Source organism: Chenopodium quinoa, unplaced genomic scaffold (assembly GCF_001683475.1).
Source record: "Chenopodium quinoa cultivar QQ74 unplaced genomic scaffold, ASM168347v1, whole genome shotgun sequence".
Classification (NCBI taxonomy): domain Eukaryota; kingdom Viridiplantae; phylum Streptophyta; class Magnoliopsida; order Caryophyllales; family Amaranthaceae; genus Chenopodium; species Chenopodium quinoa.
The window spans coordinates 6,499,609-6,571,293 of record NW_018742484.1 but is presented as its reverse complement, the minus strand read 5'-3'; the positions used below and the strand labels follow the sequence as shown (position 1 = coordinate 6,571,293).

The 71,685-nt window shown below is 34.9% G+C and overlaps 6 protein-coding genes and 1 long non-coding RNA gene across 9 annotated transcripts in view; 4 read left to right on the top strand and 3 right to left on the bottom strand.

Moving 5' to 3' along the window:
• LOC110719225 (histidine kinase CKI1-like) overlaps positions 1-9,067 on the bottom strand; it is a 15,281-nt gene extending 6,214 nt beyond the window's left edge. The window contains exons 1-2 of the mRNA XM_021898126.1: positions 8,824-9,067; positions 3,789-4,076 (exon numbers count right to left, since the gene is read on the bottom strand). Of these exons, the coding sequence (XP_021753818.1) occupies positions 3,789-4,076; positions 8,824-9,067 (532 nt within the window). The remainder of the gene's footprint in view (positions 1-3,788; positions 4,077-8,823) is intronic.
• Positions 9,068-9,907: 840 nt separating this feature from the next.
• On the top strand, positions 9,908-11,756 carry LOC110719588 (GPI-anchored protein LLG1-like). 2 transcript variants are annotated; one of them, XM_021898552.1, is made up of 3 exons: positions 9,908-10,500; positions 10,694-10,720; positions 11,113-11,756. In XM_021898552.1, the coding sequence occupies exons 1-3, from the start codon at positions 10,356-10,358 to the stop codon at positions 11,454-11,456; spliced, it is 516 nt and encodes a 171-aa protein (XP_021754244.1). In that variant the 5' UTR covers positions 9,908-10,355; the 3' UTR covers positions 11,457-11,756. The 2 variants fall into 2 exon arrangements, with proteins under 2 accessions (XP_021754244.1, XP_021754243.1); XM_021898551.1 differs by having other exon boundaries at positions 9,912-10,500; positions 10,664-10,720.
• A 4,085-nt stretch (positions 11,757-15,841) lies between these two features.
• On the bottom strand, positions 15,842-20,603 carry LOC110719587. 2 transcript variants are annotated; one of them, XM_021898548.1, is made up of 9 exons: positions 20,355-20,603; positions 18,433-18,656; positions 18,183-18,312; positions 18,039-18,082; positions 17,801-17,917; positions 17,519-17,611; positions 17,290-17,393; positions 17,029-17,195; positions 15,842-16,086 (listed from the first exon to the last, which is right to left on the bottom strand). In XM_021898548.1, exons 2-8 carry the CDS (start codon positions 18,552-18,554, stop codon positions 17,053-17,055), a joined length of 753 nt encoding a protein of 250 aa, XP_021754240.1. In that variant the 5' UTR covers positions 18,555-18,656; positions 20,355-20,603; the 3' UTR covers positions 15,842-16,086; positions 17,029-17,052. The 2 variants fall into 2 exon arrangements, with proteins under 2 accessions (XP_021754240.1, XP_021754242.1); XM_021898550.1 differs by lacking the exon at positions 20,355-20,603 and having other exon boundaries at positions 18,433-19,621.
• Positions 20,604-39,527: 18,924 nt separating this feature from the next.
• Positions 39,528-46,574, top strand: LOC110719586 (2-C-methyl-D-erythritol 2,4-cyclodiphosphate synthase, chloroplastic-like). The gene is made up of 3 exons (XM_021898547.1): positions 39,528-40,053; positions 40,484-40,614; positions 46,066-46,574. The coding sequence occupies exons 1-3, from the start codon at positions 39,696-39,698 to the stop codon at positions 46,297-46,299; spliced, it is 723 nt and encodes a 240-aa protein (XP_021754239.1). The 5' UTR covers positions 39,528-39,695; the 3' UTR covers positions 46,300-46,574.
• Positions 46,575-52,085: 5,511 nt separating this feature from the next.
• LOC110719585 lies at positions 52,086-54,516 on the top strand. Its single transcript, XM_021898546.1, has 2 exons — positions 52,086-52,368; positions 53,365-54,516. Exon 2 carries the CDS (start codon positions 53,725-53,727, stop codon positions 54,379-54,381), a length of 657 nt encoding a protein of 218 aa, XP_021754238.1. The 5' UTR covers positions 52,086-52,368; positions 53,365-53,724; the 3' UTR covers positions 54,382-54,516.
• Positions 54,517-61,359: 6,843 nt separating this feature from the next.
• LOC110719584 lies at positions 61,360-65,387 on the bottom strand. The gene is made up of 3 exons (XR_002511140.1): positions 64,324-65,387; positions 63,771-63,915; positions 61,360-61,700 (listed from the first exon to the last, which is right to left on the bottom strand). It is a non-coding gene; the product is annotated as an uncharacterized LOC110719584 (long non-coding RNA).
• Positions 65,388-68,396: 3,009 nt separating this feature from the next.
• On the top strand, positions 68,397-71,111 carry LOC110719582 (1-aminocyclopropane-1-carboxylate synthase-like). The gene is made up of 4 exons (XM_021898545.1): positions 68,397-68,899; positions 69,041-69,172; positions 69,437-69,597; positions 69,846-71,111. The coding sequence occupies exons 1-4, from the start codon at positions 68,747-68,749 to the stop codon at positions 70,849-70,851; spliced, it is 1,452 nt and encodes a 483-aa protein (XP_021754237.1). The 5' UTR covers positions 68,397-68,746; the 3' UTR covers positions 70,852-71,111.
• The last annotated feature ends 574 nt before the right edge of the window (positions 71,112-71,685 follow it).

Sequence of the window (71,685 nt, the reverse complement as noted above, 5' to 3'; positions counted from 1 at the left end):
GAGGGAAATAAAAGTGGAAGGGAGGAGATGAATGACAAGAGAGATATGAGATGTAATAAATAATTAAAGAGGAAAATGTGACATGCTTTCATTAAAAAAAAAAAAAAACCATTTTGCATTCCTAGGAGAACTATTTACTACCTTTGGAAAAAAAAAAATCATCTTTACTAATCAAACAATGCAAAATGGAAAAATCCTTTTTTTCAGAACGTTTTCCGTCAACAAACAGAGCCTAAATGTAAGCTAAAATTATTATTAAGAGAAAATAAAAATAGTCTTAAATATAAGTAATATAAGTGGTAAAAATGTCACTTATTGCTAAGGAAAAATACGTAAATACTGAGTCAACCTTTTGACCGTCTCTTTTTTTATTATTTTGGCACGTCAACTTTGAAGTAGCATTAATTTTTATTATTTTTTTTATCGGTAATCGGTTAACTGGATAAACCCTTTATAATTTCTGAAATTTTGAGATGAAATATCAAGTTGGCATTTAACTCCATTTGCAAACTCACAATCTCCTTCTTGTCTCCATTCTTCTTTTCATCTTCATACTCTTAACTCCATTAAACATACCCCTTTATTCCTTCCTCTTACTCTAAAAGCCACAGCCCACCCTCACCGACCACTGCTCACTCGTTACCCACGCATGCTCACACCACCAACACACCACAACCAATCCACCTCTTTTCTCATCATCCTCTTCCTCTTCGAATCACACTTGAATATTCTAAATTGAATTATTAGGGGGGGGGGGTGGTTATTCAAAGGAGGGTACAATATTAAACAACAAATTGTTGCTTCATTTTAGCCTAATACTGAAATAAGAAAAATGAGGAAGAGGAAAAATGTAGAAGTAGAAGAAATAAGAATGAGGAAAAATGGGGTAGAAGAACAATGAGAAGGGTGTAATAGTTGAGGATTAAATATTGGGGAAAAAAAAATTAAGCCTTTTTACCATCTAATAGTCCACGTAAGCGGTTAAATTAATGATATTACAATGTTGACGTGAAATAATAAAAAAGTGGTTGACATAATAACAACGGAAGGTCAAAAGCTTGACTTAATATTTAATTACGAGTACAAATTTTCCTCTTGCTAATAATTTATAATTATTAATTCTCCTTAATCAGCACCAATGCATGCGGAGTATATAGGATTAATATAATTAAAGTATGACAAAAGATCCTATTATAAATTTAATTAAAATTTTTGTGACATTCAAATGAAATAAGAGAAGCAAAGAGTTAAAAGATTGGGTTGTTTTCTCCATTGTATTGAATTAGGTGATCATTTGAAATGTCCTAATCAAATTGAAAAATATCAATCAATTAATTAATTGTCATAACCATATCATACAACAATACAAATATATGATCTAAATCATCAAACAACATAACAAAACTCAAACGATTAAGAATTTACAACTCTAACAAAATAGGGTTTAGACTTTACAAGTTAAACAATTGAACTTAAAGATAATAACTTGAGGGAAAAAAAAATGATTATAATAAGATCTAAGACTTAGGGTAAGAACTTACGGAATCGGGGAATAGGGATTGCGAAACGGGACTAATCGGAAGCGAAAATCCATGGTGATCGACTGTTCGTTGATCGGCGGTTGCTGGTTGGACTCGTGACGAGGTCTCTCACTCTCAAAGCGAAGTCTGCTGACTGCTGTCTTTTGTCCTAGGTCAACTCACTTTCTTTGTTTTTTCTCATGGGTTTTATTTACTTATATATTAATGTGAAATTTTAGTTCATCACTCTTAGTTAAATTCATTGTGAACCCTTCTCTCAACTCTAACTTCAACCACTAAATTTTCATCAAGTTGGCCTCCTTGTGCCAAACCACCGCCTTTTTTTCAGTTTCTGAATTCTAATTTCTTACTACTTATTCATCTTGTTTTTGATTTTTTTTTTATGAATATAATTATTACTAATAATTCTACTTACATTACTCTCAAAGAAATAGTTTGCCTAATTTCGAACCCATTAAATTGGAGTCTTCTCCTCAACAATTGTGACATAATCTACGGCTCACAGATACCCATTAAAATTCCACATTGCCCAGATTACAACAATTATTACAGTGAAACTGAAAGATTTTCAATCAGGGTTTCGTAAGTGGAGCTTAATCAATTATCATTTTTCATTTTACAATGGTGGAAAATTTAGCCCAATAGACTATCTTCAGAACTAACAAGAACATAAAAGATTCTAAATTTGGCAAAAAATAATTTTAAAAAATGAAGAATAATTTCAGAAAAATACCAGAGAAATTGAAGAAGATGATGAAGTCGATTATCAATTCCATCTCGCCGTTGTTTACGATAATTTTTGGTAAAATTCGATCAAAACTTGGGTTTCATATATTGTTAATTTTTCTCTCTCGATAAAAATGATTATATAGTATACAAATTTTTTTTTTTTTATGGCCGGATTGTTAGTTAAGTTGGGCCCTGATTTTTATTTGGACTTAAAAGGTAAATTCAACCTCGATTGTTACTATTTTTTTATCTGTATTTATTTATGAAAAATGTTATACATGCCCCTTAAGATTACATATAACTATATAAGGAGTTAAAAAACAAATAACAACTCTCCTAAAAATGAATAAAAACAAATAAAAAATTAATATTAATTACACTAATTTGCACGTGATTTGTCATGCATTGTTAAATTAATACCAAATAAGGAAAGTTATTAAATGCTTATTTATAACCCTAAAGGCTGCATATAGCATTACCCTTTATTTATTATTGAAAACTCCGTATCTTTAGTAATTTATAAAATTGGAGAATGCATATTAATGTGAATCTAGCTATTGACATACGTAGTATTATTTACGGAGTAATAATTCTTTATCTTACTAATTTCAGATACACTTAAGGTCAAATTTGTATTTGAAATCAGATCATATCAAAAAAATCATCTAGTGAGTAAACGTAACCTTTATATAATGTATTTATTATTTTATTTCAGTTCAATCATTATTTGATTCTATTAATTTCAGTCATTTTTCTATCGGTAATTTCAAATCAATCGGTTCAACCTAGTCCTTATAAGTTTAGATACCTAATATTACATCATTACAATTCAAAATAATCTTCCTAAGACATATACTACCATATAAATTGTAAAGATATTATTGTATTTATTAAATCATATCAATACTATTTTAGCAAATTAAATCATATCCTAACATTAAAAAAGTGGAAGATTTGAGAAATTATGTGAGACAAGGAATGAATGTTAATCTTAGTGTCCCATAACATAATGTTTATTTTATTTGATGGGGCGTTCAATCAATACATGTCTTTAACCATCAGTATCAATGAACAAAAATTCTAAGAAGTTGATATTATAAAATTACACATTTAACATCTCACATGAATATGTTTTTTGTGAGATAGTGAGGGATAGCTCAAATGATTAAAGTTTCCCTCCCGATTCCAGGTGATCCTTAGATCTATTCTCATCAATTTGTGGTGCTCATCTATCTAGTGTTCAGTGTCTCAAGAAGCCACCGTGACTTGTTTCATCTGTTGCGGAGATGATGAGTTTAAGAGAGAAGACAAGCCAAAGGATAGTTACTGTTTTTTAGTTAGTTATACTTCGTATTTGATTAACAAGCAAGTAGCATGTTTAATAAATTAGAGTTATCGATATTAGTGGTTAAAGTTTCATATCAAGTTGCTACACTTAAAAAAAAAAAAAAAACCAAACAAAGTATAGGTTAGTTTTTCTTCTTCATTTGACGATTAAATGAACAATAATGGACCTACATTGAGCCCTCTCCCCATTCTCAACACTGCGAAAAGGATCATCATCATCCCAAGTAATCATCCCACGACTTAAATCAACCCAAAACAAACGTCCAGCAAACTCAAACACCCCATCATCCCTCCATCCGTCCATCCCAGGCATATGATAAGCACGTTTAATAACCCAGCAGCTCCTATCCGACGAAAAACACAACAAACAACCAGAATTAAACCCAATATAGCGATACTCCACAAATATAAACTTCTCCACAACCCCATTACAGGAATCATCAAGCCTAGAAATAAACCCTACAGAATTCCGCCTAGGAAACAGCGTAATCTACTGAAGTATTTATGGTTGCTAATCTAACCCCCAAAACGCTTTAATATACCAAAAAAAAACAAAATTATAGCGCTTAGTTGCTTACCAGTGGAGATAAAATGTTGAAGTTACTGATGTTTTATTTGAACTGACATTATTTTTATTACTCCCTCCGTCCCTTATTTACATGTCTGCTTTTTTTTGGGAATTTCAAAATTACAGGCCTATTTCTATTTAAATAATATATTTTTTAACAATATTCCCTCTATTTGATGAGTTGTCATCAATTTTCTTTTATTTTATTTTTTTGGAAAATTTGTCAAAAAAACCTTTTAAATGCACCATTTTGCGAAAAAAAAACCTTTTAAAAGCTTTTTCGTAAAAGAAAACCCAAAGTTAAATTTTTTGTTGAGACAACCTGTGCCTCTAATTCACTTAATTAAGCTCTAATTTTTTTTGTAATTATCCTATAACTCTCACTTAGCCATTTTATAATTAAATTAAATAAAAACCACCATATCATCCCTACCACCACTCCACCAGCCAGCCACCTCTCCGTCTCCTCCCCCTCCCCCCTCCCCTGGCAGCAGCCCCCTCCCCCCAACTGAGCCACCGCCCTGAATCGCTGGTCGGCCTATCTCCCTTTCCCCTTTACCCTCGCTGCAACCCTCCCCCTTCCCTAAACCCTAACCTCGACCATCCACCTTCCCCCCCTTAGACAGCGATGAGAGCATCAACATCGAGTGGCAGAGGATCCTCGAAGATTACGACGACGCGGCGGCGACTGCGAGAAAGAGGGAGAGAGAGTGAGTCAACGAGAGAAAAGGAAGAGGGAGAAGAAGTGTGCTACCTGACCGGAAACACCCATTATTTGCTCGATGTTAGGGTTTAGGGAGGGGAGAGGGTTGCAGCAGGGTAAGCGCGCAGGAAAGGTAGCAGGGTCGGCTGCGCTGGCCGTCGAGGTGGGTCCCCGGGAGTTGGGGGTTCAAGGCGGTGGCTCGGTTCGGGGGAGAGGGCTGCTGCCATGGGAGGGGGAAAAGGAGGGAGTGGCTGGTTGGTGGTGGGGGTGGTGGTTTTTGGGGTTTTTTTTTATTTATAAGTTAAATTAATTAATAAATGGTTAAGTGAGACTTAGAGGATAATTAGAAGAAATTAGAGCTTAATTAAGTGAATTAGAGGCATTAGGTTGTCTTCAACAAAAAAATTTCACAATTGAGTTTTCTTTTGCAAAAAAATTTAATTTCGGGTTTTCTTTTACGAAAAAGCTTTTAAAAGGTTTTTTTTCGCAAAATGGTGCATTTAAAAGGTTTTTTTTGACAAATTTTCCTGTTTTTTATGTACTTTTGATATCATTTTTAATACTTTCTCTCTCCATCTCTTCAATAATTACCAATTACCTTTTCTTTTCTCTATCTCTCTCTAACCCCACATGCATATTTGTACTTCACAATCATGACTTTTAAGAAATCTCTAAGTTCCTTAATTCCCGTGTAAAATGGAAAGTAGACATGTAGATAAAGGACGGAGAGAGTAAATAATTTTTACAAGTGAAGTGAAAATGGTCTGCCAATGATTTGATTAATTATCCTTTTTACATGACTCTTGGCATCACTATGTTGTGTTGCAAATTTTAGAACAAATAAGTTGTTTTATTTGTTGCAATTATATCAAACCAATAAAACCTCCTCTAGATATGACTATAATGAAATCAAGCATTGCCGCAATGTTGAGATGAACTTTTGTCCTAAATAAAAGACGATTAAGATTAGCACGGCTTCTTGAATTGTGAGCACTCACAATAGACAAATGGAAACATAATTATAGCCTAGATATTAATAACTTGTTGAGTAATGGTTTTGTTTTTTATAGGCTTAGCAAGGAGATGAAATCGTTTCAAAGATCAGTTCAAGGTAACAAATCAAGGGATCAAATTGATTTAAGAGATCTCGCTAATATAAGCAAGTCAAATTGTCTGTATTTAATGAGAGAACAAAAGGATAGATCCTAAAAAAGACCACAAACTCACAACCCGTGCCCACCACGGCCAACGTGCACTCGCCCATGTACTCCACCAAACTCATGTTCAAACCTATAAGCTTGGAAAGTAAGTATTGCTCATACCAAGAATCAAACACAAGGTATTAAGAACAAATTGTAGCCTTATATCCTGATTTTAATATATTCTAGTCAAAATGATACAATCACAATTATCTATAAGACTATAATTTTAAAAAAAATAAAAAATAAAAAAAGAACCTACATCTAAAATCTTGATACAATTATAATTTCTACTCTGATTCTACTAAGGGTTTCACTCCCATTTAGCTCCCCTATAAAGGCTATAATGACATAATATCATGATTTATCATGGATGTTGTTATAGATAGGCTTATAGCATCTTTGTCTACTACAACTCTACAATGCAAAATTTGATGTATAACCGAGGTAGTTAACACATTTTGTACAATAACATAAAATAATGGGACCATGTTATAGCATTTAAATTTTCAAAATTAGTGTACCACTGTATTCATTTTAGTACCATTACAAGTTTACAACCATTTGTAATACCGTAATATCAAAGGTTCAATTTTACTACCTAAGTACATGTATTATTTTTAAAAGTATACTATTTCAGTCATTTTTAGTGTCAAATAAGTTTATAACCATTTATATTACCATTTCACTGCTCAATGGTACAGTTCATAACTCAGCGATGCAATGTTAACTTTTAAAATATTTATGACAATGCCATGTTATGATTATGTTTATATATATACAAAACAATCGTGGATTTGCACTTTTTCACAACTCTACATTGCAATTGGTTAATATGGATTAGCCTGCTTTATGCCTCTAGCACTTGAATTCAATAAAGTGCACCGAACTAACCCATAATATACGAATATGACAACAGCAAATAGGGTGTCTTTATCGCAAGTCTGAAGCGGAATCTCAAGAAGAGTCTCATGTAAGACTTTGGCAATAATGTCATAAAAGACTCATGAGTCTTGTATGCGGTTTGGATGAAAACCCATCTTAAGACTATTCATGTGGGGGCAATAAGCTAACAAACTTTGCATGGCCAATAATATATTGCCAACTCAACACAAGTTGTTGAATAATTAATGTTAGTATTTAGGAGGGTAAGTGAGCCTGGAGTGAGTTTTGGGATAATGTGTGAAAATGGAAAGAGTCTTGTATAAGTCTGAATAATAAAAAAGTAATTAAAAGTTAGTGGAAAGCTGATGTGGCAAAGTCTGGAGCTTGAGTCTAGATCTGGGGATAAACTCACCCTAACAATACTAAACCCATTTGTTATTGTATAAAAGATACGAGTATACATCATAAATATGAAAATTAATTACCTATTTGTCAAAAAAAAAAAATTAATTAACTAATTTAATCCAACCTAAAGCTATAGAAAGAAGACAAAAACCTAACCGAACATAAATTCAAACAACCTAAAATCAACACAATTCTTTGCGTTAGTTACTCAGTTACATAAAAATTTAAAATAATTTCCTATTCATTTAAATAATTTAAAATGTTGTCATTAAAGTATACTGAACTTTGTAATATAATGGTCGATGAGGGTGTGCTGCCAAAAAAATGAAACATTTAAGCGTGTTTATCTCATGTACGTTTGAAATATTTATATGTGTAGAGGTGTCAATTCGGATAACCGGGTGAAGTTTAGGTCGGGTCTATTCGGGTCGGGTCTGTTCGGATCAGATATGTTCAGGTCAAATTTTTTTTTAACTCGAATCGGGTCGGGTCGGGTAAAGTTCAGGTCGGGTAAAATTCGGGTATGGTTTATCGAGTCCAGGTCGGATATGGGTCGGGTCAACTCCAGATCGGTTCATGTTCGGTTCGGATAAATTCGAATCGGGTGCAAAACGGGTTTGACCGGGTTAATTCAGGTCGAACGAATTTGGGTTGGATTGATTTCGGTTTGGATGATTTCGATTCGATCAAGTTCGGTTTGATTAAGATAAGGTTGATTCAATATTTGGTCAATTCCGATTCAAATCCTTTCCGTGTTTTTTTGTCTAAATTTTGGTTGAGTTGACCAACTCAATATCCAAATAAGGTCATTTAAAACTAGAGTAATTATTGAATTTTTACCTTATTGTTAGGTCGATATCAAGCCATTCATGTGTCATTTCTCATATTGTGTGGTTAATTATTACGAAATGCGAAGAATTAGTTTTCTCATTCAATCAATTCTTGTGTAATATTTATCTTGGAGCCAAATTCAAATTGAATATTATCGATGACTTATCATACCTACGTACATAAGTGAAACAAATAGTAATGAACTAGCTTAGTGATAGACTGATTGATTGTAGTCACATATGGTGATATACAAAAAAAATGTCCTCTTTTAAAGGTACTACATACTCTTCAATTGTTTAATCTCATGAGGCTATGAGTAGGGGTGAGCACGTATCAGATAACCGATCCGAAATAGGATTTCGGATCGGATATCCGTATCCGAAAATCCAAATATTTGATATTCGATATCCGATCCGAAAATTTCGAATATCTGAAATTTTCGGATCGGATAACTCGGATATCCAATATCCGACCCTTTTTATAATGTAGTTAAAATTCTAAACTTCAGTCTAAACAATCATACAAACAAAATATTCAATAAAAACCACAATTACAATCAAAATCTAAACTTCAGTCTAAACAATCATACAAACAAGAGATTCAAGCTTAGAAAACGTAGAACCAGCTTCGATCTATCAAATCTTCGCGAGCAATTCACCAACTTCCCATTAACAAGATTAGGTCTCGAATTCGAATTCGCCTCGGTTTCCGATACCTCTACTACCGGAATTGAATCTCCGCCACTACTAAAAATTCTCTGCCGTAATTCCCCCTGCGAAACCTGGCAAACCGTACTCAAACTCTCTTCTCTCATCTCATAAACCACAAAACTCGGCGCCGAATAACTGTGTGAAGTCATTGACGGCTCCTCCTCCAATACGGCAACACCACCATCACCACCATTTTCGCGAGCAACCTACAGAGCAGAAGACGAAGAGGGAGATCTGAGAGGAGGGAGGAGGGAGATCTGAGAATCTGAGATGAGAGAGGAGAGAGGAGGGAAGAGGGAGAAAATAGAGGAGAAAGAGAACGAAGCGGATTACTGATTAGGGACTTAGGTGAGTTAGGTCTTAGGGTTAATGGGTTATCCGGATTTTTTTAAAATGGTAAAAAAAAAAAAAGTTTTTTTTTCGAATTTCGGATTGGGTATCCAATCCAATATCTGATATCCGACTTTTTTCAGATATTTGGATATCCGAAATCGAAATTTTCGATACCCGATATCTGAAATTTTCGGAACGGATACCCGATCCGAAAATGTTTTCGGATCGGTTATCCTAAATTTTCGGATCGGATGCAGATTGGAATTTTGGATTTTCGGATAGTTTTGCTAAGCCCTAGCTATGAGTACTATTAGTTTGCTTTATTACTAATTCAATTTGTATAAGATATTTGTTAAAGTTTTAGACTTTCTAACTTATCAATAATTAGTAAATTTGTAAATATATAGTAGTATAAGAACATGAAGGAAAAAAAAAGGTCAATAATAGGTTAGGTTTAAAATTATAGCCGGATTAGAATCAGATCGGTTTAAAATCGGATCAATTTAAAATCGGGTCGAGTTAATATCAGTTCGGGTTAAAACAGATCGGATTAAATCGGTTATTTGTCGAGTCATTTTCGGATCGGGTTGAATTCAAGTCGGGTCAAATCGGTTCGGTTTGAGTTCAAGTCGGGTCATATCGGTTCGGGTTGAGTTCAAGTCGGGTTAAATCGGTACCAGGTTCAGTTTAGATCGGGTTAGATTCGGATTCGGATTAAGTTCTGGTCGGTTACAGATCAAATTTGGGTCCTGAATTTCCCGGGTCAAATCGGATCAGTTACAGTTTGAAACAGATAATTTTTTTCAGACCAGTTCGGTTTTAACACCTCTATATATGTACTTTGTATATATGTAGTTTACTAGTTTTCTAACTAGTGTTTCTAGTATCTGAAGTACGTTGTACCGAACACACAGTTCGGTGGATAAACTACATATGGCAGGCTGGCAATGATACTAATTCCACGAACAACACTTTCAAAGTCTCAATCAATTGACTTAGTCAATATTGCCTCACTTCATCCAATTATGTAAATAAACACTTCTCTCTTACTGAAAATCTGCGAACGACAAAGCTCACCTAAATATCTGTGAACTTTCAAAATTCATGTCGATGGCAACCGAGAAGAGTATAAGGAGCTCACGGGACATGATCAAGTTCTTTCATTCTTCTACTACTGGGATTGCTGTGGCATCAGTCACATTCATGATTCTTTTACTTTTACTTCCTATAGCTTCGGCAAATCCCTCAGGTTAGAATCATCACAATCTTCTTCTATTCTAACAATTTTGCACGGCGGGAACTCCTATAGGCCATGCTGGTTTATATCCCTATCTTAGAATGTCTTGCGTGCATCCTATGCTAACATACACTCCGTACTGAATACTACTAACGTGTCTATTACTTCTGAACAGATGATTTACAACACCCTCGATTTTCTGTAGGCCGACATCTTCTTCAAGCTACAAAAGGTAAACCTCATCAGCACACAAATGAACCCGTCTTTTTCGCTTGTTACAAGTACTGCATATTTGAAAGTAAAATACAGAGTAATCCAATCAAGACGAACAAAACAGAACGGATTGAGTACTGATTAGGACTGGCTTCCAAATTCAGCAAAACCATCTTACTAGAAAAAGTCATACACGTACTAGAAGCATTAAAAAATATTGACTTCATCTTTCCGGCTATTGCCAGCTCTTGTCCAGTATAGCACTTGACTAAGAATCCTTCACTCTTCATCATAAACAGCTGGTTGACTTTAATTCATTTGTAAAAACTGTTGATCATTAATAAAAAAATACGTACAAACAATGCCAAAACTCAAAATGACACTAAAATTTAACCTTGATATTTGTTGCAGATTGCCCACTAGATGTTCAGCACTGGAACTACACGATCATAACAAGCAGATGCAAAGGACCCAAATATCCAGCCAACATATGTTGTGGGGCTTTCAAGGAATTGGCATGCCCTTACACTCCAACCCTAAACGACGTTACCAACAATTGTGCAACCACCTTATTTAGTTACATCAATCTCTATGGAAAATACCCACCTGGCCTTTTTGCCAACGTTTGCCGTGACAGTAAGCGTGGCCTTGAGTGCACTGATGCCCAGATGTCCATGTCCATGTCCAAGTCCTCTTGCAGCACTGCCACAATAAGTATCTTCTTTCTTTCAATTTTCTACTGGATGCTCCTATGATTCTTGGTTCTTTTTTCTTTGACTTTGTAGTTAATTTTCTTCCAATCTATAACCTTGATATGTAATATTATGTATACTAATACAGTAACCAACTGGCAAAGACCAAAGTATCAATAGTACAACAATTTATACCATGTGCCTTGTATGGTACAACCAAGCCTATTCTTGCTTATTTACTCATTTGGAATTCTTGAAATTGAGCAAATGAGCCAGGAAATAGCAATTAATAATGTAGTACTCAACATTTATTGTACATGAACTGCATGCACGCTAATAAAGCTACAAAATTCAATGTCTTGATCCAGACTGTTGCTCAAGTTGCTTAAACTAAAATTCAGGCGATTTTTGGAGCTTGGGTGGATTGTTACGCAATACATGAGAGTATTAGCTACCACAAGCTCAACTCACAGAATTCGGTGCATACAATGTCTTGAATGAACGAAAATATAAGCCAGTCCAACATTTCAAGTTTTGAGCAAACACAAGTTCGCAGCAAATAAACTGATAGAACAATGTATACTACAAGAGGAGGGGTGAATTGTAGTGTATGTAGACTAAGGTAAATTTTGCGGAATTAAATCTACTACTAAGAGAAAAGACACTGATATAGGCAATGAATAAATTCACTCTGTAAAAATGATTTACAATCACTAATACGTTGCCTAGACTCAAGTTCCGTGAGGAACTCAAGTTACCCATCTGTGATCCCTCAATCACAGTTTCTCACACTTTGTGATTCTACTCCGAATTACTTGTACAGTGTAAACAACTCTCTCAAGTCTCACACTTTACAACTCTCACAACCCAAACCCAATTACACAATGATTACAAGTATTTCCTAAAGAACTTAAGAGACTAAGGATGGAAGGAACTTCTCTTTTAAACACTTTGAAACTCTATGCTCAGAATACTTAAGATTGTTTTTCCACGCTTTCAAAACTTAACGTTGATCTGTTTTTATAAGGAGTTAAACCAAGCTTCCATCAAGTTCCCACTTCCCCCTTAATCCCACGTTCTCTTTGACTGAGAAGTTGGGATGTAGGCAGAGGAAATTTAGGAACATGATTTCCCTAGCTTGACTCCTAAATTCAACGTGCTCCTTAATTTAAGCAGCCAATATTTACCAAGTTAAAAATCAGTTAAAGACTTATTCAAAAGATAATTATTATTTATTAAAAAAAGATAATTATTTATTTATTAATTAAAACATAAATAATTAATTAATTTAAAACTTATCTTTTTAAATTAATGAATTATTTATTTATTTATAAAATCTTTTTAAATCTTTTTTCAAAACTGATTTTTATCACTTCCTTAAATTAAGGGTTTTTGAAAACCGTTTTAAAACTTTCGTTTAAAACTTTCTGAGTCATTCGTCTTCGAGTTTCTTCTTAATTCCTTCCAACACTTTTGTTTCTTAAGTTCGTACACTGAGTAACTAAGAATATAGAGTTGTGAGGACATCTTGAAAGCTTTCAAGTAACTAAGAATATAGTCTCATAAGTTATTAAGAATATAGAGTTGTGAGGACATCTTTCAAGATGTCCTCACAACTCTATATTCTTAGTTACTCAGTGTACGAACTTAAGAAACAAAAGTGTTGGAAGGAATTAAGAAGAAACTCGAAGACGAATGACTCAGAAAGTTTTAAACGAAAGTTTTAAAACGGTTTTTAAAAACCCTTAATTTAAGGAAGTGATAAAAATCAGTTTTGAAAAAAAATTTAAAAAGATTTTATAAATAAATAAATAATTCATTAATTTAAAAAGATAAGTTTTAAATTAATTAATTATTTATGTTTTAATTAATAAATAAATAATTATCTTTTTTTAATAAATAATAATTATCTTTTGAATAAGTCTTTAACTGATTTTTAACTTGGTAAATATTGGCTGCTTAAATTAAGGAGCACGTTGAATTTAGGAGTCAAGCTAGGGAAATCATGTTCCTAAATTTCCTCTGCCTACATCCCAACTTCTCAGTCAAAGAGAACGTGGGATTAAGGGGGAAGTGGGAACTTGATGGAAGCTTGGTTTAACTCCTTATAAAAACAGATCAACGTTAAGTTTTGAAAGCGTGGAAAAACAATCTTAAGTATTCTGAGCATAGAGTTTCAAAGTGTTTAAAAGAGAAGTTCCTTCCATCCTTAGTCTCTTAAGTTCTTTAGGAAATACTTGTAATCATTGTGTAATAGGGTTTGGGTTGTGAGAGTTGTAAAGTGTGAGACTTGAGAGAGTTGTTTACACTGTACAAGTGATTCGGAGTAGAATCACAAAGTGTGAGAAACTGTGATTGAGGGATCACAGTTGGGTAACTTGAGTTCCTCACGGAACTTGAGTCTAGGCAACGTATTAGTGATCGTAAATCATTTTTACAGAGTGAATTTATTCATTGCCTATATCAGTGTCTTTTCTCTTAGTAGTAGATTTAATTCCGCAAAATTTACCATAGTCTACATACACTACAATTCACCCCCCTCTTGTAGTATACATTGTTCTATCATAAACTCATTATTAAAATCAACATAGCAAAAGCTTTAGAAACTTCACACCTAACAAGAGTCCAAATAAGCATAAATGCAACAAACAATGAAAGCCTAATGTTCTTTCAGTAGGGCTTTACATATAGTTTATGAAATCTGAAGTGAAAGAATGCGCCAGCTTAGAGAAGGTGATCAGAAATAGCTTTGGTGCAGCCTTGACTCCTCAAATGACTCCCATCAATATCTAACTTGACCTAGCTAATCCCAAGCTGCTTAAGGGGTTAAATAGAATTTGCTTGCTGGGAAACATAGATGCAAACAGCTGCTACTTTGACACACAAACTCTTGCCCAACTCACTTTAATTGCGCCAAGCAGCCACACAAATCCATAGTTCAAAGATCACACCACCAGGTCCACCACTACCTCATTCCATTAAACACCTCAACTGTACTACTACCTAATAAATTCCCTACTTTCGAAGCATGCCCTCAAAGGAAGATTACTGTCCAAATTTTTGCTCAAAAGTCAAAACTTTGCAAACCTAAACTGAATGTTCACTCTATATTGAAAAAACTATTAATCGCATATTCACAAATGTTTTTGGAGGATAATCTCCTAATGCGTGCCAGCAACAAAGTGTAGTAAGGTACCCCTCAAACCCAAAATTAGTACACATTAATATAAAAATAGAAATAGTAATGAGCAATCAACCTAGATCGACAGAGCAACAAACTAGTAGAATATCTAATGGGAGTTGGTAGTGTCATCTCCAACAATGAGATTGAAAGTTTAATTTCTACCAAAACTATAAGTTCAATGTGTTTAATTGTTTTGGGTTAGTGCTTCCTTGTAAGTCTATATCCACTTAAATTCCCTTTGACTCCTTACAAGCGTTACAAATCTTACAATCTCCATTCTAGACATGAGTATAGAATATTCTATGGAGTACTCACATTCTAGAAGGCATGAGTATAGCATATTATTCGACCACTTTACTAACTTTTTTCATCTCACATAATTTTTCTTGTTATATTATCGATCTATTATTATTTGTTCATTCAAAATATCAATGCACTATTACTAGTCAGTTTCGAATACCAATGCATTAACTAACTTTTTCCTAAAGTGCTTTCATAACGTTTAAAGACCTAAGTAATACTTTCACAACAATTAAATCATAAAAAATAATAAATAAATAATTCAAAAATAATCTTAAATTTCAAATTGAGAATAGAGTTTGATGTAATAGCTATTTTGAAAATTTACTAAAGTAGACTTTGAAACTTTTGTTGCTAAAGATAGGTGCAAAGGTGCAAGACAACAAAAGTAAGGTTAAAGACAAATTTTCAAAACATGTTATTCGATGTATAAGTAGTTAAAACTAACAAGTAATAATACATTGATATTTTAAACAAATAAATGATAATATATCCATATTTTGTATCAGAAATGATATGAAATGAGAAAAGTTAATTAAGTGGTCAAATAATATAAATAGAGTAAAGAGGCGTATTTTAAGTTTCAAATTCTATGCTAATAGGAAGTTTAGCGAGACATGTTTATTAGGTATTTGTTTGATTTGACTAAAATAAAAGATTAGAAAAAAAAAATCAATTAGTAGAATTTCATAGGAAGTGAGAGAATGCAAAGTTGTTTGGTTGGAGAAACATAGGAGGTTCTACTTTCCATAAAAAGAAAGTTGTTGCTTAACTAGGTCTCCCTAGGTAAGTAAAACTTTCCATAGAAAATCATTCTTCCAACTATCAAACAAACAAGAGTTCATGCTTCCTATAAATTAAAGTACATGGAGATACAGCTTCCAAGGCATCTTAGGAAATATATATTTTATAATTAACCAAAGAACTACTTAAACGCACCCTAGGAAGTGGGTACCACATCCAATGGATTCAACAAGTTCATCATGCTATGATAGTAGAATGAATAAAGAAATTGAATGGAGTATATGTTATAGAAAACAGGGTGCTAGAACAACAAACAAAAAAACTTAAATGAAAAAAAGTTTACCATTGCGATCAACGTCAGCTTGTTTTGAAAATCACAGGCTAAAGGTAACCACATGAACACGCACCCAAACCTTCATATCACATTATAATTGGTGGAGGAGTGATGGATTGATCCTCCAGAAGCTGACACAATAATCCAATGACTGTTCAGTTAAATTGCCCATCAAAAACAGAACTAAAAGCAAATCTTTCAAGTGCCAAAACAATCGAAAAGTTGTCATCGTCAATGTCACAATGCGTTAAAAACAGAAGTGTAGATGCAAAAAAGATAAATAGCAGCAATTGTAAAGGGAAATAGTGGAATAACCAAATCAGGTTTTAATTGAGTGAAAATATATAGGTTCGTCTCAAAATCAAGTTAGCTGTTCTAATTGGACAAATATTTTAATTATTGAAGTACTTGTCCTATATTAATTGCACAGATACAACAGAAATACTCAGATACTACACAATCATAACAAAACAAATGCAAACGACCCACATAACCTCTCAACCTATACAGTGAAGCTTTCGAGGATTTGGCGTGTCCTTACATCACTATACCAGAAATTGTGCAAACACCATGTTTAGCTACATCAACTTCTACAGTAGCTACTTGGTTGTCCTGTATGCCAACACTTGATGTGACATTTAGTGAATTCTCTACACTTGGCATGCCATTTGTAATCAAATTTTACTCTTGAATTTAAGTATTAAGACATGTAAAACCTAACATTGGGCATACTTCTTTTTTTTTTTTTTCTTTTTACAAAATCGACTCTGTTGATGTTGACATAAGGTTCAACTTACTTGGTGATAAGGACTGTAAACATTCTTTTATAAAGTAATGTTTCCACAAGTAACAGTTTGAAAGACCTGCTTTATAGTATACGAGCTGTAAAAAGATCAACCAGTTGATAACCCACATGAAACACAGACGTAGCTATCTCTAAGGGGGGAAAAAAAAAACAGTACATGCTAATCTCATATACTGGGGTAGAAATATTGCAAGTTCCCAACACCTAGAATTAGTTTGCATATACAAGTTTTCAGATTTGAGAAGCATTTAGAGTAGATAAAACTAACCAAGTGACATATTACATCACACATTCAAATCTGTGTGTCTTCCCTGACTCCCTCCAAAACCAGGTACTGAAGTGCTATAGAGTATCTAGCACTCCTTTTTCCTACGCTCTTTCCTTGCACATGCACACTATGTTTAAGAAGAAATGAGCCAGATCCATCACCTTCACCTTTGACCAAAAACAAGAATTATTACATCAAACTCATTCACTGCATTTCTCTCTCTCTCTATCTCCCGGCCTAAAATTCAATGAACCCACCTACCTTGGACTGTAAAAATAGACAAAATCCATCTTTTGTAGATAAATTGTCTAGGAAAGTCTCCATGATACGTATCAGAGAGCAAAAGCTGGCAAGCTGTTGTTTTACTGGTGACAGAATTCCAAAAACAGAGGGACTAATGTCATATAGGTGGTAAATCAGTACTTGCAAAGGCAAGCAAAGGAATTTGCAATTAAATTTATTTAGTTGTAAAAGGACTCTTAAAACTCACCTGGCATGGATGATTGCACTATGACAAAGGGCTAAAACTCGGACCACGGCTAAGTCCCTTCCACGAGGATTATTATACTTCATTTGACACTTGCTTTATCCAGTATAAAGGAAATTTTAGTATTATGCAAGTCATGATTAACATGTAATTTTCATCAGGCACCCAAAGTTAACGCGTCATAAGGCCATTCTTTCTAAACTGTGTAATCAAATGAAGGATGCAAGCTCTGACTTTCAACAAGAGTAAATTAAGTTAGAGAAAGAGAGAGGGAGAAAATTATACCTTTCAAGAAAGAAGTCACCAAAATCATCAATAATAACAGCAATGGGCAAAGGATGAAGAAGATGGAAGGCAGCAAAAAATTTCTTGATGCCTTCATCATCATAATCATCTATATACCTGGGAACAGGGAACCACAAAAGCCACAGACATTAAAAATTAAAAAAGAAAATTATGGAAAAAGAAATGCAAGTCAACCAATGCAAAACTATCATTAGTAATTGAAGCAGTAGTAACTAACTTGATATGAATTCGCTGAAAGATATGTGAAGAAGCATCAACTCCCTGGAATTGGATAGACACTTTTACTACTCCATAATCAATTATATAAATCAGCAAGTCAGCATGTGCAGGAGAACAGGGGTTTAAGGGGAAGAGAAGAGACCTGAGAGAGGAAAGGAGGTTTGGTTTCAAAACGGCGACGATTGCAGATAAAGACAATGTATCCCTGTGACGTGGACTGACAGTGAGCTGCCATGTTCAAAGCGAACTGAAATAGAAGTGATGTCTTCCCACTGAAAAAAAAAAAAAAAAAAAAAAAAAAAAAAAAAAAAAAAAACATTTTTCTTAAAATTTGTTGACTTCTAGATACATACTTAGGAACTTGCATTACTTAAGACTAAGAGAATGAGTACCAGGATGGAGGGCCAGTGAGCAGCGTAATTGGATCAGATGTAAAGCAACAGCCTTCTTGAGGTTGTACAGCAACAGTGGTAACAGAGTTGGTGCTACCGCCATCAAAGAATCGCTCTACCATATTTCTTTCACAAAACCAACTTGCAGTAACACACTCCACTTACTGGGGAATCTTCACTCTCTTTTTCTTCTCTATTGTCTTTAGTAAGACTAAGACAGCATTCTACATTCGACCAAAAACAAGATTAATAGTAAGTTCAAGTCAGCCTATGAGCCAAATTACGAGAAAACGCACTATAGACAAATTGATGCTAAACTTGATCATCCACCTATATGTCCCTAAACCTGAGATAATACATTACGACCCATATATATTGCTAATCTTGGTCATCAACCAATGAGCCAACCAATAGTAACCATGCAGCACTGTTTAATTCATGCCATACAATAAAAAAACAAAAGTAATCAGAAATTTCAACGTCTGCCAAGAAAAGAAAAAAGATCGTACGAGTAATCATTAATTTCTAAACATCTCTTTTATTACTAATCAACAACAAAATAAGTAAATCCTAAGCCAAAAGGCCTTGCTTCTAATTTAAAGATACTCTTAACAGATCACTTAAGATAACTCAATATCTTACCAACAAGTTCAACAAAAATCAATAATCTATTGCATCCTCACCCCAAACTGACTCATTCTTGTAATTTCCTTAGAATTGAAAACAATACACAAGTACATTTTCACATCTAAAATGAAATTAAACTTTCAGAATAATCTCAAGTCAAGGATTGTCAAAGATTTACTCCTAAAGTCCTAAATCCAATAGATAAAACTTGAGGGGTATCTAGAGTTCTAGACCATAAATCATATACAATCATATTAAATATTTTTATAACAACATATGCATTCTTTTTAGAAAAAGAACCAACTTTAGCGATCACACTATACAATTGAAAAAGAAGAAAAAACAAAACTCAAAACATATACAGCACTTCACTAAAATATATAAAAAGGGGATATCAACAAGGGACTGGTAATAATGGATTTGCAAAGTGATTAATTAGACTCGTGGACAGCTACATTGATGATCTTATTATTAGACTAACCCACAGAACATTTAAAAATAGGTCACCAAACTGAACCAAATAAGTAAACATATCATCAAGGATAAACTTTATACACTGTCCAATAGGTTCAATGACTTCAATCTATAACTACCCACCTCAATGCTGTAGTAGCTTAATTAGTTCGAAAAGCAGCAGCTTCCCCTTTTTTCATTATACAAAATGCATACAAATTTAATCCCAATTCTTTGCTTAACAAAAAGTCCATAACTTTTAATGACTTTGGACGAAAACAGAACAGAACAGAACATATATTCTCAGTAAAGCACAGGCAATTACTTGTCCATACATTAATTCTATAGGAGCGAATTATACAATTCCTGCTACATCCACTAAGATCTTCATCTTCAAGGTTTCACCATTAAGCCATTAATATCGATTATCGAAACCTTGCTCTTCTTTCTCTTCATTCTTTACTCACTATACTAGCACTTGGAATAGTCTATATTTGCTAGAATGTTAAAAATTGATAAGTAATTCAAAAATCTCTTCATCTCAAATTCTCAATCTCCAAAACTCCTATTATCCTATAACCCTCCCTTGCTCAAAGCATTCAAATTAGGCTCAATCATCAAAATTAGGCTCCAAAAATAACATAAAATTCTTCTCGCTTAAGAATATCAACAAAATTGCTCGTTATAATCTTTCATAACTTCAGTAATTATAACCAATAGTTCAATAATCCACATTAGATGAACCCTAAATTGACTATACTGGCAATTAAACTAACGATAAACCCTAGAGTATGAAATAATTGATATTCGACGAAATAAAATAAAAAATAAAAACGTCGTACCTCAGAAGCTGCTTCAGTGGAGGAGAGAGAAAGCTCAGAAGCCGCTTCAATGGAGCTTCAGAGTAAGCTTCAATGGAGGTGAGAGAGGGGAAGAGTGTACAGTGCCGTGCATTGCAAAGTGAAAAGGTTCCAAAAAGAGAAAAGGGAAAACTAAGGAGGAAAATAAATGACACGTGTATGTACAGGTGTAAACATTGAATTGAGTTGGAACTGAATTGGTTTGACCCGTAAACCGTAGATCCAAACCCTTCATTTAACCAACCAACCATTTTAGAGTAATCGAAACTATAAACCGTAGATCCAAACCCTTCATTTAACCCCTTTGCTCTAGGAAAAATGACCAAAGGAAGCTTTTATTGAGAAACAATACTCCATAGTAGATGCGTGGCAAAACTATTTACCAAACTAAGCTTTAAGGGTAAAACGCCATCTAGGGTGGCGTTTTTACCCTGGACAATTTTTTTTTTTAAATTTCAGCCAAGCCATCCAGGGTGGCATTTTTACCCTAACTGAAATTTTAAAAATTTGGCCAAGGTAAAAACGCCAGCCTGGTTGGCATTTTACCCTAGAACTAAAACACAGCAACAACACCACACCAACCACAAACACAGCAACAGCAGCAACAACATCAACATCAACAACAAAAGCAACAACCGCAACAGCAACAACCACAACAATAACAACAACAACAATCACAACAACAACATCATCAACAACAGCAACAACAACAACAAAAACAAAAACAACCAGTTCAATGAAAGGAATGAATGCGTATGGTGAAATTGATAATGGACAGAAAATCAATTAAAAAAGTCAGTAATATTGATAATATTTGTTTGGATACAACGTACTAGAGAATCCGATTATAACAAACTAACAAAAGAAATTCTAAGATCCTGATTCATCTATTCGACGTAATTGTTGTCTATCAACTCGCGATCTCCGACGACGATAGTAATGAGATACCGTTGTGAAAGGATCTGGGACAGAAGTCTGGGGAGGAGTCTGTTGGCTGGATGATTGTACCACCTATGATGAGTATGGCGCAGATAAGGGTACAGCGAAATCCTCCTGACTGTCAAAAAACTGCGAGGACGCTGTAGGAGACGTGTGAGTCTATCCCCTACTACTCTCGCCTACCTGACGGTGTGAACGCTGCTGTAATTGGTCCTGGCCTTGGATAAGATGACCATGACCATGTCTTTGTAAGCTACTCACAGTCATTGCCTGAATTTCATCTATCTGCGGTATGGTGGGATATGATATGCTCAAGACTCCCAGTGCATCATGTATAGCCAGCATATCAAACGCCTGCATAAGTCAACAATCAGTTAATTTAATAATATCATAAATTATAAATTGATAAAAAAAAAAAAAAAAAAAAATCCATGTAAAACTCACATATCCACTGATGTCTCCAAAAGCTGGCTGATAATGAGTTGAGGGTGGGGTGTAGTTAGGGTTGATGAAGCGTCGGGTAATGCTCCTGTACCATACCATGTATAGATCGTGAAACTCCATTCGGCCATGGAAAGGCACACCATCCACGACGTGCTACAACCGCTGATCCCACATGTCAATGAAAGGGGCATGCTGAACTGCCCAGCTCACGTCCCCCTTTCCTTGTTGGTGTGTCCTGTGCAAGTGCACACTCATGTCACACGTGGCGAGGACGGCCTGGCGAAGGCCGAATTGTCGCATGACTCTATCGGGGAGGTGAGCCTCCACTACCTCAAAACAGATGAGGACTATCATGGCACGTCACTCCATCTGATGATCACGTAGATATGGGGGCATGACATCGACTAAGTCAGTGACGTACGTATCCCACGTCATCTGCATTAACACGCCATCAGTAACATCATAATTAACTTATTGAAACAATGAGCGGGGTGTTAAATTAGTTTTTATAGTGTAATTGATCACCTGAGACTCGTTTAGTCTGTCGAATGCGTCTCTGTAATACGGTAGACCCCTCGCTGCATGCACACGAGTAAGTCTCCGCACCAGCCACCTAATTATATATAATAACTGCGTTCATGAGAAATTATTAGCAAAATAAAGCGGTATGTGGAAAACTTAACAATAAGTCATACATACCTGCAACCGTATGCCACGTCTGGTGGAGGGAGTGGCAGAGCCTCATATGCATGTTCCTGATCGTCTTCCTCCTCCTGGCCATCCTGTCGTCGACGGCTAGTAGCCATAGCTGGCCTACCAATGTGGATGTGCTCCCAAGCTCATAACTGTAATAAAAAACACAAGTTAAGTTTAGTCACTGTAAAATACGTTATAGTTAAAAAATGGTATAAAATTAAATGTTTACCTAAAGCACAATCAAGGGACCGCCGATCTCCCATCTATCTCGCTGGGATGCTTTGCAAAGATGGCGATACAAGGTCGCCAGACACGCACTACCCCAGCTGTAGTCAGGTATCCGCTCCCAGCTGTTCTCTAACAGCTGTAGGTAGATCAACAATATGTGACTACCACTCTTATTACTAAATAAAGATCCTATCAACATGAACAGGTACGCTCAAGCGTATCTCTGAACGACTCCATCATCAGCATCAGGAGGCAACACCCCAAATGTCTCTCGTAACCACATGTGTCTCAGCCCTGTGCCTCTAATATCGGCGTCCTCAGGCCTCAACCCTAACACCCTCTCAACAAGGCCACGAAGGTCCAGTATAATGGGCCCTATCACTGCCCTACCACGTATTGGGAGTCATGTCAGTATTGCCACATCTCGGAGCGTGACGTTGGCCTCCCTAACTGGTAGATGGAAGGAGTGAGTCTCCTGTCTCCATCTCTCAACGAGCGCAGTAATTAGCACTCGATCTATAGGTGTGAAGGCCATCCTATAAAATCCGCAAAAACCCACAAAATCGATGTAATGTAGTACACGCGGGTCGACGACCCAATCTTCCCGCCCTGCCAACGTGGTGCATGCAAAGCAAGCACCATGCTGGATCAACCTGTACAACCCACAAAATTACATTATTAGATCAATTAACATAAAAATTGCAAAAAAAAAATAAAGATTTGGTAGATGAAAACTTATTGACTGCTCCCATATGTCACGGCTCCGATGGGTGTCCTGAAGTTTCAGGACAGAAGGGTCAGCTGGTCCTGGGTCAGCTTGTGGCGGTCCCTGATCGTGTCCCTCCATGATATTTGTTCATTGCACAATGCAAAACAAGAAATCAGCTACATCCTAAGTGAAAACATGGTTCACACAACATGGTATTAAAATAAGACATAAACTAAGACCAATACCAGTCACCGCCCGTTCGAAACGGAAAAGTTCTCTTATTGTGTCCTTCCTGATGACAATGACCACATTTGCTTGGTGGACGGTTAGTCTTATCCATATCATTTCGTATACGCTTCAACTTTGTCCGATTATGTCCTCGAACCATGCTCTCATCAGGAATGATTTTAGGTCCTCTGTATGTATTCCACGTCGTCTCACAAGGAATAGGCCAGAACTGTGGGGCATACATATTCGCATACGCCTCTGATCGTAGAAAACTGTCCACCCATGGTTCCTCAGAAACTGAATACTTAAGACACACGGCTAGAACATGAGAACACGGTAGGTGAAATATCATAGGCTTGTTGCATGTACATGTTCTCAAATTGAAGTTAATGGTATGCTTATGACCTCCTTTTCTGCCTACCCTCTCTCCCCGATGTGTTTTTACTTGGTATATACCAAGCTGACGGCTATAAACATCCACTGTATGGTATTTTGCTTTTCCGTTATTCTTCTCCAAAATGGAAGTGACCTTAGGTGAGTATGCATATCCCTCGGCACGCCTAGCAAGTGAATTATCCCTTCTTATATTAAAATACTTGTTAACTCTGTGGAAAGTTAACTCGAATAGGGACATGATCGGCAGAAAACGAGCTCCCTTCAACACATTGTTAAATTTCTTTGAGATATTTGTAGTACATATTCCATACCTACGACCAGCGTCATGAAACAAGGACCACCTGCGAAACGGCACATCCATAATGTACTCTTGGGACTTGACACAAGATTCAACAATGGAACGTATATCTTCATCAAATTTTTTTTCTTTATGTTGGTAAGTAGCAGCCTAGCTTGAACCTATCTCTCATGTTGTTGTTCTTCACATAAGTCCTCAAGTTAGAGGCCATGTGTCGAACGCAAAACCTGTGAGAGGCCCGTGGCTCATGAAATCCAACATTCGTGTCAGTCATTGCAGCAATAATCCCACCATGTCGGTCAGATATAACACATAGGCCATCTCGATCAGTAACATGAACCCGAATGCAGCTTAGCCATCTCGATCAGTAACATGAACCCGAATGCAGCTTAGAAACCAAGACCAACTGGAGGAGTTTTCCCCTTCAACTATTGCAAATGCTAGAGGAAATACCTGAAAATTAGCATCAACACTTGTAGCAACCAAAAGTGTGCCTTTATATTTCCCATACAAGTGTGTCCCGTCGATAGAGAGAACAGGCGTGCAATGTTTAAACCCATCGATGCAAGGCTTAAAGGCCCAAAACACTCGTTCAAACACCTCCATGTTGCTGTAGTAAACGCCTTCAGCAATAACTTTGTATTTCCATAAAACTACGGTGCCCGGGTTTGACTCTTGGAGGGCTTGCTTGAAAAAAGGAAGTCTGTTGTACGAACTCTCCCAATCCCCAAAAATTTCCGTAATATCTTTCTGTTTGGCATACCACGCTCTTCTATAGGGAACATCGAATTGAAATTTGTTGGAAATGAGATGTTGTATGAATTCAACTCTCAAACATGGATCTTTCTGCACAAACGCCTTCACATAGTCACAGATTATGGAGGAGTCCAAGTGTCGGTGATCGCTGGGCGGAACTTCATTCACGCAGTTCTCACGATGGGCCCTTGTAAGATACGATCTTAAAGGCATGTGTGTTCAGATTTGTTTTTGTACCACGTAGCGACCAACCACACTCCCTCTTGCATTTAAGATGAAGGACATTCTCATTCGATGTCACCGTGGTGTAGAACTGATTTCGTTCTATGGAATACAATTTCACCATTTCCCGGAGCACTTTCTTACTGTCGAAAATCATGCCCTTCTCAAATTCTCCCCCGACAACAAACGAAGTCTGGCTCCCCGAATCAGCCCAATACATGTCCACCTCATAGTTCTCGTTTATTTGAGTGAACCAAGGCAATGGAGTTCTAGCCACAACATCATTAAAAGACAATTCGTTGTTTATAACATCTTCCTCATCTCCGCCCTCACCCTCGTCGTTTGAATCCTCATACATATCAAGAACAGACAATTTGTTGTTTACAACAGGTTCAACAGTCACCAAAGTTTGAGACGGTGTTGCTTGAACATGTTCTTGCGTAGGAGAGTAACTATGCAACTGCATAGGTGATGAAATGTCATTGTTTGAGGTAGATGGACCAGGTTGCTGCAACATTGACATCAGTGATGAAAATTGATTGTCGTGTAACATTCTACTGAAAGATCTCATTCCATATTCAAATGACGGAATGTTGTATGAGGGCATTTGTAACGAGCTTGTATTGTATGAGGGAAGATATGTAGGTTGTTGCTCTGTCAATCGAATAGTCTGTTGAGTACATATAGGCACCATTTCCACATACAAATCAGTGGGAAGAGACCTCATTGCAAGAACACCCCTCAAAACCTCCAAATGGTCATCATTCAATACAGGTAAGATTTGAATCCCACTGACACTCTCAATTAAACCTCATTTTAATGTTCAGTTCAACATTCGTTGGGTTTGAACCAGTTACAGTATAAACCTTCTTCAACAAATCATTTTAAGTCATACAAGGTTTCAATGCCAACGGTTCCATTTTTCCTCCTCTATACTCGACGTTCGATCTGACACACAAAATTTCACCCTCCAACGGCATAACAAAATAATCAACTGTGAAGCCATGCTCTACATAACAATCGGAACACATATTAGATGACACAAATACACAACACAACTAAAACCACAATAATTCCATTAAATCCTCAAGCTAAGCGTATATACAACGTAGTGTTCAACAATGTACTTATTTACCTAGTTAATCAACAATGTAGTATATATTTAAATGTACCTAATTCAACAATGTAGTTCGTAAACATACTTAAAATTTACACACTAAGTATGAAGAATAATGTATGCTTCATATACATGATTTGAAATTAAACAACATACATATATATATATATACTTAATTTCAATAATTAAACAACAATGTATTATGTAGTTATACTTATTTCGCATACTTGAACAACAATATAGTATACCATTGTAAGTTACAAACATAAATTACCAAAAAACATCATAAACAAGTAAAGTAGTTAAGTTCAATATATACCTCAAATACGATCAATTTACTGTGTAAAAGTGTTAAACAAAGAAGGAGGAATAATTTTTAGTGAGTATGATGAAGTTCTAAGCAATGGGATGTGATGAATTTGCTGCAAATATGGAGGATTGGGCGAGCAATGTGGCGCGGGTTAGGGTTTGGAAATTGGGGCTTTTCGTTTTCTTGAAGAACAATGAAAAAAAATAACATTACACTGCCTGAAATACCCGATACAAAAACTCCAACCAGGCTGGCGTTTTTAGTACAACGGTAAAACGCCAACCAGGCTGGCGTTTTTACCTTGACCAATTTTTTAAAAATTTCAGTCAGGGTAAAAACACCACCCTGGATGGCGCTTTTGCCTTGACTAATTTTTTTTTTAAAAAAAAAATTGGCCAGGTTAAAAACGCCAGTCTGGTTGGCGTTTTACCCTAAAAGCTTAGTTTGGTAGTTTTGCCACACATCTACTTTGGAAAATTGTTTCTATTAAAAGCTCACTTTGACAATTTTTCCTTCGCTCTAACTCTTGAATTGTTAAAGGGAGAGAAGTAATACGAATTACGGAGTACAAAAAGTAGTAAACTCTTACGAAATTAAAAGGCGTTCAAATTTGCAATATGTAGTCCTAAGGGCTACATATAAGCATTAAATGCACTCTTGAAAATTGTATAAAATTAGGAATTCATGACAAAAACACTCGCAAATCAGTGTAATTAATGTTTATATTATTATGATTTCCTAAATTTATACTATTTTCTAGTGTAAATTTAATGCTTATATGTAGCCCTAAGGGCTATGTATAGCATTTTCCTTAATTAGAAATACATGGAAAAAAAAATGTATTCCACACAAAACAAAGCCTTGTCACATTATCACCTAAATTTGATTTTATAACTGTACAATTTCTTTTGTAAACTAAGTTGATTGTTGATTTAAGAACATTTTTTTAAAAATTATTAATTCCTATGTAAACTTATCTTAATAATTAAATCTTTACATAGTTTATCATACAGTATTAGTTTAATTTATATTTCCTTCGTTCTCTTTTAAATACAACACTTTGACTTTTACACTATTTATAATTTCATATACTCTACTTTGACTGGCTTTGTTGATTTATGGTTAAGAAAAAAATATAATCATGTGGAATCTTGTTAAATCCGTCTTGCTTTATAGTTTATTAATAATATCAAATTTTTAAATTTTTTCCATATTAGTAATAAAAGATATTTATTATTGAAATAACACATTAGTAAGCGTGAAATGAGAAGTCATATTGCATTTAAAAGAAATCAAAGGAAGTACCATAAAATTACGCTTTTGAATATTGCTTTGTTTAAACTTGTTTTAACCGATGACAAATTGATAAGAATGACCATTCTTAGCTTGTTTACTAGCTATGAAAATTTGTACATAACTATTTATCTTTTTTTTCTTTTTTTTTTTTAATTAAAACTTAGGATAATTTCAATTGAATGACTCATACATATTATAATTAGCCTATGAGGATCAATTCATCAAATTGCCAATAATAATGGAAAATACAATACAAAAAATTAACACCAAATTACCTTGAGTAGTGTTCACTGCCACTAATTTGCTCAACACTTTTCTAGAGAGCAGCTAACAACATTAGTATGCTTAAATATATTTTACAACAATGAGCTCCAACAACTTTTGGTAGCAAAGCCATATCAGATAAGTCCGGCAAGTGTGTAGGACTTACCTTATTTTTTGGAGTTATGACCACGAGGTCTCCAGTGAGCTTCTTATTTCCCGTGATAATTTGTTTGTTAGCTTTGTCTAGCTAATTTACTTGGAAAAAACTTACCAAAGTTAAAAAAAAAATAATAATAAAAAAAAAAGAATAAATAAAATGAAATATAAAAAGTTAATTAAGGAAGTGGGATTCTTTTAAATTGTAAGCTAATAGCTAGCCATTGGAGCTCAAATAGCTAAAATGACAATTAACTGAAAAGCTTATGTGGCATGCCAAGCTAATTGTCAAATTATTAGCTTGCCATTGGAGTTGCTCTAATTTACTTGACCAAACTAATTGCATTTTCTAGCTCCAATGGTCAAGCTAGTAGCTAGAGATAATTTAATATTGCAAGCAAGTCCCTAGCTGCAACCATTGGAGTTGCTTTAAGCTTCTTGTTCTCCAATTGCGTCAATCTCAACAAGCTATAAGTCTAGTGTTGTTTCAATGAATACTACAAGAAGGGGGGGGTTGAATTGTAGTATGACAGATTTGTCAAACTTTTTGCGGAAATAAAAACAATTAAGCTTAAGGAACTTAAAGTGCAAGAGAGATTTTACGTGGAAAACTCCTTGGCCCCTAAACAAGGAGAAAAACCACGACCACAATGAATTTTAGGAAAAGATTCTTCACTAGAATAGGGCAATGACCTATCACAAGCTAAAGACTCTAACTTCAAGTTCCTCAACGAACTCAAAGCTCCAAGCAACAAGTCACCCAACTTGTTACTCTTCTCTTTCTCCTAGCTTCACTCAAAGCTAAAATAGAAGTTCACTCAAATTTCCCAATTCCCCAAAATACAACTCGAAAGAATTAACTCTAGTAAAAGAAAATAAGAACACTCTATTTCACTAATGTGGAATTGGACTCTTGACTCGATTAAAGAAAGCAAAAGATGAAATCTATTTGAGCAAGGGTGAGTTTTTCCAACTAAAATAATTGGTTGTTTATAGACTGGTTTAGCTTAGGAAAAATGCCTTGTGCTGCTCAGCCTTACTGCCACTACTCTCAACCCACTAAGTAGATCATGTCCTAGAATTAAGGACATGAACTCCTTAATGCGCAAGACCATGACATGGGCTAAGTCATGGAGAGTAGTCCGCAAGTCTAGGAAAACTGTAACATATTTTATTTTCAACAGAATTTTCGAATAAAATGAAATAAAATCTATTTCATATTTTTAAAAGGATAAGAATTGAAACAACTGTTTTCCTAAAATTAAGCAACGTATAAAAGTATCTTTTGGACCAATTCCACACAGCTAACTTAGAGTATAAACTTAATTCTCATACTTACATAAATCCTAAAACATAAAAATATTTTAGTCTTCATGTTTCTCTGAAGAAGCTTTTACTCCAAGGCTCTTGTTCCTTAATAGGAACTTCTCTTCTCTGGTGAAGCTTCTACTTCGAAGCTTTTGTTCCTTAATAGGAACTTCTCTTCTCAAGGCTCCAACTCTGAAGTGCCAGTTCCTGTGAGGGAACTCTTCTCTTTTGGATTACTTTGTCCTTTGCCATCTTGTTGCTCATGGAATCTTTGCAAGACAACTCAATTCTCCTAGTCAATGCATCTGATCACACACTTAAACAATCAAGTACTTATTAGTCAGTAAATAAGTTAGGCTGTGTCATCATCAAAATCACAAGGTCAACAATATTCCCCCTTCTTGATGGTGACAAACAAACCAAACTTATTTATAAGGAAACAAAGATAATCCGAAACTAAACTAAAAAGAAAAAATAAAGTCAAAATTAATAAAAGCTAAAACTAATACTATCAAGTAAAAACAAACTCTGTCAACTCTATTTACATATACATGTAGAGAAATAGGCAGGCTGTGAAGACTTCGAACATAGACCATAGAATGATTAAGTTTCCATTGAGTTTGCACCTTTTCCTCCTTTTGGCATTATCAAAAACCAACACACATTACAAAGTATACCATAACACAACATCAATCTAAGTGGTTTTGTGTTGAGACAGGAAGCATACATAGAGAACAAATATTCACAGAGCATATAGGCATATTAACAATAGTCATTAATCATCTAAAACCAATTTAAAACATCGGCCAAATGTACCAAATTCACAAGTTTAGCAAAAGATAAAAGTACCTAATAATTACAGACCAAAATAAATTGTTTCCAAAAGCAAATATGTTAAAGCATCATAAAAACAAGGGCAGCAGGATAAGATGGGTTTCAAGATGCGGTGCTCTAGTCATCATCAACAGCAAGATCTTCCAGCTTGTTGCAGACTTGAGACACAACTTCACTAACAATAGCAAGCTTCGCCTTCTCAGTGCTTGTGACTAGCTTCTTCATGCCACCATCCAAAGTGAGCACACTCTTCTTCAATTCCTCCATTTTCTCTTATGTCTTCTCCTATCCCTTGAGCACCTTTTAGAGGAGGTCCTTCATCTCCTTCATACTCTCCTCACTTGGAACCTTTGGTGGAGAACTGAAAGCTGCGAACCCTGTACCTGCAAATGTATGCTTGACAAAGGTAAGAGTACTAGGAATTTTTCGCAGTTCCTCCTGGGCACCAGAAAAATCAATGCAGATCTTAGCTGGTACTTCTTTCTTCCTCCTGTTTCAGTCACTTCCTTTACACTCCTTTTATCCTCTTCACCCTGATCTCCCTCAACATCATTTTTTATCTCCTCTAACACACTGTCAATCAACCCTACTACCTTTTCTTCCTTCGCTTCCCCCTCAGCTGAAGCTACCACTTCCTTTGAACTATTTTCTTCCGTCACAACTTCAAAACTTCCATTCACAACCACAAGATGATGATTATCAAGAAATACGGGTTGGATATATTTGGTGTTTTTGCGAGGTAAAGGCTCAAAATTGGCAAAAGAGATACCAAATCTTTCAAAGACAGTGGTGAGAAGGTTGGCATATCCAACTTTCCATCCTTTTGGAACACAGTGGGTAAGATGTTGATCATGATGGAAGGAAATTGATAGATATTTTGCGGGCCGACTAGGTAGTAATAAATGAGGGTTGCATCTAGCTTGTTTACTACATCTCTCTTTTGAAAGCGAGGGATTATGTCATTGTACACAAATTTTAACAAAATTTTATCAAGAGGGGTAAGCAGGTTATGGTTAATATAGGTTTCCTCAGGGTCACCACCAAGAAACTCCACAATTTCATCAATATTAGCATCAGGAATGGGATTTTGTATGGTATTTTTGAAATATAAATCATAACCAGCATTAGGCACTTCAAACAACTCAGCCAAATACAAAGCATTAAATTCAATCTCTGCACCATGCACTTCACTATGGATTTTTCCCTTAGAATACTTAAAATTCTTACAGAATTCCTTCATAGCATCCACCACATACATGCTCTGATTAAAACATTCACTTAACAAATTGACCCAATTTTGAAACTCAAACAAATCAAGCAATTCATACAATTTAATAGCTTTACACCAATGTAGATTAAGTACCAAACCTGTCACATAGTGTTCGGCACTTTTCTCTAGCCTTTTCATAGTTGTAGGCTTGTCTCGATAGTTGACAGCCAACTCCGGTATGCTCTGCTCCTCTTCTTGAGAATCTTCCTTTTTTCTTTTGCGTGAGGAGCGAGATTCAAATGGAGCATTGACCTTTTGTGACTTATGGATTACTTCGGTTTGAATTTCCGGAGGGATTTCCATGGTGGTGTCTTGAATTTTCACTAGTAGAAAAAAAGAAATAAGCACCGCACAATGCGCACCGGTTTTTAAAAACCGGTGCTAAAAAAAATAGGCGGGATTGAGGGAAAGAGTTTTCGCACCGGTTCCAACCAAAACCGGTGCGAAATTATCTTATTAGCACCGGTTCCGGTTCAAATCGGTGCGAATTAAAAAAAAAAGGACGGGAAGAGTAATCGCACTGGTTCAAACTAAACCGGTGTGAAATAATATTTTAGCATCGGTTCAAACCGGTGCGAAATAAAAAAAAAATCTGGCTCCCTTCTTCTTTTTTCTTTCCCCCTACTTTTCATTATTTTATTTTCCCTCCCAAATTTTCGCCCTTCTCTTCCACCACCTCCGAAGTTTCTTAATTCTCCATTGAAGCGGTTTTTGAGCTTTACTCACGCTGCACCTCCTTCTCTCTCCATATCTCCTCTATTGAAGCTCGTGTTCTTTATTCTCCATTGAAGCGGATTCTGAGCTTTCTCACCTCCATTGAAGCAGGTTCGAGGTAAGATTTTTTTGTGGTCCTTTTTAAATTATCGAATTCCTTCGCAATCTAGGGTTTGTCGTTGATTTGCTTTTCAGTTTAGTAATTTTAGGGTTCTTGTAATCTAGGGTTTGTCATTGAAGCGCGCACGACTCCCCCTCAACCACAACGACCTTCTTGTCACGGCGGCATGGCCTCGAGCAGTGGACCTGGTGTCTGGTGAGCTTGCCTTTTCGGTTTCCTTTAATGCCTATTTCTGGGTTGCTGTGAATTGAGTTATTGCCTTGTTGTAAGCTTGCAAATTTTTTATGGGTATTTTAAGCATTTTTTTTTGTTAGAAGCCATTAAAGTGTGTTTTATGAATCAATGTCTTTGTTACAGGAAAAGTGTTAAAGCACGTATGTATATTCATGATCAGTTCTTGTTATATTTATTGAAATCACAGTGAAGACCTTTTATTAGATAAGTATATCGTTGTCTTGTTGAATAATTGATTATTTAATTGAATTAGAGTACTAGAGCAATTAGTTATTTAGTTTTATAGTTGGATTTGAATACTTGTGGAGTTGTTGATTATTAATTAATTGATAGACATGATAGATTGATACTTTGATAGTTCATAGTTTCCAATTGACAAATGATAGTTCATACTTACTAACTTTTGTTTTTTGTTTTTGTTTTTTTATAGATTCATATGTGAATTGAAGCACAAGTTTAGCTTGAAGACTACATATTTAGCTCAAGTGGAAAGTTAGAAAGAATACATCCACTGTACTTGCTATATTGGTATGAATTATAAACTTTACTAAGCTATATTTCTTTCTCTTTATTCATTTAATAAAAGTTTGTTCATGCTATTACAACTTGTTTATTGTTTAATGACAAATAAATACAACAATATATAAAATTCTTGCATCATCATATGCCTAGATACCCGTTCAAGGATTTCTCTTTAGGAGAAAGTCTTGAATAGTCCCCGGTTGGGACTATTCTTGAACGTTTACTCTCACTTAGGTGGTGAATGTATGTCTTTTTTTTATTTATTTTAAGGAACATCTTGGCTTACCATTTCCTCACCCTGTTCTCTGGGTACATATGTGGGTAAGTAATTATCTACATCGTGTACTTACAGAACTGGGGGGAAATGCTGCCGAATTTTCCTTAAAATTGGAAAGTCGACATACATTCACTAGTGTAATTAGACGTTCAAGGATGGGTTAGGTTGGAGTGATAAGGACCCTTTGGAAGCATATATGCATTTTTTTACTATATGAATGTTATATGCATGGTGTGTGTTTGAATTTGATTTACATATATAATATATGTAGCAATTATACATTATTCGTAATATGTTGCTGTATTTGGAGACAATTTACTTAATGGAGAAGGATCGTGGTTGGATGTATGGTAGACGTGATACATTGGAATTCTTTCATGGGGTTCAAGAGTTTTGCGAGAGGGCTTCATCTTATCAGCGCAGAATGGGTGTCGATTGCCTCTATTGTCCTTGTGTTGATTGTAATAATGTGAAGGTGGTCAATAGTGTTGAAATCATTAGAGATCATGTAATTTGTCGTGGGTTTAGACTTAAATACCATGTGTGGATTTGGCACGGTGAAGAAGGAGAGTACAGTGGGAATGTTGATGGGAATGATGTGCATGATAGAAGCAATGAGATTCGTGTGGACGAGGAATACAGGAATGATGAATATATTATTGATAATGGTGATGAGGATGGATTTGAGGATGATCAGGTGGATGAGGTCGAGGATAAAGGGGTGGATGAGATGATGCGTGGTGTTGAAAGTGACGTGTTTGAGTCATTATCGGAGGCTTCTAAAAAGCCTTTGTATCCTGGGTGCAAAAAAATACTCCAAACTATCAACCGTGCTAACACTTATTAACATTAAGTCGAAGCATGGGTGGACGGACAATAATTTTACTTCTTTGTTGACCGCGTTAAGTGAGATGTTGCCTGACGGGAATGAAATTCATAAGTCTTACTATTATGAAAAGAAGCTCATGTGTCCATTTGGTTTGGAGTATAAGAAGATTCATGCATGTCCTAATGAAATTCCTAAGTCTTACTATTATGCAAAGAAGACTCATGCTCGTCCAGCTTGTTCCTGTACACCCATTTGAGCCCAATGACTTTCTTGTTCTTTGGTTTGGGCTCTAGATGCCATACTTTGTTTCTTACGAACTCATTCAGCTCTTCTTGCATGGCCACAATCCAATCAGCATCTCCCAAGGCTTCTTGATGATTTCGAGGTTCTAGAATGGATAGAAATGCATGGAAGGCACATAAGTTCCTCATCTGCGATCTTGTTTGAGTTCCTTTACCAATGTCACTAATGATGAGATCAGTAGGATGGGAACCTTGATATTTGAACGGCTTAGGTTGAAATTCCCTTGCTAGAACTCCAATTTAAGGAGCTTCTTGCTCTGTTCCTTCTGCTTCTTCTTCGTCAGCTGGTTCCTCATTGACCTGTACTTTTGGTTGAAGAAATTCTTCATTCTCCTGTTGATTCTGCTCTGGAACAGTCAACTCTTCTCTGGTTTGCTTTTAAACTTCTTCTTCATCCCTATCTCTTATCAATCCAATTTCAAAATCATTATTTTCTTCTGGTACCTGCACAATCACAAATTGGTTAACTTCATCAAAGATTATGTGAATGCTTTCCTCAACACACATTGAACTTTAATTTTAAACACTGTAGGCTTTACTGTTAGAGGCATATCCAAGGAATATAGCCTCCTCACTTCTCTCATCAAATTTACCTAGATTTTTCTTACCATTGTTATGTACAAAACACTTACAACCAAAGGCTCTGAGATGAGATATGTTTGGTTTTCTTCCCTTGAACAGTTCATAGGGAGTCTTATTGATGATGCTTCTAATTGTTACTCTGTTAAGAATGTAACATGTTGTGTTCACGGCTTCAGCCTAGAAGTTCCTTGGCAATCCACTTGCAATCAGCATCGTCCTTGCCATTTTCGCTAGAGTTCGATTCTTTCTTTCCACAACTCCGTTTTGTTGGGGAGTTCTTGGAGCAGAGAAGTTATGGTTCATTCCATTTTCCCTGCAAAACTCATCGAACTTGAAGTTCTCAAATTCAGTTTCATGATCTAATCTGAGATGGATTATAGAATAGCCGCTGATTTACTGTACTTTCTTGGCAAAGGCAACAAACTCATCAAAGGTTTCATCCTTTCTAGCAAGAAAAATTACCCAAGTGAATCTAGAATAGTCATTAACAATAACCAATACATACTTCTTGCCACTCCTGCTTTGAATTCTCATGGGACCACACAAATCCATATGGATTAATTCCAGAGGCTTTATAGTGCTCACCATTTTCTTAAATTTAAAAGATGAACGAACATGCTTGCCTTTCACACATGCATCACATACTTTGTTTTGTAGGAAATTAACTATAAGAAGTCCTATAACTAAGTTCCTTGACCTAAGTTTGTCGAGTAATGAAAAGTTAGCATGTCCAAAACGTTTATGCCATAGCAGGGGATCGTCTTCAACAACACTTAGACATGTAAGGTTGTTCCTTGGGATTGAGTTGAGGTCGACAGTCTATGTGTTCCCTCTTCTCGTTCCTTCAAGAACAACCTTTCCTGACTTTTTGTTGATGATTTGGCAAGAGTCAAAAGTAAAACTTACAGAGTTTCCTCTATCATAGAATTGTGATATACTGAGCAAATTGTGCATCAAGCCCTCGACCAGGAACACATTGTCTATGGAGTGAGACTTTGATAATCCAATCTTTCCTTTTGCAATGATCTCACCCTTCTTGTTATCCCCAAAGGTTATTGTTCCTCCAGGGTAGTCTTCTAGTGAGAGAAATTTTGATTTGTCACCTGTCATGTGCTTGGAACACCCGCTGTTGAGATATCACGAGTTATTCCCCTCCATTAGAACCTGCAAGAAAACTAAGCATTAGGATCAGGAACCCAGGTTTCCTTGGGTTCCTTAGACTGGGAAGCAATATCAGTTTTCTTTACCCATACTTGCCGATAGTTTCTTTTATTAGCTTCCTCTCTATTTCTACAATGCTCAAAGAGATGCCCAGTCTTTCCACAAAAAGTACATACCTTCATGCTCGGAAGCTCAACATATTTCTTTTGTTTTCCTTTTCTCTTGGCTATATAACCAAGTCCTTCAGTATGCTTTGTTTGAGCTTCTGAGATCCACTTAGGTATGACTTTTGGATCTATGCTTCTATCCTTTCTAGCAGTCAATTCCTTCTCAAGTTTATCCTTTTGAGTTTTTAAAATCGAAAGTTCATTTTTCATATTTTTGAAATCAACATTGAATTTTTGCATTTGATCACTTGAGGAACTGCTAGAACTGATATCAGAATTCATGAGCTTATACTAAGTTAATTCGACATTCAGAAGAATGCTATCATTCTTGATTCTATCAGTTATTTCAGTTATGTGTTTATACTTAGAGTCTAGCTCTCTTAATTTGCTCTGAGCCGTAATATAGGTTGTTTCCAACCATGTGCCATGTTCTTTGCAAATTTTAAGAGCCTTTTCACATTCATTAAGCTTGACACATGTTTATCTAAAGTATTCTTCTTCTTCTAAACATATATCAATTAAGACTTCTTTAGAGAGAGTTTTAAGCTATTTAGGATCAAGAAATACCTCTTTCAAGCAATCATAGCCTTCTTCATGTCTGACATGGAATAGTTTGCTTTGCTGAATTTTTCCTTCCCTTGCTCCTTGAGCTTTCCCTTGCCTTTATCATTCTCCCAGTGGGGACAGTCTCTGATAAAGTGTTCATGGGACCCACACTTGTGGCAGTTATAGTCAGGCTTAGCAGTTGAAGACCTTTTTCACGAAGTTCCTTGATGTGCGTCCCTTCTTGAACATCTTCTTGAATTTTTGCACAAGCATAACAACCTCTTCTTCGTCTACTTCTGTGTCTTCCTCATCATCAGTTTTAAGTGTCAGCCCTTTGTTCTTCACAGGTTCACTACTGACTCTAAGGTGCAGCTCATGAGTCATGAGCGAACCAACCAGTTGCTCGATATTGAACTTAGTGAAGTCCTTAGTTTCTTGAAGGGCTGTCACTTTAGATCTCCATCTTTCATCTTGTGGAAGGCTTCAAACGACTTTCCTGACCTGCTTATCTGTAGGAATTTTTCTACCAAGAGAAACAACTCATTTATAATGTTAGTGAATCTGGTTAGCATCTCTTTAATAGTTTCTTTTGGTTGCATCTCAAATTTCTCATACTTAGACATAAGTAGATCAATTTTTTAGCGCTTAACCTCATTAGTTCCTTCATGAGTAATCTACAGCAAATCCCATATTTCCTTTGTGTTCTTGCACCCCATAACACGATTATGTTCGTGAGGTCCAAGCCCACAGTGAAGCAATTTTACAGCCATAGCATTGATTTCCATTTTGTCAAAATCTTCCTTATCAAATTCAGACATAGGTTTAGGGATTACCTCATTTTGTGCATTAGTTTTAGTGACTTCAAAATCACCAAATTCAATGACCCTCCAGACTTGGTAATTCTCTGCCTTGATGAAGATCTCCATTCGGTTTTTCCAGTAAGTATAAAACTTACCATTGAATATAGGAGGCCTCTGAGTTGAGTATCCTTCCTCGAGCTTTTCATGCATATTCATCTTGTCCAAGATCCTTCTCGTCAGGATTTCCTGAATCTTCGAGAACTCAAGCTCTGATACCAATTGTTGTTTCAATGAATACTATAAGAAGGGGGAGTTGAATTGTAGTATAACAGATTTGTCAAACTTTTTGCGAAAATAAAAACAATTAAGCTTAAGGAACTTAAAGTGCAAGACAAATTTTACGTGAAAAACTCTTTGGCCCCTAAACAATGAGAAAAACCACGACCACAATGGATTTTAGGAAAAGATTCTTCACTAGAATAGGACAATGGCCTATTACAAGCTAAAGACTCTAACTTCAAGTTCCTTAACGAACTCAAAGCTCCAAGCAACAGGTCACCCAACTTGTTACTCTTCTCTTCTCTTTCTCTTCTCTTTCTCCTAGCTTCACTCAAAGCTAAAATAGAAGTTCACTCAAATTTCCCAATTCCCCAAAATACAACTCGAAAGAAACAACTCGAAAGAATTAACTCTAGTAAAAGAAAATAAGAACACTCTATTTCACTAATGTGGAATTGGACTCTTGACTCGATTAAAGAAAGCAAAATATGAAATCTATTTGAGCAAGGGTGAGTTTTTCCGACTAAAATAATTGGTTGTTTATAGACTGGTTTAGCTTAGGAAAAATGCCTTGTGCTGCTCAGCCTTACTGCCACTACTCTCAACCCACTAAGTAGATCATGTCCTAGAATTAAGGACATGAACTCCTTAATGCGCAAGACCATGACATGGGCTAAGTCATGGAGAGTAGTCCGCAAGTCTAGGAAAACTGTAACATATTTAATTTTCAGCAGAATTTTCGAATAAAATGAAATAAAATCTATTTCATATTTTTAAAAGGATAAGAATTGAAACGACTGTTTTCCTAAAATCAAGCAATGCATAAAAATATCTTTTGGACCAATTCCACACAACTAACTTAGAGTATAAACTTAATTCTCATACTTACATAAATCCTAAAACATAATGTTTCTCGATGAAGCTTCTACGTCAAGGCTTCTGTTCCTTCAAAGGAACTTCTCTTCTCTGGTGAAGCTTCTACTCCGAAGCTTCTGTTCCTTAATAGGAACTTCTCTTCTCAAGGCTTCTTCTCTTTTGGATTACTTTGTCCTTTGCCATCTTGTTGCTCATGAAATCTTTACTAGACAACTCAATTCTCCTAGTCAATGCATCTGATCACACACTTAAACAATCAAGCACTTATTAGTCGGTAAATAAGTTAGATTGTGTCATCGTCAAAATCATATGGTCAACATCTAGGCAAATTGGCAATGAGGCCAATTACAACAAACCTCTAAAAAATCCTCATTTCTTCTTGTTGTTGTTGTTCTTCTTCTACTTCTTCTTCTTCAATTCCCACCTTTCTTAAGATCAATCAATGGCTATGACAACTGCTCTCTGCACTTGCTCATTCCTTCACACCACCACACAAAAACCTCTACTTTCTCTCTCCTCTTCTTCCCACCTCTCACACTCTCTTCCCTACTTCACTCTCAACACCAAAAACTTGAACAATTCAGCTTTAAAACCCACCAATTCTTTCTCAATTTCAGCAGTTTCTACCCCAATTGCTGAAACTTCTCAACCCACTTCATTATCAAATTCAAAACCCTCTAAATCCCTTCCTTTTCGGGTCGGTCACGGGTTCGATCTCCATCGCTTGGAGCCGGGTTATCCTTTGATTATTGGTGGTATCGACATTCCTCATGATAAAGGATGCGAGGCTCACTCTGATGGTATCCTTTTTCTCTCTCATTTCTGGGTGTTTTTTGTTTTTCATTTTTATAGAATTCAATTTTGTTTTGATGTTGAATTTTGTATTGAATAATGTTGGGATATTTTGCATTATTGTAAATTAATTACATGCTTGGCTGGAATTTTTCTGGGCAATTTCGGATTCTTTGTTTGGAAATTTGAAGGGGTACTGAAATTGATGGTTTCTCTGTTATTGCTAGATATATTTTTGATTTATTTTAATGGAATTTCTCTTATTTGGAATGTTGAACTGTGTATTGAATAATGTTGGGCATTTTTGTGTTTTATAGGTGAATTATCTGTTTTATTTTTGGGCAATTTTGGATTTTTTGTGGAATATTATTCTTGATAGTTAGGAAATTTATAGTGGTGTATTGTAATTATATGTATTTTTTTAATCTTTGATTGTAGGAGATGTACTGCTTCATTGTGTGGTGGATGCTATATTGGGGGCATTAGGGCTTCCGGATATCGGGCAGCTTTTCCCTGATAATGATCCCAAGTGGAAGGGTGCAGCTTCTTCTGTTTTCATCAAAGAAGCTGTGAGTGATTTGTTTACTTTTCCCTTTTTTTTTAATATCGTGATTCATGTAGGAATTTTCTTGGTTGTTTCCAATGAACTTGAACTTTTTGAATATCATTCTCAGCTAATGAGATGAAATGTGGGTGTGACTCATATTCCACTAGTGTGTGGTCTTTTGAGATGCTTTAGGTGAGATGACACCAATCTCGAACTTTTCAAAATTTCTAGTTTAAGCACTTGAGTTAAAGGTTTTATTCAAAATAAGATGGAGCTAAATCAGGTAAGGATATAAACCCCCAACAATAGTATTCATTAGGGAGAAGGTATGGCCTTAGAGAGTTGTTGGAGGTGGAAATTGGACAGCATGAGCTTCAATAGTGATGTCTTACCTTATCTTTTCTGCATCCCATATTTTCTCTGACTCTTCTTTTTCATCCTCGTGATCTTTTTCCGCCTCTTTCGATTGCACCTTAAGTACTAAGAAGGATGAGATAATTTCTAACTTGAACAGTTAGGGCTGCATCAGAACTTGTTTCAAATTAGATTGATCAATCATTAGTCTTTATGTTTCCAGGGTTTATCATTCTTCTTATCTCTCCAATCTTATCTTGGAAATCATACTAATTTCCTCCCAACCATTTGTCAAGTCTCCAGTCTAGTCACCGTATGCTATGTTATTATGTATTTGAATTCCCCTAAGTCCTTGATGCTGAATGCCTCATTCAACTGAGCATTGCCCTTTGGGTATAGCAAATTGATGCCTGTCACCCATGTATCAACTGCACTATTTCAAATACTAAAAAGATGGTTATATTGTTGCTCTTCCTCTAGATGAAGACAGTTTTGTCATCCTTAGACTGCTTACAGCTCCTTTTAACAAGGCTTGAGTTAGCTTTGCAGACCATTGTCTGGCTGTTTATTTAAGTCCATGTTAGGACTTTGTCAATTTGGTATGCTTTCGGGCATCTTCACTTGAACTTCCTCATGCAATTCTCCTTGTAACAGGGTGTTAGTTACATACAATTGGTTTTGTCTCCACCCCCTTGATGCTGTAATCACACTATTACGCACCTGATACTTGACATATTAATTCAGGGCGAAAATTTATTTGGAAAACAATTCCAGCAGCTTTGAGTGCCAATAATCTTGCTTTTAACCTTTCAATGTTGCTGTCTGGCTTAAGCTTAATTTTAAAATTACCCACTGGCAATCCATGGGTCTTTTGCCTGCTGGGGGGTTGTTAACTTATGAGTTGCAGTGCATCTAATCCCTTTTGCATTGCATCGAACCTTTTAAGGTCTTTTAAGGCTTTAGTTGTAGGTTCTCTGCAGGAACAATGCATGATACTAAGGCATTGTGAGTGATAGGAAACTGCGGAAACTGTATAATGTTGCACCAAATTGCATCAATACACTCAGTGGCTCTAGAACACATATAGCCTAAGTATTAATCAAGGAACGATATCCTGATAGGCGTGAGACTTGAATTGACAGGAGCAGAGAATGATTCGAGTGATATATATGCCTCATTAATTGCAGGGTGAGGTGGAATTTGGAGGTGAGATTTGTAAGGAAAATCAGGCAACACGAAGAACTTTGTGCAAAATAATGTCAATATATGAGCTGACCATTCCGTAGTGGATTTAGGTTTCTATTCTATTTGGTATTGTAATATGATTGTCAGGATGTGTTATCTTTATGTAAGAGTTGAACTGGGATAAACGAGGAGTAATGTAGTATGTTGCTCCACTATATATGACCCAGTAGGAGTTGTGTCAAAAGGCAAGCTTTTTTACCTGCTAAGAAATCCGTGGAAGTTTCTTCTCCTTGTGACACTGGTGGTGTGGAGAGATCTTGGCATGTCACTATTGCTGTAGTTTGAGATTTGGTGCTGAATTTGTTACTTAATCCGAGGTAGAAAAAGTGTCATCATGATCCAGTGTAATTCTGAAATATGCAGCAAGCCTTATACTCTTTCCTGCCCTGAATCATAGAGTTTGAAGCGCCTTTCTGTTGATTTTTAATCAATCTTACAATGGTCACAGAAGTTTGCTTAGTTTCCATCCATATAAAGCCTTGAAGGCTCCTTCTGAACAAGGAGGGGGGAAGGGTATTATCTTAGGATTCGATTTTGCAGATTGTTGAGTCAAGGATATACACTTATAAAGTGTCCCCCAAATTACCGTTGCAACTTTTTCGAGGGTGCTATATCTTGTTGTAATTTGTAGCTGTCGTTGTTGCTGAATCTGATACCAAAGAAGCAGGGTATCTGATTAACTTGGTCAGTAGAGTTGTAATAGGGATGTTTTCTCGAATGACCCTGCATAAATAATCATTGTCGTCGGAGCCCTTAAGCTATTGCGTTAACCGATGGTTTTGTATCAATTGAACGATAGCTGAACAGCAAGGGTGAGTAGGTGTATTGATGGCCTATGAGTAATCATCCTTATTTTGTGCAATAGGCAGAAACAGAAAGATTTCCTTGGAAATAGTGTGCATACCTATCTATCAGGTCTTTCCTAAGTCACAGACTAGATAAAATGTCTTTTGGTCTGTATATATTTAGTCAGGCTGTGACCATGCTACCCCATGGTCCACACACCTCTCCTATTGCTGCTTGGCGAACTTTTGAGTCGGGTTTTACAAATGTTACCATTACAAATCCTGATTTGTTTTGTCCTTAAGAAAATTACATAAGACCTCCTCCACCAGTTACAGTTAGTCACATATAGTAGAACAGTAGCTAGGCTGTAGTTGGGGTGGTCAGCATGGCTTAATTGTGTAAGTATAAGATCTGGTCGGAATTAATGTTATTAACCTGGCATTATTTTCACTGTGGTTCTTTTTTCACTTCGCAAATACCTTTTTTTTTTTTTTTTTTTTTTTTTTTTGGGTTGTGTGTGTGTGTGTTTTTTTTTTTTTTTTTTTGGGGGAGGGGGGGTGATTGACTGATTGAGGGTGTTGGAGGGTGGTTGATATAAATCATCTGGTAAAGAACTAAAGACAAGAAAGAACAGAACGTGATTTTTGTGTGAGTTGAAGTTAGGTTAATGAATAGTTGAACTTAATTAGATGGAGAGGGGAGTCTATTCAATTCAAATGCTTATAAGAGGCATCTAGCAAATAAATTATCAGACTTAGATGAAGAATGTCGATTGTATGGGATGAAGAACATCACCATTGAAGTTACTATTCTTTTACTACACAAAAAATATGTACAGCCACAAGGGATAAAATGGAAAGAATAAAAGAGTGAGATGAGCTGGAAGACCAATACTAACAAGAATAAATATTCACATGAGTTAGGCTATAAGCTAAGGAGGACCTTAACTGAGTCAAGTAGATGACAAAGACATGAGGCATTGAGAGTTTTGAGACCCGCATTTTGTAGCTGTCACGAATGTAGTAAATCCATTATCTCACATGTTAGATGATTTAGCAGCAAATATTTTTTATTCATTGAAGTGACAACTTTATTCATTGAGGAGCATAGAAAAGTTAAGTACACAATACGTCAGAAATCTAAGTTGATCAACTTTAGGCATACAAATTCTTGATGATTAGTTTTGGATGTTGTTGCACTAACTTTATTGACTGCTAGTTTAGAATTTTAGTGGATCATCTGTAGAGAGAATCAAGTAGATCAAATGTAGGCATGCTGATGCTGTACTTTTGCATTTGTTTTTACTGTCATACTCGGTGATACATCATGGATTATTACTCAGTGATAATTTGGACTCCTAACAGATTTTCCTCAGTGCCCTTATAGTAGATGAGATAGATTACTGGTGTTTAATCTTGATATTGACTGTTTCTTGTGCATGACATAATTATACAAACTTAGGACTTCCCTTAAATCCTATACCGTTCTGCTGTTGATAAATAGGGCTTCAAAATGGTAGTAATTGACAAAAGATTTTAGGTGAGGCTAAGAAATGAAACTTTATCCTTTGATTATAATAAAAGTAAATTTATCAATGCCAATATGCTATGTTTCATTTTTACACTTACAAAGGGTAGCATATAGCATAATACCCAAGGTAAGCTGAAACTTGCTGTAGCTTGCACCAATGGCAATGGGATATTGGGATGGGAATTCTTTATAGATCCTAGTTCAGATTTTCATCTCTTGTTTTTTTGTTTTGATTTGTATGTATTTTGAAAGGCAAAACATATGGCCGCCTTAACTGACAATGAATTCTGCATTGTTGCATTACCAGATAGGAAGCCTGGACATCTAGGTGAAATGACTACTTTTTACAAAATCGGATGTGTTAGTAAGTGATGCAGTGGGGAGTGGGCTAAAAGTGTGAAAGTTTGAACAAATTGGGTGATAGAAGTGACAGTATACTTCTTATGTGAGTTAGTTTCTTGATAGACATATTCCAAGATTATGGTTAAGCAGGATAGTGTCCAATCTGTCCACTTCATGTCTTTGATAATATGGTAAGGTTGCAGTTTCTTATCGGAGTTATTGCAAATTTTCTTTATCTTTACCTAAGAACATATTTAGTATCCCACCAGCTTATTACACTGATAGGGAGTGACATGGCAATTATGAGCACTTCACTGACTTGTACACTCCCTTACCATTAGAGAGAAAGTAGGCTGCCAAGTTTGGCAGCTTGGCTACAGAATGACCTATCTTGGCTTAAAGAAAGCGAAACGAAGACAAAAATTATCAGTTGGATAAATGCAATCAATTATATGTGGTCTTCAGCTAGTGACACTTGTCGTTGCAAGTGGGCGAAAGAGCCCCCTTTTCAACACTGGGATGCCCCTGCGCCCATCCCTTCCCCACACACGCTCACTCACTCCGCCATTGCCCCACCCCAACCAACCTTTTGAACTTTTACATGTGAGACTCTCTGAAGTTAATTCGTACATGTAGCCATTAGTCAACAATTGTAGAAATGTCTATTCTATTAGCCAATTAGCTTAACTGGTGTACGTGGCAAGAGTAGACTTTTATTAGGAGTGGCCAACCTTTGGAAATGCCATTTGAAGAACTACAAACTTCCATCTTTTTGGTTAAAACTTTAAACTGAGAACAACTCATGATTTTTTTCAAGAGTTATGGTCTTAAGTTATATTGCCCAATCCTTAATTTTCCTACCATTTTTTGTTGTTTTCCTTTGTGACTGAGTGGCGATCACACTGAAGGGGCCACTCTGACATGATGGTACATATAATATCATCTTTTCTAAATGGTCCAATTATTGTGTGACAGTTGAGCAATTAACAAGGGCGAAATGTAGATAGTGTTATTATTTGAGTTGAACAATATGTTCATTAGAGGTCTTAAGGACACTTCGCCTATGTAAATTGCCTAACTAGTTTGGCAATTTCATTTCTGAATGCTTGGTTTTTAAATCCTGCATGATTTGTCCACTTGCATTTCTATTTCAGGCAATGATGCTGGAGTTCCTTGATATGGTTAAGTTATGCTTATGCTCTAAATTTTGTAACAGGTAAGACTAATGGACGAGGCTGGGTATGAGCTTGGTAATTTAGACGCCACCTTAATTCTTCAAAGACCTAAAGTTAGTCCACACAAAGAAGCAATCAAGGCCAACTTGTCTGCTCTGCTCGGGGTTGATCCCTCCGTCTTGAATCTGAAAGCAAAAACCCATGAGAAGGTTGATAGTCTCGGAGAAAATAGAAGTATTGCAGCTCATACTGTGGTTCTTTTGATGAAAAAGTAAAGGAACCATCGCGAACCACAAATAGAAGATCAACATCATTGTATTATTCTCTCATGTTGTAACCCATTGGAAAGTCTCATGTGTTAAGCCCTTTTGGTAGGTTCTTGGTGAAGATAACTTGCCAATTACCGTGTATAGCATTTTTACAGTTTAAACATTATTATCTCAACCTTCATTCAACGAAGGTTTGATGCATGCATGTATCAGTGTAATACTAACAGAGTATTGTGTATAGCATTTTAGCAGCTACATGTTTAAGTCTGTTACTGGTTTCCGGTTTCGGTTTCGTCCGACAAAAACTAGGATCAAATAGTAAACAGAGAGCCACCTGCCAAATTAGAAGACTAAAATTGATGTTGGGACACAATTTATCCAAACAAAGAGCTAATCTATGATTAAAATTCAACAACTTACGTGTATAATAAAAAAGAAGTTGACATTATTTAGGTGTATTTTTAAATTGGAATCTCACTTATTGCGTCACTTGTATGCATCCCACATATATTTTAATTTACTAATCTTGCTAATTGACCAAAATAATTAGTCGAGATAGACACAATTAATTATCATTGATTTTATTTTAATGTTGAAATTTTGCTGAAATGAATTATAAAGACATTATATCATAAATCAATTATCAATATATTCGCTTGAGCAAGTAAATGTCAAACATAAGAAGTTATAACATCTTGAAAAGTCAAATGTGTGATTGTATTCTTGTGGGGGGGCATGTGAAATGAAATGGAGTTAAGCTAGATTTCAAACCATGTTTCGATATGTACACATCTTTAATTATAGTCATTTTTGGTGATAAACAAGTACATGTTGATGTTGGACTGACATAACTTTAAGCAACATTTGACTCATTATCTCCGATTCTACTCGATGCAATCTAATTGAAATTTCATGACAAGTTTCAAGCTACATGTAATGGGTGTAATTTTACAGTTTTATATTTACCGGCCTATGTGCTCATTTCTGTGTGTAGAATGAACACCGCCCTTTAAGATGACTTATAATATTCGCTAGTTCAGTTTCACAAATTATCAGATATTTAACACTTATGGACTTATCAATTCAAAAAATGTTTCTTAATTACTTCCTATAAATCAAATATGGACTGTTAAATGTCAGTGAGAAACTCTCCATCTCATGGTCTTAGTGTCTTACTACACTTTGGATAACAAGTATGAAAATATTAGCTATTCATTGCCAACCATACGCCCCGAAGTTTAGGCCTACAAATCCTACAATTATCTACTGTATATGCCAGCAATTGTATATGAAGTACTCTGTTGTCTTTGTATATCATAATCTAGGCCAAGCACAAACTCACGTCAGAGGAGAATATAAAGTTTCTAAAAACAGTTGTGATACATGGAGTAGTAATCCTCCTACATTATTTTATACGGAATATGAGACAATTAATATCAACTCACGTATGGATTAGATCCCTATTAGCAAATGAGACAATTTAATTAAACATTGCTAAATTAAAATATTTATAAAACAGTATATATCATCCATTGCATTATTTGCATGTCAAAGTAGTAGTACTAGTACACTAGTATAAAATGTTAGTGCGACAATAACTGCTGTGCATGATAAATGTTAGTTTGAATGAGTAAGCCTTAAAGCATATTAATGGTGCTCTATTAACTTTTAAGCCGTGTCATCTGCGTGGCTTAAATGAACATAAATTTGGCCAATTTCGTTCAAATACCCTTTTTTTGTTTTGTATTGTGAGATTTGTGACCCTACAAAAGTGACGTGAATTGACTTGTAAATGTGTGTGTCCCAACAAGCTTATCAATGGGTTAGCTCCCAAACAACCCACTTAAAGTTTTGTCATCGAATGTATTTTTTATGCGACGTGTGAAGAGATAATGCCAAGTTTCTCCTACACGTACATATACCAAGTACAACGACTCAAAAGTTTTATGTATGATTTCCTGTAATATACACCTTAGACATGTAACATTAACCACCATCCACGTTTGTACTATAAGCCTAACCCTGGTAAGAACGACAGAAGAGTGGTATCACTAGCTTAGTATGAATCTAATGGTATGGCCGGAGAAAAGGTACCGACCAAAATTATCAAAAATCATGGTTCAATTTTGAAGTAAAAGGAGCTTTCAGAATTTAATTGTAAAATCGAAATAATTGACAATATATATGCTTAATGTATTAATGTTTTTTTTTTAATGTATTAATGTTTTTTAAGCATATTTTTGATTTGTAAAATTTTCACTAGTTAAGAGAAATACGTTAAATCGTACGACTGTACATGAATTATAAATGGCAAAAATTATAAGATTTGAGTCCTAATTTTGATAACTATGGTACTAACAACTTATTCAGTTCTTCAAGGGTATTGAAAAAAAAAAGGGTGAGAAAAAGGAGGAAGTGAAGGAAAAAGAAAATATTGGAATGTAACTAGAATTGCGGTTTGTTTGTTTGTTTTAAAAGGTAGCTAGCTAACTAGGAATTGAAATTATAATTGGGTAATTGGTTGGTTTATTATAAAGGATATGATAACATAAACCTAATTATCTAATGTTAATAATATATTCTTACTATACTATCTTATTTTTAAAAAATACGAAAGTATTAAAGAAAAAAGATACTATGTACTTCACATGTATTAAAGATAGCTATCTTTTCATATCAATTATGATATACCAAATGTTTCCTAAATCAACCATGAGAAAATTTTTATTTACTTTTCAATCTTTTATTTTCCATCCACCTTCTTGCTATCAAGCTAAGCAAGTTGTAAAAGTTGATGAGTCATTACACAACCATTAATAAAAATCACCGATCTTATGAGACGTGGTATAAGTCAAGATTATGAGAGATAAAAGACTTATATACCAATGTTTCATACTATCTTAAAAGTTAGTATTGTACTATAGTCTCCCTAGATCAGCTGGCCATAATATGGACCATTTTGAAACAAAAGGATACCTAGCTTCAACTCTTCAAAAGAATATTACGTGAAAAAACAAAAACAAAAAAATCTTTCCTACTAAACCCTATCTCCCGTTGCGATATAAAGCCATAAAAAACCCTTCTCTCTTGTAAATTTCATTGTATTGCACTACTGGTGACCTTAATTCGTCAGCAATAACGCAATGTTACAATAATAATAATAATAATAATAATAATAATAATAATAAAAAAAAAAAAAGGAATATATTGAATTAAAAAATTGTTTTATGTGTGATGTGACATAATGATAATATATGCACCTCCAGAAGGACTATATATAATACTTCATATATCGTATATTTCTTCTAGTCAAAAGAGCTTCTGGATTTTGCTGAAGAGCAATATCAAAGCATATGCTTATTATATTAGCAAGTAGCAATTGCTATTTGGTTTTGGATGATATGTCCATTTTTTATTAGCTGTATTTCAGGGTGAGAATTCCCTTACCTTTTCTTTCTTTCATGTAGAGGGCCTTGCCTACTAATTCAGATTGAGTTTACATACACAAGGTTTTAAATATAATTGATCCGATAGAAGAACACCTGCTTCATTCCTACCAAAAAAATGTTTATATTGCTATACATATAATATAATGTTAATAATTTATATAAAAGCAACATTTATTTAAAGGAAAGATACATGAATACTATTAGGTGAAATTAGGTCTATGTTCTCTCGAAACTAAATAAGACCAAATCTGATCTATTATAGTTAAGAAAATAGAGAAATTAACTCGTACTACTGATCTGTATCTAAAAAAGGGTTTATTTGCTGATGACGATTTGTCTAATGAGTCGGCAAGGCTATATAATCTGCAGCGCTATTAGCTTTTCTATAGATGTGTTTAATAACTAAAAGGACCAAAACTTTTGAAACAAGATCTCCTTGCCTTTATCCTTTTCCAGTTGAATTTTCTACATATATAAAAGATGCTTGGATTTGTAAAGTTACATGAACGCAGTTGAGCATGCACTATGGCTGACTTCCTTTTGTGTCGTCAAACACTACCCTGTGAAAAATTAAAAATTGAAAAGAAGAGTTAAGTAGAAGACTGAGTAGGGGAAGTACGACTTTTTATTTTGGGTGTTACACTATATATTACTGTATTAGATACGCAAAGTCTGCTAAAAATGGTCGACGTTTATAGGTTGAATTTGAAGTCTTAGACTAAAATTGCTTACCAAGGAATATTTCATCTTTGACAAGCAAATTAAAATTGGCCTCCCATGTGCATATTGACCTTCTACATGCATATTTTCTCATGCATATAATTTTCATATTATGCTAGCTTTTATGTTTTATTATTAAACGGTAAACTTTCTATTAGTATAATTCAAATTGTGGATATACTTTTTTCAATGCTTGTTCAAAGTGCGGTCTAAATCGCAAACTAAACCGCAATTTGCGATTTGGTGCGGTTTACGGTTTAAAATTTGTGGTGTGGTTTCCGAAAATAACCAAACCGCTTTAAAAAAATTTAGACCAAATCGCACCGCAAACCGCACTTTGATACGGTTTGCGGTTTACACCGTTAAACCGCAAACCTTGAAACCATTTTTTATCAAAAAATATATAAAAAAAAAAAAAAAAAACTTGAAAATATGATGTAATCTTTGACTATTAAGTAATTAATGGTTAAATAAAAACTTTAATATTCAAATTATAGGATTATAATCACAAAACAAAGTAAAAGTTTTTTTTTTTAAAAAAATATTTATAATTTTAAAAAATTGAGGTCAAACCGCAAACCGCACCGCAACAAATCACATTTTGTAGTGCGATTTGGTTATAAATGCGATTTGGCACAATTTGGAGAAAATGCAAATCGTAATTTTACGATTTGATACGGTTTGGGATCCAAACCGCACCGCAAACAACCCTACTTATATGAGCTCCACCTTCAACGGTGAACTTAATTGACAAGCAGTTGTTGAATGCGGTAATCTGGTTTGTTAGGTTATTTGTATGTATTAGATATTTATATATGCTGATTGATGTTGTTTCTTGTTTGAATTAGCTAATAAAATTAGTCATTATGTGTTTGGTGAAAGTCAGTATTTGATTGTTACCCTATAAAATTACCAACTTTGTTATGGATAAAAAGCCAAAACCAATTCTCAAAAAGCTAGTAGTCAAACTAAAACTTTTTTCTTTTAAATCAAATTAAACATAATTTTAGTTTTGGGGTATTTGGTTGAAAAACATTCCGAGTGAATAGAGCTAGAGTTTTTAAACAAATTAAGGTATGCCTAGTCCAAAACCCCCAATAAGAATGTTTGGTTAAGACAAAATTTATATAGAGGTTTGGGTTCAAAAGATAGATTAATTTTGAGAAACCTAGTTGAAAGAGATTTTTAGTAAATAGGTGTGTTTATAGTCGTGAAGTAATCCATTTGTTTCTGAATTAAAGTTGATAAAATTTACTACTCCATATTTCTTAACGAAGAGTTCTCCTCAACCAGCAATAATAAATTATCCCAATAACCTTGTGATTCCACTTTACACATTATACATATATACGTAGTACATAAGAAAAAGAATAATAAAAAATAAATCTCTACCACGTTATTACTCCATCCGTTTCGCATTAGTTGCAACACTTTTCATTTTCGGTCATTTCATATTAATTGCAACACTACTATATTTGGAAATCATCCACTGTTATGAAATATTAAATGTGGATGACTATTATCCCATGTATTATCTAGAATATTCTAGAGTTGGGTATTTGATTTTATCCGATGATGGAACCCTAGATAATATACATGTATATAAATAATAAACCGATCTATTCTCTCTCTATCTCTCATATTTTCTCCTTATTTTATAACACGTTATCAGCACCATTGCTCTAGATTGATTTCAATATCAATTGAAGCATCTCAAACAACAATCAAAGTAACTACCAACATACTCTCAAATTTTTCCCCAATACTGCTACCTCTTGATTTCACGAACACCAACCAAAAAAGTAATTTCCCAAACCCCTCTGTCGAAACCACCGTTGCTCTGCCGATACCACCGATTCTTGTTCGTTGGGCTTGTTTGTACTCGTTCTTGCACTCTAATTTTAAGGTAACTAGTACTATCTCTTAGATTAGATTTCACCTAGTTTAGAATGCATGATTTAGGCTTACCTTGTATAAAATCGGTTTTTAATTTGACGAAATTATGGACTGTTTCCCCCCTACCGATTTTACGCGACTTATGTGCATCATGAGCCTGCTATCTTCCAGTTTCTTGTCTAATTTTCAAGAATCAAAATCCATGTATAAATTATGATCATTGTAGTAGATAGCTATTTGTGCATTTCGGTTTCGTGGTGTATTTATATCACTTGGATTTGATGATTTCATGGGGTTTATGTGAAACAGGGAGTTGACTTTCATAACTTATAATGATTAAATTAGTTGCTTGAATCTTAGTTTAATTGGGTCATGGTTTTAATTGATATAATTGGTGTTTTGTGAAGTATAGAACGGTTTCCAGGAGTAATATAGAGTGAGTTGTTGCCTGCAATTTGTGTGAAAATAGCATTGGATTATTACTCTGATTATCACTTTAAATATCATGCTAGGATTTTGTTTGTGTTCTTATTGATAAGTAAGAATTAGTCAATAATTAGTTATCTAGTTCCTGGCTATTGTCTTCTATGAACCAATTTGTTGATTGATGACTGATGTTAGCTATGTTATCATTAGCAACTCTAAGTGTTGATATTTGTGGAAAATTGTTGATATTGCAATTAGTAGAAGCACAATCTATTATAACATGCTTCTGTGTATTTGTGAGTTTAGCCAATCTTATTTTCATCACAATTAAAATAAAATAAAAACTTAGGGAAAAACTTAATAGATAAGAGAGATCACCGAAAAGATCAAGAAGATTAAAGGCTAAAGTAGTTGAACTAAATACTAGTCTTAGCTTCTGCAAGTTGATTGATGAAGTTCCTAATTTATAATATTCTTAATAAACTCTCTTTTTGTTTTTAATAATATGGACTGCCAATATTTATATATATGTTATAATTTCATCTTAGTTCCTAATTTATAATATTGTTTTATATATCAGTGAATCATGTCAAATCTTGCAAAACTCGAATTTGTTGCTCTTGATATTACTGCAAACAATTATCTGTCTTGGGTGTTAGATGCTGAAATACACTTAGATGCAAAGGGACTTGGTGATACTATTAAAGAAAACAATACTGCAACAAGCCAAGATAAGGCTAAAGCTATGATATTCCTTCGCCATCACCTTCATGAAGGCCTTAAGACTGAGTACTTGACTGTTAAAGACCCACAAGTCCTTTGGAGTAATCTAAAGGAAAGGTATGACCACCAGAAAACTGTGATATTACCAAAGGCTCGTTATGACTGGTTACATTTAACATTATAAGACTTTAAGTCTGTGAGTGAATACAACTCAGCCATGTTTAGAATTACATCACAATTGAAATTATGTGGAGAGAAAATCACGGATGCAGAAATGTTAGAAAAAACATATTCTACTTTTCATGCAAACAATGTTGTCCTGCAGACACAATACCGTGAAAAGGGTTTTACAAAATATTCTGATTTGATATCTTGTCTCCTTGTGCCTGAGCAAAATAATGAATTATTAATGAAAAATCATGAATCACGCCCAACTGGCTCTACTCCATTCCCTGAAGCGAATGCGACATCCCATAGTGGGAAAGGGCAAAAGGCTAGAGATCACGCCAGCAGTCGTGGTCGAGGCCGTGGTCGAGGTCGTGGTCGCGGCCGCGGACGTGGACATGATCGTGGTCGAGGTGGTCATTTTAAGAACTCATACTCTCACCAGAAGTGGGACAATAAAAATGGAAATAAGAATGAGAAGGATAAATATGAAAATATATGCTACCGTTGTGGAGGAAAAGACCATTGGTCTCGTGTGTGTCGTACACCAAAACATCTAGTAGACCTTTATCAACAATCAATCAAACAGAAAGGAAAGAAAGTGGAAACAAATTTGGTGTACGAGGATGGCGAAGGTGATTTTGATTACGGTGATACAACTCACCTGGAAGCGGCTGATTTCTTTCCTAATCCTGAAGAAAATAATTGAATAAATTATGTCCCATTGGCGAATAAACTCTGTTAATTAGCTTGCATTTATTATAGAATTTTATCGTAGTACTATGACTATATGCTTTATGGAACATTTGTTTTCGGACAATTTTATGTTTTTGGACATTTTATGTTTCGCATATTTTATTATTTAATTTAAGTTATTTGATTTAGTGAATCTTATTTTAGTTCCTTTAATTCTATTAGAATATGAATCCCTTTGGAGCTCAATCATCGACCAATGGTGAAGATTTATGTCTAGTTGATAGTGTTACCACTCACACCATACTTAAAGAAAAGAAATATTTTTCACAATTGGTGATGAAAGAGATTAGTGTGAGTACTATATTAGGTAGTACAAGAATTATAGAAGGCTCCGGAAGAGCAAATGTATTATTGCCAGGGGAACAAAATTGGAAATTATCGATGCATTATACTCCCCTAAGTCTCAAAGAAATTTACTAAGTTTTAAAGATATTCGAAAAAATGGATATCATATTGAGACAATTAGTGAAGGAAATAATGAATTCCTTCAAATCACAAGTATAACTCAAGGCAATAAACTTATTATGGAGAAATTACCTACATTCTCTACTAGTTTGTACTATACAAAAATTGATACAATTGAATCACATGCTATAGTAAACCAGAAGTTTACTGATGGGACTTCAAAGTTTGGCATGATCGGTTAGGCCATCCCGGTTCAATAATGATGCGAAAAATAATCAAAGATTCATGTGGACACTCATTGAAGAGCCAGCAGATTCTTCATAATAATTTTTCATGTGCTGCTTGCTCAATAGGCAAGTTAATACTCCGGCCATCACCAGCTAAAATAAATTCCGAATCAATTACTTTTCTAGAACGTATACAAGGGGATATATGTGGACCAATTCATCCCCCGTGTGGGCCATTTATATATTTCATGATTTTAATAGATGCATCAACTAGATGGTCACACGTATCATTGTTATCAACACGCAACCTGGCGTTTGCGAGACTACTTGCTCATTTCATCAGATTACGAGCACATTTTCCAGACTTTCCTATTAAATCTATTCGTCTTGATAACGCTAGTGAATTCACATCCCAGGCCTTTGATGAATATTGCATGTCAATCGGGATTAGTGTTGAACATCCTGTAGCACATGTTCACACACAAAATGGTCTTGCGAAATCGTTAATTAAACGTTTACAATTGATTGCTAGACCATTACTTATGAAATCTAAACTCCCAATCTCTGCTTGGGGGCATGCTATATTACATGCAGCAGCACTAATTCGCATCAGGCCGACAAGTCATCATAAGTTCTCCCCATCACAACTGATTTTTGGTCAGGAACCAAATGTATCCCATTTGAGAATATTTGGATGTGCAGTATATGTTCCAATTGCTCCACCACAACGCACTAAAATGGGCCCTCAAAGAAGACTAGGGATATATGTTGGATATGAATCTCCATCGATAATTAAGTACCTAGAGCCAACGACAGGAGATTTATTTACGGCTCGTTTTGCAGATTGTCGTTTTGATGAATCAGTTTTTCCAACATTAGGGGGAGAAAATAAACAGCTGCAAAAGGAGATTAGTTGGAATGAATTATCATTATCTCATCTAGATCCTCGTACCAAACAATGTGAATTGGAAGTCCAAAAGATAATTCATTTACAAAACTTAGCAAATCAATTGCCAGACTCATTTGCTGACCCAAAGAAAGTGACAAAGTCACATATACCAGCTGAAAATGCTCCAATTAAAATTGATGTCCCAGAAGGACAAGTCCAAGTTGCAAATGATTTTAAAACACGCCTGAAGCGTGGTAGACCCATCGGTTCCAAAGATAAAAACCCTCGGAAGAGAAAAGGAGCAACCATTGACAATGGCCAGACCGAGGAAGCTATAAATTTTGAAGGATCTCCAGAAGAGACCTTGGACATGATGGAAAAGGATATTCAGGTACCTGACAATGAAGAAATTTCAACAAATTTCATCATGTCTGGAATTACATGGAACCGAAACCAAATCGACGTCGATGATGTTTTTGCATGCAATGTAGCATTAGATGTCATAAATGATGATGAGGATCATGAGCCAAAATCCATTGATGAATGTAGACAAAGAAGTGATTGGAAAAAATGGAAAGAAGCAATTGAAATTGAATTGAAATCTCTCGAAAAAAGAGTAGTATTCGGACCTGTAGTCCGTACACCTGAAGGTGTAATACCAGTGGGATATAAATGGGTCTTTGTACGAAAAAGAAATGAAAATGGTGATATTATAAGATACAAGGCCCGATTAGTTGCACAAGGATTCTCACAAAGACCCGGTATTGATTATGAGGAGACATACTCTCCCGTGGTGGATGCAACTACTTTTAGATTTCTAATCAGTCTGGCAATAAGAGAAGGACTTGATTTACGCTTGATGGATGTAGTCACAGCTTACTTATATGGCCCACTGGATAATGACATATACATGAAACTCCCAGAAGGATTTAAACTGCCAAAAGCAGCAAATGGAAGTTCTTGAGAACAGTACTTAATAAAATTGAATAGTTCTCTATATGGATTGAAACAATCAGGGCGCATGTGGTATAATCGACTAAGTGAGTACTTGTTGAAAGAAGGGTATAAGAATGACCCTATATGCCGATGCATTTTTATAAAGAGATTTGTATCAGGATATGTCATAATTGCAGTATATGTTGATGATTTAAATATTATTGGAACTCCTGAAGAGATTTCAATAACAATGGAGTGCTTAAAGAAAGAATTTGAAATGAAAGATCTTGGAAAAACTAAATTTTGCTTAGGGTTACAAATTGAACATATAAAGAATGGAATCCTTGTGCACCAGTCAACATACATAGAAAAGGTGCTTAAAAGATTTTCTATGGATACAGCACATCCATTGAGTAGCCCTATGGTTGTTAGAGCACTTGATGTAGAAAAAGATCCCTTCCGACCTCGGGAGAATGACAAAGAAATTCTTGGTCCTGAAGTACCATATTTAAGTGCAATAGGGGCATTAATGTATCTTTCTAGTCATACACGACCCGACATATCATTTTCAGTAAATTTGTTAGCAAGATTTAGCTCATGTCCTACCCGAAGGCATTGGAATGGGGTTAAACATGTACTTCGTTACCTTCAAGGTACGAAAGATATGGGTTTATTTTTCTCTAACCTATCCAAAGAAGGTTTGATTGGTTTTGCAGATGCAGGGTATATGTCAGATCCTCATAATGCTAGATCACAAACTGGATATGTGTTTATGTGTGGAGGTACTTCTATTTCTTGGCGTTCTATGAAACAAACAATTGCAGCTACTTCTTCTAACCATGCAGAAATTTTGGCAATCCATGAGGCTAGTCGTGAATGTGTATGGTTAAGGTCTGTAATTCAACATATACAGACAGATTGTGGCATAAACTCCGAGAAAGAAGTTCCAACAACTTTATATGAGGATAATGCAGCATGCATCGCCCAGCTTAAGGAAGGGTATATCAAAGGTGATCGAACAAAGCACATTTTACCAAAATTCTTCTACACTCATGATCTACAGAAGAATGGTGATATAAAAGTCCTTAAGATTCGCTCGAGTGAAAACTTGGCAGATTTGTTTACTAAGGCGCTCCCAACCGCCACATTCAAAAAGTTAGCTTACGGCATTGGATTGCGTCGTCTTAAAGATCTCAAGTGATGTAGTCATGAGGGGGAGTTAATGCGCGCTGCACTCTTTTTTCCTTAACCATGGTTTTTTCCCACTGGGTTTTCCTGGTAAGGTTTTTAACGAGGCAGCATCTTATGCGCATTACAAATTATTTTGTACGGGTTTTTTTAGTAAGTTTTAGTTATCGTTTTATAGTCATCCAAGGGGAGTGTTATGAAATATTAAATGTGGATGACTATTATCCCATGTATTATCTAGAATATTCTAGAGTTGGGTATTTGATTTTATCCGATGATGGAACCCTAGATAATATACATGTATATATATCCCCACTCTATGGAATAATAAACCGATCTATTCTCTCTCTATCTCTCATATTTTCTCCTTATTTTATAACACCATTATTTTATAATTTCTCTCTCCCACTAACCCCACTTTCACAAATATTTTATTATTTCTCTTTCCTACTAACCCCATCCACACTACTTTTTTTTATTTTTTCTCTCTCTTATTAACAATATTTTATATTATAAAACAAGATTAGTCTTAGGTTTTAAGACTATACATGACATCAGCAAATCACTTTTAAACTGTCTTAAGACAAGACTTCACAAAATTTATGCATTTATGAAGCAAAGTCTTAACAAAGTCTTGAATGGTGTCATGAAAATTCCAGACCCAACTTAAAATTTATTTTAATACTTTATACACTGCATTTTGCCTATGTACATATACTATCGTTAACAATAATTTGATTTCATTTTATTGAAAAAAAAATGTAAAGTGTAAATTTAATTACAATTGACTTTTGTATTTATTTTTATTGATAAAATTGTTTGTTGTATTTAAATATAAAGTATTCCTTTATTTGCTATTTTTTGTTGTATTTTAATCTAAAGTATTCTATTATTTGCTATTATTTTCATCAACAAATATAAATTATAAGAAAATGTAAATTTTACGACTATGGTATTATGTATATGTATCGATCACAATATTCATGTAATTTCACTAATTTTGTATCTATTAGGGGTTTGATATTATTTTTTAGCTACGTGCTTATGTAAGATACGTAACTTATGACACCATTGTAAATTATATTATTAAAATATCTTATATAAAAAAGGAAAATAAAAATAGTACGTATATTTGAGAAATCTTAAATGCGTTTGAGGAATGAAGATCTAAATTTAGTTGAATCTTATAGAATCTTAACATAATTATAAATTATTAAAATTATTAAAATATGATGTGGCATGGGAAAAAAAATCTTAAGACAAGACAGGGCTAATTTTACTCTAAGCCTATAAGCCTAGTCTATAATTTTCTTATACTATGAGCCAAGCCAACTGTTACAATTAATGCGAAATGGAGGGAGTACTAAATACTTGTACTAAATATACACTATACACAATGAGTTTTTCAAATCAGCTAACGACTAACACAATCATCTAAGATTATTAAACTGCTAATTTTCGAAGATGGACATTTGTTTTTCTATTAAAAATGATCAGAGATTCAGAGCTAAAAGCTGATAAAAAATTTGTTAAAAACTATCTACTTAAAAAGGACAACGTTGAACTGTGGAATTTGGAGATAAGGGAGGGTAGATATGTGGTAGGGATTTATTTTGAACTGTGGAATTTGCAGTATAAAATAACCTAAATGCAGGAATAAACATAAATAAAAAATAAATAAATAAAAAAAAAACTTAAATATGATAAAGACTATACCACCCTTTTTAAAACCCAATCTAATTTCATTCTCCTTTCTTAATAAGAAGCTAACTCCCTTCATCTCATATTCTTCAATCTCCATTGTACATACAGAGTACATTACAACTAAAAACAAGCTTAAAAGCTTCCTGTTGCTCAATTTCTAAAAGTCTCATCTTTGGTTATTTGATAATTAGATGACGCAAAGTAGAAGCAAGCTGTTATAAAAATGTTATGGCAGAAAAAAGAGAAGCCAAATAATTAATCCCCATAATTGTGTGTATGTTCTTTGTGTTTTCGATTTTAAAGTTAGATTTTTAAACAATTAATTCAACTCCATCATCTGGCAATATAACGAAGATGAAAAAAAGTTATACTAGTAAACCTAAAAAATGGGAAATTCCCCGTTTTTCCATAGAGAAACGAAATTTGTTTTTCATAGGGGCATTTTCGTGAATAAATTAACAACTTTTAAATTATTGTAGGCTCCACAATTGAATAAAGTTGAATAAAGTTCGTTGTTGGTTTATTTACAAAAATGACAGGTGAGAAACAAATTTTGTTTCTCCTTATGAGAAACTGGGGCTCCCTCCTAAAAAATCATCAGGCGTGAGATGTTCATTCCACTTAAATTGAAAATATAGTCAGTGGTAGGCAGTAGAGGGCCCCGGAAGTTAACTCCGGTAGGTAGTCTAGGGCCCCGAAAATTAAATCTGGTAGGTAGTAAAGGGCCCCAGATTCATATTCCGGTAGGCAGTGAGGAGGCTCGGAAATCATAGCCGGCGGTATTAAGCTGAAAGCCTTAGAAATATTTTACGAACGGCGTTGAATCTGGGTATCGAAAAGGTTAGTAATAATATGGCTTTGTTATTGAAAATATAAGGAATAATCGGATTTAAGCGTCGTGTTTGTCGATCTAGGTTCATGTAAAGTATCTTAGATTTGTTTGTTGAGGATGAAAGGTTGAAGATTGAAGGCTAGATATGTCTCCAAGTTAAAATTTATGGGTAATTACATAGTTGTCTAAAACAAGGATAAAAAAATTTAGGGAAATTTTCTTTGGTAACACTCAACTTTCATTTTTTCTCTTTGGTAAATCGCAAGGATTTCAATTCTCTTTAGTAATCTTGTATAATTAGTTTTATTACTAATATATTAATGATTATTTTTTATTAAAGTTTTAACTATAGTTAGAGTTGTTTGGTTAATTTAATTATTTTTTAATGATGATAGATTTTGTTTTTTTAAAAAGAAAACCAAACCCCTCCCCCACCCCACCTAGCCACCAGCAGCCCCCCTGCCGGCGGCTAGGCGCCCCACCATCGACCGCACTAACCACCACGAAAACCGGCCCCCTTCCCCGACGAACCCCTTTACACTGTCAAACCCCAAACACATTTCCATACTCCACCGAAGATGAAACTCCATCGATCAATACTCGCACTGGTTGCCACTAAACCTGTTCAATGGGTCGGGCCGGGCCAAGCCTAATCTAAAATGGGCCGAGCTTGTCCATGGGCTATTAAGCCCAGCCCGGCCCATTCAAAATGTATAAACAAACTACAACAACCATGAAGTAAACACAATATAAGAGAATTATAAAGGGCCTTTAAGGAGCCTTATAAAGGGCCTTAGCCAACAAGTTAAAAGTAGAGAGCTGAGCAATGTTCTTGTCACAAATTTGTTACAATCAAGTAACTAAGCAATGTTCTTGACACAAATTAGACACGCAAATTTGTTACAGTCAAGTGACTCACTAGAGACTAATCACAGCATACACAACTTCCCGCACAAAATAGCAATTATCGACCACTTAAGGCAGTAATCGAAACAGGATTTACAGAGCCATTATCACGATCATATATTTGGGTTGAAGCAGCCAACCATTGAGCTTGGAAAACGCATCATCAATGTAATCAAAGGCAACACCTGATACCGATGACAAAGAAAATTGTAAAAGCCATACAAAATCAGCCCCTAAGATGGGATAATGACATAAAGTCATAGTAAAATTCAAGTGTAATACTCAAGTATTTCATCAAACATGTAATACTCAATACAAATCTCTAGCTGAATCCCAACAAAAAATACTTCTCTTCGGCATTTATACCAAGAAAAACAACAAGATTTGTATTACCTAGTGTAGGAAACTATCATCAACCTCATCATCATCATCATCTCCATCACCAACGGCCTCATCATCATCCGAGCTAGAATCACGATTCAAATTTGAAGGGATGCTATATTCATCATGGCGCAAATCTTGAACACAAACTAGGGTTTGAACCGTTGAGGGTTTCAATGAGCTACGATTAGGAGATATAGTTTTCCCCCCTACACTAAAAGCCGACTCGGAAGCCACCGTACTAACCGGAATCGTTAGAAGATCTCGTGCCAATATTGCAAGCTCCGGAAATCTCACTACATTTTGTTGCCAATACTCTAGAATATCCAGCTCCATGTTCAAATCAAGCTCTGATTCTTCCATATATGACTCAAGTTGGGACTTTTTTGTTTGAGTCCTTGTAATTCTTGAACTATAGCTTTGATAATCATCAAAGAAGTTTTCATCTTCAATCCTACTACTTGTAGTAGAGGGAGCAACAATTGGGGAAGTTGAAAATGTTGACTTATACTCATTATACAAAGATCTTAAAGTGTTCGACACTTTTTCAACTTTATACATAGCCTCATACGAACCATATATCTTGTCAAAACAATACTCCACAAACTTTAACTTAAACCTTGGGTCAAGAATTGCCGCACAAGCTAGATATATGTTATACTCGGACCAATATTTGTCAAATTTTTCCAACATAGGTAACACCATTTGAGCTAAAAACTCATGTGGACCTTTAGATGTCTCAAGTAAACGACGATGCACCATACATGCTCCCTTAAAATACATGTTAGAAGTTGGAGACTTATTGGTCGAGAACATACATGTAACATCATAAAAGAGTTTCAAAAACTTGTGAGCAACACTCAATTTATCCCAATCATCCTCCAACGGCACATTACTCTTGAAAGATGCATGTAATGACCCCAAATGAATAAACACATCTTTATAGTAAAGCACATTATCAAGCATCATATATGTAGAGTTCCAACAAACTGCATGTTCATACGAAGTTTCCTCTTAGCCTCTAAATGAAAATGCTTTTGAGCGGTATCATAAAAATCCTTACTTCTAGAAGATGATCTTATAACAAATTTTACAAAGTTTCTAATCCTATCTAATATGTTCTCAATACAAGATAGACCGGATTGGACAATAAAATTGATGATATATATGAGCACAACATCTAATATGAAAAAAACAACCACCACTAACCAACATTCCCCTTGATCTAAGACGATTTTTCAAGTGCTTAACCATCACATTATTGTAACTTGCATTGTCAACCGTTAAGCTAAGCACTTTGTCATCTAAATGTCATTGGTTAAGAAACACAAAAATCTATTCGGAGATGCTTTGTCCATCAAAAGGGGGTGACAATGATGTGAACTTAATGATCCTTTTATGAAGTTTCCAATCATGATCAACAAAATGGGCACTTATGCAAATGTAATATTGCCAAGTGTGTGATGATTTCCAATTATCAATTGTCAAACATATTCATCCGGGTGCACTCCTCAATTTTTTTTTAATTTCTCTCTATAAGAGGCATACAAAGAAAAAAGGTCTCTAGTTAAAGTTGTTCGACTAAATGGTTTAAATTTAGGATTAGACTTTAACATCATCCGCCTAAAACCTTTTTCTTCCACGATCGAAAAAGAATGAGAACCTTCAACAAAATACAATAAAATCTCCTTTCTTAATTCACTCATATCAAAAACAAATTCTTCCTCAACATCAACCGCCTCCCCAAGTGGAAGTCCATTAGTTCGTTTTTTTACACACTTCAAGCAAATGATGACGTATTAAATGAAATGTGCCACTATTTTTGTGGGCAATTAACTCCACTTTACAATGCTTACAAATAGCAATTCGCTCACCTTTTGCATTCTTTCCTTCCGTCATTTCTTGCCAAACTTTAGATTTCCTACTCCTTTTACGCTTACGGGCGGCATTAGATTCATCAACCTCATCATCTACCGGCATTGATGTTGTAGTTGCTTCACTTTCCATGATTAAAAAAAACTGCAAAAGTAGGTAAATAATAATAACTATTAATAATTATTGATCCAAAAAACAAATTTTACCAAATAATACAAATGTTAGGTTGGTTAGCAAATCATACAAATAAACCAAACTTTGGTACAGCCTACAGAAACTATATAAAATAGGGCAATAGGGCAATCATAATTTGGGAAATTTAGAGATAGAAACAAGTAGGAAATCCATAATCTATCTAACATTGCCTCTACATTACTTGAATAATTAAAACTCCCGAAAACTTCCAAAGATAGCAATACTAACCTCAGCAACAAATTGACAAAAAAATCAACAAATTTAGAGCAAGGATTTCGAGAATCAACAAATTCTTACAAAATCAAAAGGTTAATCACATAATTTTGCGCCAAAATTAGTAGAATTGCAAAAATTTACCAAAGTCGATACTTGAACAACTAGCGATTTGACCGACTTCGAGCAATGATTTGGAGCAACAATGTGTGAAATCTGAACGTCTATTTGGAGCGAAGAATTAGAGTAGCAATTTTTGAGAATCAGAGCGAAGAATTCAAATAGCGATTCGAGTAGAACTCGAGTAGGAAAAAAAATTTAGGGTTCATACATTTTTGCTGGTGAATAAGAAGAGAGAGAAAACGTTTAATTTTTTATTTTTGGGGGAAATTGGGAATTTTTTAGGGTTCATAATTTGGGGAAAATTGGGAATTTTTATTTTCAAGATATTATAATTTGATGTTAGGAAGTTTTAGGAACAAAAAAATTAGGATAAAAAAAGCCTCATAAGAGTTACCCAATTTCAGTCATTTTTAACTTAGACCCAACCCTTTAAAAGCCCATTATTAATAACCCTTTAAAAGCCTGCCCCATTTAAATATTCGATGGATAAAACCCTTTTATAAAAGGGTTGGGTCATGGCTTTAAATGGGCCCCTAACCCCATTGGACAGGTCTAGTTGTCACCATCGCATGCGTCGCAGTCGTGGGAGAAGCGCGTTGCCATCACACACTCGCTGATGACAGCGATGAGGCCGAGACGATGAGCGATGAACTCGTCGTTGAGAACGGAGGAATTGACATCGATTTTAACGAGATCGATGGCGATGGTTGGCACTTCGGCGATCATTACGCGGCGAAGAACATTAGCGACGCTTGAATCGGTTTTCTAGAGCTCGAATTTCATGATCGTCTCGCATTTCTCGGATATTGATTTGGAGGAAACGCTGGTAGGAGATTCACTCCATTGCTAGGGTTTCGAAGGTTTTTTATTGCAGGGGTTTTTTGAGGGAGAGAGTGTGAGAAAGCGGAGTTAAAACCCTTTGCCTAAGTGTTTGGGGTTTGTCGGTATGAGGGGGGGTCGGTTTCATGGTGTTAGTGCGGTCGATGGTGAGGGGCCTAGCCGCTGGCAGGGGAGGGGCTGCTGGTGCCCAGGTGGGGTGGGGGATGGTTGTTTTTTTTTTTCTTAAAAAAAAAATAAATAATTATTTTTATAATAATTTAATTATTAAAAAAAAATTATAGTTAAGGATTTTTATTAAATAACACTTATCAATGGTAAACAATAACATAAGATTACCAAAGAGAATTGAAATTTTTGCAATTCACCAAAGAGAAGATGAAAAACTTGAGTGTTACCAAAAAGAATTTCCCAAAAATTTAAAACAAGGGTAAACTTGGAAAAATAAATTTGACTAAAAATTAAGTTGTCCTGCATTTAGGTAAAATCATACCTACAGTACCTCCATATACAATTACAGATTTTAGTAGTCAACATTATGTATTGTGTTGACAAATTATTGGCGATTAAGGTGTTACATTTATTAAAAATAAAAATAGAAAAATTACATAAAAATATCATATTATTAATACCCTTATAATTATAATATCACATACTTCGAGAGTGAGGGATAGCTCAAGTGGTTAGATTTTTCCTTCCGGTTACAAGAGATCCTAGGATCGATTCTCACCCCGTCCTTGTGGCTCTCTAAACACCAAAAAAAAAAAAAAAATCCCACCTACTTCATCCAAATTTCATCATCATATATGGCGTATCATATTCAGTATTTTTAGTTCAAATTACACTATCAACGTGAGTACGCGGCTATTCAAATTACACTATCAACCTTTTCTTTAAAATGTTGTTTTAGAATACAGGTTTATTACATGTGAATAACTAGTTGTTTAATTTCTTTCTTGATCATAGTATAAAGCAGCAGGCTATAATCTTGGACACATTTTTTCCATGATATTGAATTTTTGCCGAACTTATCGACCATAAAAAAGAATGTTTTTATTGGGGGCCGAATCTGGTCATATATTTGCATGTAATTGACGTCGACATTTATGCACACGATTTACTCAACAATTCTGATTTCTGTACTCGAGTTATTGTAAAAATAAACATAAACCCACAAATTAAAGTAACTAAAAGTTAAATAAATTTCAATTTTAGCAGTAAAGTTTGACAGAAATGTTTTATTACACGTTAAAAAATGTTAATTATCTTGTTTGTGCCTCAATAAAGGGGAAACCAATTACCAAATTTTTTTATAAAAAAGGAATTTATCTAACATTAAGCAGACAACCGTGCAATGTATATCTAGGTTGTCTTGTTATTATTCGTGCAACTTTAAATAAAATAATGGTGTGTACGTGTGTAATAAATATACAATATTCTAATTATTCAACTTACTCGGAAAAATTAAATAAAGAAATAAATTTATGTCCCACTTTAAAGTTCGGAGGTTTTCCATTATTTATGAAACAATTCTTTCTAGGCTATTTCCGGTCGGTTAGGAGATTTCTGTCGTAAAGATTTTTCAGAGTGGCAAATATATTTCCGTACGTGCATTTGTAAATAATTTCAATCAAATTTTGGTCAATGCTCATTTATTACAAATTAAATACAAATTAAATTAAGAAAAATGCTATATAAAACCTTTAGGGATACATATAAGAAGTTAAAAACGAGAAGAGAAAAAAAAACCAAATAAAAATATAACATTTACATCATTTACGCGTGATTTTCACGCATTTTCAAATTAATAACAAATTAGAAAAGTTACTAAATGTTTATTCTTAGCCCATAATATACCCTTAAATTAATTTATCTAAAAAAAATAATTGAAATTCATTTATAAATATGATGAGCTCAAAACCTGCAAATTCGACTATTTAATTTTCATAAACAATTTAATTACCTTACAATTTTCTAACACCGTCCATTTTACTAAGATCCATTGCAGATATAATACTTTTACTTACTAAGATCCATTTCAGATATAATACTTATACTAAAAAAAATTACCTCGCTAGGCTTGTCAAATAATGTTTCCAAGAGCATTTGGTCTCTACTCTCTAGTAGAGAGTAATGTACCATGTACAATATATATATCCTTGTTTAATCTTGTTCAGACATTTGAACGTGTAGATTGAAGCATTGAGATTTGTACATTGTACTCTTATATGTTTTCTATTGAAAAAATAGTAATAATTAGAAGATTAATTTTAAAATGGTCTATTATTCATCAATTTCATGCATGGTAACCGATGCATGTTGTTATCTATGAAATAACCTGATACATTATTGAAAATTCTAAATTAGGAAAAAGATATTCGTCTCTCATCTCTCGTCTAATCTTTAAAAGTGAATACTCTGTAAAAACTTGTGCTTTCTATATATGGAGTATTAATTCATCATTTTAGTTTACAGTATTAAGTTTTATCGAACTTTTACATTATTCTGATACGTATTACTCCACATTCATTTTTTATGATCCATCTCGATATATATACTTTTAAATCATCAAATTTAATTTTTACTCATTATAGGAAAATTTTGAAATAATTATTGATAACCAAAAGCATCTCGATATTATTATTGTTGCAATTAAACTTGCAATTTACTTGTATGCATGATTTGGGTTGAAGCTTTCTTAGTAAGCTCCGCCTGATTTCCTTTCATAATTTCCACAATAAAATTTCAAGAGTGAAAAGAGTCAAGGCCTCGATGGTAGACTAGTATTAGTTGTCTCACCATAAATGTTCAAATGTTGAACATGCAATTTTTCAACTCAAGTGAACATGGCATTGCACGCTTTGAATCTTTGATTGACTGGTAAAATGTTGTGTTAAAATTAAAAATACTTTGGCTAAGTTTTCCTAGTCAAACCACCTCATTACATTCTCTTAAGGTCTAAACTTTTCTTATCCTTCCAAATTTGAATAAAATTTAAAGACTAAAACCAAGATTATTGCTATTTAACCTCAAAGCAAATAGTTCAAAAAACACATATCATTACAATAGAAAACAAACGCAATTGATTACAATACAATATAATTACAAAAAAGTCCGCGGCATGATTTGTCTCACAGAATCACCGATAAAAGTACACTCGATTTTTAAAAAAAAGATAGAGATCAGATCCTATTATCGTAGCACCTCCACAACCCTAAAGGATTAAGAGAGGCCCCCACTAAACGAAACTTCTTGTTAATTCTTAAGAGACCAATAATAAAAGTAGTTTATACTAGCTACTAGTATAAATATACTAATATATAGAGAGTATTACCAACTCCAAACATTAATGTCCAACTAATTCAAAACATATTTCAAGTGCCAGCTATTAATTTTTAAACGATCTTTCAAACATCATCAATTATATTTTATTCCTCTGCTTTTTCCACCCCTATATATAGCAACCTCATTTGCTTCTGTTTTTACAAATTAAACCACAAAAACCAATACTACTAGTTAATTACTTCTAATTAAGAAAACTTTTATTTCTCGTGAATTTAAGCCTTTGAAGGGTAAAATTGTCATTTGAGTATATAAACTCAAGATAATGGTGGCTGAATTGTTGTCAAGAATTGCTGCTGGAAATGGGCACGGTGAAGAATCTGCCTATTTTGATGGGTGGAAAGCCTATGAAAATGACCCTTTTCACCCTGCTAATAATCCTTCTGGTGTTATTCAGATGGGTCTTGCTGAAAATCAGGTAATTATCTGCTAATCCTTCTCTTTATTATCTGATTATGACTATTTATTTATTTTTCATTTTTTATAAATATTGTCAACATTGAATATTATGGAATTTATTGACTTGTGAAAATATTGATTATTTTTTTTAAAATTGCAGCTTTCTTTTGATTTGGTGAAAGAGTGGATTCTGAAAAATCCTGCTGCTTCCATTTGTACTGCTGAAGGAATCGAACAATTTCAGGATATTGCCATCTTTCAAGACTACCATGGTTTACCAGCTTTTAGAAATGTAATTTCCTATTCAAATCCTCATTGGTCACTTTATTTCGAGTAGAGTTGAGCTTAAGTTTATTATTTCGAGTCAAGTTTTGGCCAAGTCCAACTCGAGTAGCTCACAAATGAAGTAATATAAATAATGTTGGAATTCCACGTCACACTTTGACTAAACATAGCAGCCATATATTATAGATAAATATTATTTAAGGATATAATTCATGATTATTATGGATAATTTGTGACTAATTATTGGATTAAATTGTAATTATTTATACAGGCTGTAGCAAGTTTCATGGAGAGAGTGAGAGGAAATAAGGTGACATTTGATCCTGATCGTATAGTAATGAGTGGTGGAGCTACTGGAGCCCATGAATTAATGGCATTTTGCTTGGCTAACCCTGGTGAAGCGTTCCTGGTTCCTACACCTTATTATCCTGGGTACATACACTTGGACACATTTTATTATTCTCGTTTTCTTTTGCATTAACGAAAATTCTATACACGACTTAGTCAAAGTTATGCATGATTGAGAATATTCTACTAAAAGATCGAGATTCTCTCTAATAACTAGACAGTCCAATTATTATTTGTACTTCACTAGGGTCCGATTACTGAAGAGAATATGTCATTATGTTATGGTAAATTATTCCATGTAATTAATATGTTTTATTTGCGAATATTTGCAGATTTGATCGAGATTTAAGGTGGAGAACAGGGGTGGAACTTGTCCCGGTTGAATGTCATAGCTCGAATAACTTCAAAGTAACGAGAAAATCTTTAGAAGATGCATACCAGAAAGCTCAAGAAGGCAACATCATAGTGAAAGGTGTACTTATAACGAACCCTTCGAACCCACTAGGCACAGTCCTAGACAGAGAGACCTTATCGAGCATTTTAGCTTTTACCAATGAGAAAAACATTCACTTAGTATGTGACGAAATTTATGGTGCCACTGTCTTTGGATATCCAAACTTCGTTAGCATAGCGGAGATCATGCTCGAACAAGACCACAACCCGGATTTAATCCATATCGTTTACAGTCTATCGAAAGATTTGGGATTCCCTGGCTTTAGGGTGGGGATTGTGTACTCTTACAACGATAAAGTTGTAAATGTTGCAAGGAAAATGTCAAGTTTTGGGCTAGTTTCGGCTCAAACCCAATTGCTTATAGCCTCGATGCTATCAGATGAGGAGTTTGTCGAGACTTTCCTAGTCGAGAGTAGCAAAAGACTCGAAACAAGGCACAATGTATTCACTTGGGGGCTAAACCAAGTAGGAATTCAGTGCTTAAAGAGTAATGCAGGTCTTTTTGTGTGGATGAATTTGCGACCACTCATCGAGCAAGATCTAACGATGGAAGGAGAGCTAGCTTTGTGGCGAGTGATCATCAATGAAGTGAAAATCAACGTGTCACCGGGTTGTTCATTCCATTGCCATGAGCCAGGGTGGTTTAGGGTTTGTATTGCTAACATGGATGATGAGACAATGCAGGTGGCTTTGAAAAGGATTAGGACTTTCGCTGCCCAAAAGGTGGCTAAGCCTAAACCTTCTGGTGCTGCGAAGAGGAAGTGCTGGCAATCCAATCTTCAGCTCAGAATATCATCTCGAAGGTTGGAGGATTTGATGGGAGTTTCATCACAACATGGATCTCCACACTCACCCATGTCGCCCCTCGTTCGAGCTCAGACTTAATAATAAGTTCTTTTAATTAGCATGGCTTAAAGTGTCATTTGGAATAAAATTGATCATAATGTTCATAGTATAGAGATTATTATCTTTTGTGACTGTGTGTATAATTGGATTGTATAATTTATGATCATTTAATTTATTTGTATGTAGTAATGAGAGCAGGAGATTACAAAAAAAAATTTGTATTTTGTAATCTCCTTAGAAAAAAAGTCGTTGTAATATATTCAGCAGTCAAAGAAAATTGAATGAATGAAATTGATTAACTCAGATCTCGTTTTGTACTATGTACATATACTACTATATATTGTCTATATAAATATCGCAGCAAACTAGCTGCGAATAATTCAAAAGAATAAAATCATCCGATTCTCTGCTTTAGAATGATACTAATATACTAGTACATACATACTTATGCGACTTGTCTTACGTACTTTTGAGACATAGGCATGACCGGAGAGTCGGAGACTTGAGGTTGAATCCTTATAGTAACAAGTCGAGGGTGATTTGGGTTGGGCCTAGGTCTGGTCCTTGAGACCTATGAGATCGAGGATTAACCAGGTGAATCGAGTTACTAATATATGTCAGTTTATTTTCATTTATATTAAGAAAAATGCAAATAAAATAAGAAGGCAAGTGTGGCTCAAACTTGTACAACTATTTCATCTCATAGCTCTAAACAATATTTTTATTAAGCTAAATGAGTGGATCTTATTATCGGATATCCATGACCTCTAACAAGAGGGTAATTACTATTTACAAATTAGCATTATTGTCGCATCTCACGTGGTATTATCCAACCACCAAAAACATTCATGCACAACTAGTAGAACTTTATCG

What these genes read in the sequence shown, in the direction of transcription:
- LOC110719585 (XM_021898546.1), top strand. Translation starts at nt 53,725, where the DNA reads ATGTTTAGAATTACATCACAATTGAAATTATGTGGAGAGAAAATCACG.
- LOC110719588 (XM_021898551.1), top strand. Translation starts at nt 10,356, where the DNA reads ATGTCGATGGCAACCGAGAAGAGTATAAGGAGCTCACGGGACATGATC. An exon ending in AGCTTCGGCAAATCCCTCAG is followed by an intron (nt 10,501 to 10,663) that starts GTTAGAATCATC and finishes ACTTCTGAACAG; the next exon opens with ATGATTTACAACACCCTCGA. An exon ending in TCTTCTTCAAGCTACAAAAG is followed by an intron (nt 10,721 to 11,112) that starts GTAAACCTCATC and finishes TATTTGTTGCAG; the next exon opens with ATTGCCCACTAGATGTTCAG.
- LOC110719586 (XM_021898547.1), top strand. Translation starts at nt 39,696, where the DNA reads ATGGCTATGACAACTGCTCTCTGCACTTGCTCATTCCTTCACACCACC. An exon ending in ATGCGAGGCTCACTCTGATG is followed by an intron (nt 40,054 to 40,483) that starts GTATCCTTTTTC and finishes CTTTGATTGTAG; the next exon opens with GAGATGTACTGCTTCATTGT. An exon ending in CTGTTTTCATCAAAGAAGCT is followed by an intron (nt 40,615 to 46,065) that starts GTGAGTGATTTG and finishes ATTTTGTAACAG; the next exon opens with GTAAGACTAATGGACGAGGC.
- LOC110719587 (XM_021898548.1), bottom strand. Translation starts at nt 18,554, where the DNA reads ATGGTAGAGCGATTCTTTGATGGCGGTAGCACCAACTCTGTTACCACT. An exon ending in CTCACTGGCCCTCCATCCTG is followed by an intron (nt 18,313 to 18,432) that starts GTACTCATTCTC and finishes TTTTTTTTTCAG; the next exon opens with TGGGAAGACATCACTTCTAT. An exon ending in GTCTATTTTTACAGTCCAAG is followed by an intron (nt 17,196 to 17,289) that starts GTAGGTGGGTTC and finishes TTTTGGTCAAAG; the next exon opens with GTGAAGGTGATGGATCTGGC.
- LOC110719582 (XM_021898545.1), top strand. Translation starts at nt 68,747, where the DNA reads ATGGTGGCTGAATTGTTGTCAAGAATTGCTGCTGGAAATGGGCACGGT. An exon ending in GTTTACCAGCTTTTAGAAAT is followed by an intron (nt 69,173 to 69,436) that starts GTAATTTCCTAT and finishes TTATTTATACAG; the next exon opens with GCTGTAGCAAGTTTCATGGA. An exon ending in CCTACACCTTATTATCCTGG is followed by an intron (nt 69,598 to 69,845) that starts GTACATACACTT and finishes GAATATTTGCAG; the next exon opens with ATTTGATCGAGATTTAAGGT.